Here is a 72,089-nt window from a genome sequence, read left to right as displayed (position 1 = left end):
ACTCACTGATGCTGATCCTCTCTACAGTGATGCTGACCCTCTTCTCACTGATGTTAACTCTCCTCCTACTGGTGCTGACCCTCTTCTCACTGGTGGTGACCCTCTCCTTAATGATGCTGACCCTCTCCCCATTGGTGCTGACCCTCTCCTCACTGGTGCTGACCCTCTCCTCACTGGTGCTGACCTTCTCCTTACTGGTTATGTCCCTCTTCCCATTGGCGCTAATCCGTGAGCCTCAGCAGTGATAATCTTGTTCGCCTCCTGATGTGAGTGTGCCTGATTCTCTAGAGTTTCAACCTGAAGCCATGGCCGACGTATAAGAGGGAGTTGGTAGTATATCCTTTCATAAGCCAGCTATTGTTTTAAACTGTGTCAAGCCACACTGATGGCACATTTAATATAGACCAGGGGTTCTCAAGTTATTCCCTGTCATTCCCCATATTTGCCGGAAAAGCTTTGATGAATCCTTGCCCCAAACTCCAAAAACTAGGAGTCCCTCCCCCTTTGGAATTATTTAGAATAACTCGAAATTCAAGATTTATTCTCCTCCATTTAGCAGTACTTTTGTACGTATAGCAACAAAAAATCTAGTGGTATTACAGGGATTTTATAACAGATTTGGGAAAATTGTAGAAAGTTGTACTTTTATTAACTATAGTAATGATCTGGGGATCAGAATTCTAACCTCACTGTTAAAAAAAACAAATTAAAAGCCAAATGCTTTTGCCCGTAAAATATATCAATCCTTAAGGGACAAGGCATCAAAAACGCAACTTTGGCCATTTTTCCTTATCCGTCTATCCTCCCCTAAACTGTCCAAATTTCCTCCCAGGGGGAATCCCCCATCCCCTCCGGTTGGGAACCCCTGCGTCCTATAGCCAATACAACAGTTCCAGTTTTACATGCACCAGTCTTACTACAATCACTCCTTCCCAGTCCGTACTTAGCCAGCATGAACAAAGACAATTTTGGCCATGAATGCCTCTTCAAGGAGAAGGTTTGATATTCCAAGGGACCTTATGTTTAGCAATACAGGTCCAGAAGATAGGAGAGTTTGTGATAAAGTTTCCAGGTGTGTATTTTGTCAGTTACTGCTTAATAGTATCTTGTATGTTTGTGATCAGCTAGTCAGGTCAGGTCAGGTGCGGGTAAGGGGATGGGTCTGTTATGATGTGGCAGGGGTAAACCAGTTCTGCTGTCAGGCCCTGCTGTGGATGTCACTGCTTGCATTGCGCAGTTGACCCTTGTGCGGTGTGATGCGGTGAGGATCTGTCCGTTCTCCCCTTTGGGGCTAAGATGCGAATGAATGTGTTTGAATGGATGAGTAAATGGAGAGTGAGTCGTCCTGTCTCGGCTACCTCCCTTTCCTTGGGGGAAGCAGCCTAGGTATATAGATAGATAGATAGATGTTTGTGGTGAAAATGTTGTCAATGTCACCTAATATAATGAGCATACAAGTGATTATCAAAATGTATTTGTAACATGCAAAAGAAATCTGTGAGGAAGAGGGACTACGGAGTCTTGTGCGCCAACGAAAATATGGTTAGGTTAGATTTGTCAAAATTGGAATATGTTAATTTAGTTTAGATAAAGTGATCTTAGATTAGTCTGAGAATGTTCGAGTAAGTTAGGCTAAATACAGGTTAGAAGAAGGTGCTCTTTTAGTCATGATTTCACCATAATATTCTTTCGGAGTTGGGTATGGCTATGTCAATCTGATATGGATAATTTATTTACATTATGTTTGACTAGGTCAGGGTTAGGCTAAATTACCCTATTATGGTCCATCAAGCTTGGATTAGGACAGGTTAGTCTATGGTGATTATGTTGGTATATGTTTCAACAGGTTAAAGTTACCAATAAACAGCGTAGAAGCAGTAGTCTTATGAAATACTAACCAGTGCTGAAATAGCATAGAATCAAGCAACTATGCACACTGGCAGTTGTCTTGCTTGGGTATGGTTGCTAAAACACCAACTCAGAACACCACTCTGAATTAAACCCTGCAAGCAAACAGGCTCTCAGTAGTTGCCTTGGTAAAGCTAACCTGACAAGAAGTGATGCAAGGCACGGCAAACCCGCCCCCGGCAGTCATTTTAGTGCTGACATAAACAAAACAGGATCTCTAGTCAAAGATATCGCATATCGAATTTGGAGTAAATCTGGGGAAAATTTACGATTTCATGCCCATTTGAAATTTTAGGTCCGACCCACCTGACATTGATCCCCCCTACCACTGACTGAGGAGTGCCCCCTCCTGATGTAATAGGCACGTTATAAGATGCAGATATGAAAGATGCACCTTTAAGTTTTGGTATCATGTCGATCTGACGAATTTGAAAGGAGTTATGGGGAAAAAATGGTTTTTACCTGTCCCCGTTATTTTACATTTTGGGGGACTACAGTTTGGGCCTTGGCCCAATTTGGCCCAAAATTTATTCAGGTGATCAGAAGGTCGCAGCCCATCATCCCTGTAATTTTAGTCAGAATCGCACGAGTAGTTTTTGCGTAAGTTGTTAACAGACAAACAAACAAACCAAGTGAAAACAATACTCGATCATAATGCAACTAGGCTGCAGTCAATAGTAAAAACCTAAGTCTACTAATACCAAGTCAGATCACTTCCATTTAAAACGGGTCCAAGCTGGCGCAGGGGGCGGAGCATCGGAGTGACGTCAGCTTGCACGAAACCCAAGTTCAGTTGACGCCTGACCGTGGTGGTGAGTGTATGTATGCTGCACTCTCCAGATCATGACACATTTTTCAGTCGAGGTGAGGGAGGGGACTGAAATGTGTGAAGGAAGGTGTAGGGGTGTGAGGGAACCTACTGCAATGTTATACGGTTAAAATAGTCCACACTTCTTCCCCTTCTTCGTTATCCCTTATTATAAATGTTTAATTTGAGTCTGCCCTTTTATACATTTTCTGTTACTTAATCCGACTGACGTCACACACAAGCCACGCCTCCCTGCGCCCTGAGGGAAAGTGAACCGACTTGGTATTACTAGACTTAGGTAAAAACCTTCATTATTCTTCGTACAACCTACTATCATTTTTATGGCTGTGGACTACTTTCTCTTAGGCCTCCTACATATTTGAAAACACGGGAAGCTCCACAGCTAACAGCAAATTCTCTCTCTCTCTCTCTCTCTCATGCTGTCCCCCCAACTCATACATGCAACTCAAGTGTTCTTCACATCACCCTGAAGTCCAGTCGCCGTCTTCAGTATTTCATAGTTTTCCTTACAACTTCTTTTTCTGTAACTACTTGGTTTATATTTATGATCAACTTGTCTTCTCCGCATTCATCAACAGATTCTGTGTGTGTGTGTGTGTGTGTGTGTGTGTGTGTGTGTGTGTGTGTGATGGAAATTATATTGTTACATCCTCGTCCCACAATGCCACAGGCTCCAACAGCAGTAATTCAGTAAAGGAAGATGTCGCCCAGTGAATCGTTCTTCATAGGGTCAGCCTTTCAGTGTACACAAAATCAACTCGGGCGTCGTAATAACACAGGCTCTCAAGTTCGTTGTACAGTATTTATTTTCCAAGTAATTACACTGTCTGCTTCACAACTCCAGAGCCACATTAACTTCACAAGGCCACAAGTACAACTAAACTGAAACTCCCTCATTCTCTCCCTCATCCTTTTAAAACCTAACTCGATATTCGAATGTTCCAGTATGTGCTCCTAGCAACAACAGCTTTCTACTGTATGTAGGACATTCAAAATATTCCAGAGCTTTCATACATTATGTAGCACTCTAAATGCTTTTAGCATACAAACTGAAATAAAATCTGAATATTTCATAATCATCCAAATAAAACATTATGGAGAGAAAACGAATACAATTAATGCATAACTTTACAAAATAGGCCTACCTCTGCTCACAACTGGAGACTATCTGGCAACTCTGACTCGTAGCAGAAAATGCGAGAATTTGGGGGAACCATCCAGTTCTATGCAGCTAACACTCCTGCTTCTCAACAATATTATCCCATTCTTCCCAAGAGGTACCTTCAAAATGAAGAAAGACTCTACAGAAACAAGAGATTCGGTGCAGCATTTTTTTTTTTTTTTTAAATTAGGGTACTGAGTATTCCGACTGAGTGGTGGGATTACAAAAACGCTGATCGAACCTCAAGTTGGCACATGCACTACGGCACTGGTATATTGTCATGTGCCATACTGATGAAATAGAGCAGCAGTACTGGTATCGAAATAATGCTTAGTTCAACTAGACACAAGGAAAAATTTTATATTTTATTACTACATTATGTGGTCTTCAGAATTAAGATTTTTATTTATTTTATTTTTTTAATGTGTCCGACTCTGGGCATAAGGCTTCACAGCCTGCTATCAAGGCCCAGCAGTCCTCCTACATACCATACACCTCTACATGTATGTTAACTTATTTTAGGGTTGATTAAAACCAACATCAGCTAACTCTTAACCATAGCCAGGTTGCAGACCTCGTATGAGGCACAATGAAGGTCTGCGTGGGCTACGCCGCAAGCAGCATATGGGGTACATTTTACAGTGGTTATAATACATTGATTCAGTGGAGGTAAACTATCTTACAAAGAATCAGTCTGGAAAGGATTAAAGCATGTCAAAATTTGGAGGGATCTCTTCTGGTGACCTCGAATTATTTGAGAGCTATAGCCTGTCTTACTGAAGGGTAAAGCTGTACATAATACACCTGAGCGGCTGCTGAAACAATGATTTCAGTCTGCCTAATGTTAGGCGATATTACTTGGGAGATAACACTAACATAGGGAAAACAACCATTCTTCAGAAATGAGCAGTGGTCATCATCGACTTCCTTCCATCCATTATCGTAATCATGTTATCTCTTCATATCCTCAAAGATCGAGTTATACTACCTTCCCAATAGACAAAGTTTTTCTGCATTAACGGTGTAACATAGGTTTATATATATATATATATATATATATATATATATATATATATATATATATATATATATATATATATATATATATATATATATATAATGTATTGTCAGACGCCTCAATCCCGTTTGGGGTGGCCACAAACAAATCGCCTCCACGTCGCCCTGTCCCCCGCCATGTCACTGCCCCGCTCCCACCTCACACCCGCCGCTCTCATATACAGTACCTCTCCACCTCATCCCTCCATCTCATCCTCGGCCTCCCCCTCCCTCTTCCCCCCTCCACCTCACTCACATACACTCTCTTCGTCAGTCTCTCACCCTCCATCCTCTCCACATGGCCAAACCACCTCAGTGTGTTCCTCATAACGCTTCCTATCACATCCACACCACAACGCTCCTTTATATCCTCATTCATCACCCTGTCTATCCAGTGACTCCACAGGCTCCTCTTAAATAACTCATTTCCACTGCTCTCACTCTTGACTTGTGTCCTTCCAACAACGTCCAAGCTTTAATTCCATACGTTAGAGTTGGTATCACAATACTGTCATGTAGTAACTTTTTCACTTCCATGCTCACTTCCCTGTTTCTTATCATTGCTTTCAAAGAGCCAGCAACCTTTCTTCCCTGCTGTACCCTTTCAAGCACTTCACCCTCCAAACCTCCATCCTTACTCATCACACTACCCAAGTACTTAAACTTACTCACATTTTCCAATTCTTCACCATCCAACCTCGCTGTACATTGTACATTCACTGACTTCACCTCTCTCAAAGGCCATCACTTTACTCTTCCCTACATTCACCTTTAGATTCCGTTTCTTACACACTCTCCCAAACTCATCCACCAAGCCTTGCAGCTCCCCTTCGTCTCCACTCAACAACACAGTATCATCTGCAAACAACAGTACAGGGAGTTTCCCAACACTATCCTCTCTCACCAGGGCCACTCCAACATCCACTACCCTACCTTGTACCTCTTTTATTACTCCATCCATGTACAGATTGAACAACCATGGAGACATGACACAACCCTGTTTCAACCCAACCTCAAAGAGAAAAATCACTTAGTTCACCATCCACATGCACTGCAACCTTAGCACCATCATACATACTCTTCACAGCATTCAACAACTTCCCATCTACTCCATATATTCTTAATACTTTCCACAATCCTTGTCTATCCACCCTGTCATATGCTTTCTCCAAATCCATGAAAGCCGCATACAACTTCTTTCCCTTCTCTAGAAACTTTTCCACTAAAGATCTAAGAATGAATATCTGATCTACACAACCTCTTCCCTTCCTAAAGCCTCCCTGTTCTTCTCCAACTAATTCCTCTGTTCTTTCTCTAACTCTGTCAATAAGTATCCTACCATACACCTTTCCTATTATACTAAGAAGACAAATGCCCCTATGATTTACACACACTTCTTTTTCCCCTTTTCCTTTGTACAAGGGAATAATTATACCTGACTTTCAATCCTCCGGGACTGTAGCTTCCTCCCAGGCCAATCTGCACATCTTCCACATGCATTCTACTACTATCTCTCCCTCATTCTTCATCATTTCACCACACAGTCCATCAATTCCTGGGGCTTTCCCCAATTTAACTTTCTTCATTGCTTCCACAACTATATATATATATATATATATATATATATATATATATATATATATATATATATATATATATATATATATATATATATATATACATAATCAGACTGTCCACTGCAGGACCTGCCTATCCCAACCGAAGTGGGGACGATACAGCCAATGTATCTCTACCAAGTGGCTTTGGTTGTCTGGTAATGATTGTATGTAGGGCGAGAAGTGCTTGTAAGTGTAATTGTAGTGTTGGAGTGGCTTTGGATGTGTGTGTAGTCTGTGAACCAAATGTAATCGGCCCACGCAAGCAGACTGGGTGCAAGCATACTTTATAGTATGCAACACTGGTTCAACTACAGCATCCCTTATGTCTGCCAAAGCAGTACGTGGCCTGAAGAATGCTCTCAAAATTTATTATCCTGGCGGGGCACGAACCCTTGTTCTTCAGTGTAGGAAAAGCACACTTTACCACTGTATGACAGAGGCTCCATATATATATATATATATATATATATATATATATATATATATATATATATATATATATACTGTAGACACACACACACACACACACACACACACACACACACACACACACACACACACATTCTAACCAAAAACACATAACTGCAGTTAACAAAAAATTCCAGAATGTTTGTCAGGTTTAAAGAGAGAGAGAGAGAGAGAGAGAGAGAGAGAGAGAGAGAGAGAGAGAGAGAGAGAGAGAGAATTAGACAGAAAAAAAAGGTGTGAGGCGAACGACAAGGAAAAGAAGGGATGGATGAGATGGATCGAGAAAGATTAGAGTCGAGGAGGAATTAAAGAGAGAAAAAAAGAAAGAAAAAAAGCAGGCCGGGGAATTAAGAAGGACTGAGGGGATAAGGAGGACGACAGGGAAGAAATGGAAAGGCAGATAATATAACATGGAGAAAAGTGAGGAGATTTATCGAAAGTGAATGTGTGGGTGTGAGAAGGAAGGGAATGTGGACAGATGTAGTAGGTTATATGTCACTGGCTACGAGAGACCTTTACCAAGTTCAATAAAACCGTCAAAGCGGCAGAGAGCTATTTTAATGACAGTCATTGCACTGAAAAGGATATAGAGAGATATTCATGACAGTGGATGCGACTCCATTTACCATGGTAGTCAACAGACTTTCTCTGTTTTGCAAGTAGTGTATTGCGAGAATGACTTTCTTAGCTGGCATTGGTCCGTGTTGGTGATTTGCCTGTGTGGGAAACTCCAGGTCTTTCGAAGGCATGGAATATGCGTGAATGGAGGTGTGCTACTGTACATTTCTGCTGAACACGATAACACACTTTTTATTATTATTATTATTATTATTATCATTCCTATTCAGAATAATACCCACCGCTTTTGCGAATAGGATTATGATGATGATATGGCTGTGAGGAAAAACAGGGGAGCTGTTTAACCCGTCACGTCCTGACCGATTTCGCACCTCCGATATCCCCCAATCCCAAGCTATTTTGGAAAATTTTTTTTTGGCTAAAACCTCCGCTTTTGTTGAGAAACAGCGAAAATTCTTAGAGAAATCGCTCACCTGATGTTTAAAATACTCAGTACAGGTAGCAGTACCTCCTTACCTTACTGGGTTTTCTATCAGGCTGGCTCCAAAGAAAACGAGTTCTATGGGAGGGTAACTATTCCACACCACTCATAAACGGTATTTATTTACTTATTTGGTACGAATTTATATGTAGTACGAGAGTATATTGGTTTTCAAACAGTAATATAGGCATTATAAGCATTTTTTCACTCACTAACTCATCAACATACCTGACCTTTTTTGGCAACATTACCTGATCATCATTTCTGACTGTTTCTTCCTCTAATGCTATGTAAACTTTGTCCTCCACATTGTCATCGACTGGGGAATCACTCTGGCCCTGAATGTCTTTATTGGCCAGGTCACTGGTAACAGGTGAATTGCCGAGACAATGGCTTGCAGGGGGGGAGGGTATGCGGCGTAAGGCATTGTCCCTGCCTGGCATCTTGTAGAGGAATAGAGGAAGGTGTCCCGTGAATATGTACCAAAAATCACGCACGAAAATTGAAAATTGTGCAAATTATGAACCTTGCAATTGCGCAACGTACCAGTACATTGACGGGACTAGCTGTGACAAAATGTTGCAACGTACCCATATGTCGATGGGATGCCTCGGGTTAACTTTAGCATCATTAATCTCAGTGACACCATGCCGATATTATTAAAAATATCCTAAAATTAGGAAGGGAAGAGGGTCATTTTTCTACAGTGAAGGATACCCCAGCAAACCTTATTAATCTCTGTCCCATAGTACAAGTAATTCTAAGGGGAAATTTTGTTGTGTAAAAAATAAAATCTGGCAACTAATTACTTGTCATTAATAACCATTATAACTATAACACACTGCACTTCGTTGCACTTGTGCTTTTATTGTAAATAAAGATTTTCTAATGGACGAGTTTGCTGTTCCGACCACTATATAATGACGATGGTAAGCGACCGGTCCAGAGGGTTAGTTAATCGGTAAATCGATAGATGTTTTTAATTTCTTGTGTGAAACGTAGGAATGCTTATTTTATTGCTTTGAAATTTAATATGAAGACTGTATTAAATTATTTTTCGAGATATGGTTCATTAAATAATAAAATTAAATTAGGCTGTATAAATTTACGGTAATGATTCACAAACAGACCAACAAAATTCATAAGCAGTCTATGGATCAACTTTGTTACAGTAAGATACTAACCTTCAATATAAGATGTTAACGACTGATGAATAATATTACTTATAATTGCTAAGATACGACTGTGTTCCAAGGATATTGCTTTGTGGTAGTTCTCTCTCTCTCTCTCTCTCTCTCTCTCTCTCTCTCTCTCTCTCTCTCTCTCTCTCTCACGGCTTAGGGCAGCTCAGTTGGATTAGATGCAAATAAATAAAAATGCTGGTCGAGTAAAACTGGCTTCACAGACCTCAGTGGCAGGAAATATAAGAAGGGTCGCATTTACAGACACACATCCGACCGATTCCCTGTGTAATCTGTGATGTGGTTTCCCAGGATAGACAAAGTGAGTTTAAAGTCTCCCCGTGTATCTTTTTTTTTTTCAGCAGAAACAAATCCATGTTACCAGAGAAGAACGTTTTAGCAGGAAGGCCAAAGTAGGAAGAGTGCAGAATTTCCCATGCCTTTAGATCTTCCTGCAAAACTAAGAGTCATATTTAATTTTCATACGTTTAGTAGTTCATTTTTCTCACCAGTTTATTTTCGATATTATACCTTTCCTTTCTGTTACATGCGACTTATATTGTTTTAATGTCGACATAAAATGCAGCAGTAATATGAAAGAGAATACTGAGGCGTAATGAGTGGAATAATTCGTTAATGAATTGTTGCAACGAAATCCCCAATGGCACTGACAATACGAACTCTAGTTACAACAGGAAAACGAGCAATTTCTGCCTGGTGTACCAAGTAACTGATCAATATCAACATACACGCACATGCTCATGCATCCACGAAACTATATGCAAATACACATATCCATTATTATTTCACATAATACAAACAAACAAATGTAACAACACATGTTAATAGTGTCCTTACATTTACATTGCAGGTGTCATTTAAATGTATAAACGATATTCATTACAGAAGAGGTGTAGGCCATCACAGGAGGTAGTCAAAAATTACCATGGCGGCAAAGGACAGATGTATACATGCCTTGCGGTGGAGACATAAAAAACTGAAATGAAATGAAAAACAATATCAAATGCAGCTTACGGAATGGAAATGCCGTTGTGAAACAGTTATATGTACACGAAAATTTTTGGAGAGAGAGAGAGAGAGAGAGAGAGAGAGAGAGAGAGAGAACCTCCTTCTCAACACTGAAAGCGTAATGATATTTCTGTTTTATGAATGCGTTTGTGTGGATGAGTAAATTGGGAGTATGTTGTCCTGTCTCGGCTACCTCCTTTTCTTTGGGGGAAACAACCTAGGTATATAGACATAGATTTTAGTTACAGGACATAACCACGCAGGAAGGTAAACAATTCCTTGTTATTGTTTACACCCTTGCTGCTTTTCTTACTTCCATATAATTTGACCCAAGTCGCGAAAGGTCTGGTAAACGAGACCAATTCGAGCGTGTCTTGTTTTTGAAGGAGAAAATTATTAAATAGTTACTGCAGTCCACCTATTAAAGCATCAGCACCCACATTCACATGGTATACTCCCTGGGACAGCCCCACCATCTACCGAGTATTCAGCGCTTCCCATCTGTGTCTGACTCCTCATGCTCATTACTTCTTCTTTGGCAGTTTCATTGCATGACGCAGGTCCCACGATCGACGAAAGAGCTTGTTGATTCATTCATTACAGTTTTATATTCCCCGCTAATTATTATACAGTATTACTATCTATCTGTTTACCTACCTACATCTATGTCTATCGATCTATATACATTTAAACTGTATATGTTTAATTAATAAAAATATCCTCCACTTTGGATTACGACAAATAACTCAAAATGTTTAATAGTAATGTTGTGTGAGTTTTGTACATTCAACAAGAAGCAAAAAGAGACGTATGGAAGGAGAGTTCTTTTGAATTAGATATAATTCTATTCTTATCCCTGTATTTACACTACGTGGTGTTTCATTCTTTCGAGATTTACCTTGGAAAGATCATATTACCTCTCTTGCTGAATCTGCTTCAAAGAGATTAGGTGTCTTAGGCAGTCTCCGTGCCTTCTTTACCCTTGCATAGTTTATGACTTTGCACTCGGGTTTTATTCGACCCTGTGTACAATAGAGTGCAACTCTCGTCTCAACGAGGTGGAGTCAAAGGCTTTTCGTCTTATTAACTCCTCTCCTCCTACTGACTCCCTCCAACCTCTGCTTCTTCGCCACACTGTCGCATCTCAATCTCTTCTCTTTCGCTACTTCGGTGGTCACTGCTCCACCGAACTATCTGCTTGCATCCATACACCACTACGACGGACGTGTTGCATCATTCTTCAACAAACTTTCATCCTTTTTCTGTCCAACTCCCTAATGCAAGAGTTAACCGTTACTCCCAGTATTTCTTGAATGCATGTATGCAACAGGTCAACTCTGGAACTGTTTCCCTTTGTATTTCCTACTGCTGATGACCTCCAGTCTTTCAAACGAAGTGTGTCCAGGCATCTCGAAATGAATTATTGAGTTTGGCTCTCTGTTATCTTGTTTTTGTTTTTTCTTGGGGGGAGCAATCTTCCGGGCTTCAGGCCTTTGGTTTCTTCTTCCTTGCAGAAAAAAAAAAAAAAAACTTGCGGTTGGACTAGTTACAACTCGTTACCCCACTGCAGTGTAATGCAAATATAGGAGACAAGATGAATATATAAATCCATCTATTCTTCCATCTATTGAACGATTTATCTGTCGTCAGTTTACCTAACCATCTATTAAAATACATGATATTAGCATGGCTTTGGAGTTGCTATTAAACCAAGTCAGGTTGGGGTTGAGGGCCGGGGACGTGGGATATTGTTTGCGAGTCGGAGTGGAGTCAACAGAATAGTGCTTTCAGTGAGAGTTATGGCTCGTACGAGGGAAATTTGCTGTTTGAGAAAGAAAAATCGCTGTTGACCAGGGAAATCGACCGTGATATTAGGATCGGGAAATTGAGATTGTTGGAGGACAATTTGTTCTGTATGTGTTCTGTTTAGTAATATATATATATATATATATATATATATATATATATATATATATATATATATACTACCCCTGGGGGTAGGGGGGTTTTTCAAGAATACTCCCCCATATCCCTGCTTGTCGTAAAAGGCGACTAAAAGGGTTGGGGAGGGTTAGTGCCCCTCCCCGGAAAACAACTAACTAAAAAGACAAACAATAAGCCTCGGACAAGGACTGACCAAAAGATGACGACCAAGGGCAGGACAAAGGACATGGTAATTGGAACTTGGAATGTAAGGGGAGCGAATGACGAGGTGAAAGAGAGAGAGATTGTCCAGGTGCTTGAGGGTGCGAAAGTTGATGTATGCGGAATAACTGAAACGAAATGGAGAGGTGAGAGTGTGAGAGAATGGGAGTATGGATGGGGTATATGTGCAGGAGTAGGTGAGAATGAGAGGGCAAAAGAAGGAGTATATATAGTTGTGAGTAAAAGATGGAAGAAGAGCATAAGAGAGTATGGATCAGTTGGGTCAAGGATTGTGTGGGTAAGATTGAAAGTTGGAATACAAATGTGGGCGATTGTGTGTGTGTACGCACCAATGCAAGATCGTGCAAGCAGAGTGAGAGAAGAGTTCTGGACAAATGTGGAAGTATGCATGGAAAAGTTTGGAAGGAATGAGAGAGTGTTTTTGATCGGTGATATGAATGGTAAAGTAGGGAATGTGAAGGTGGATGGAATAGTTGGTGAGTGGGGTGTGCCTGCTGAGATAGATGAGAATGGGAGTGCGTTAGTGGACATTTGTGCTGGGAGGGGGTTGGTGATAGCCAATACCCTCTTCAGGCACAAAATGATCCACAGGTATACATGGCGAGTGATGAGAAGGGTGGGTGGTGAACTGAATGAAAGGAAGGCAATGATTGATTATGTGTGTGTGGATGAAAGGATGCGAAAATGTGTAATGGATGCAAAAGCTTATAGAGGCTGGGGGAGTGGACTTTCTGACCACTACTTGGTGGTGGCCAGAATCAAGATCCATTTAAGATGGAGAAATAGAAGAAGGGAAGGACGGGAAGAAGGAGTATTTGTAAGGAGAGTGGAAAGGTTACAAGAGGATGAGAAAAAGGCAGAGTATAAGAGAGAAGTGGAGGAACGATTGGGCAAATATGAATTGGTGCAGATGGGGGACGTGGAAGGTGTGTGCAGGATATTCACAGAAGAAATATGTGCAGCATGTGATGTGGTGTGTGGGATGAAGAGAAGACGGAGGGGTGTGCAAGGAACAGCGTAGTGGAATGAAGAGGTGAGACAGGCTGTGGCACAAAAAAAGATAGCATACAATGAATGGATGAGAAATAGGGGCATGGAAGAAGTTGAGAGGCGGAAGAAAGAGTTATATGTAGAAAGAAAGAGAGAAGTGAAGAGATTAGTAAGAGAGAGTAAGAAGAGAGTGGATGAGGAATTTGGAAGGAATTTGAGTGTAAAGTGGAGGGACTGTAAGAAAATGTTCTGGAAAGAGATGACAAGAGTAAGACAGGGTGGAAGTGAAGTTAGCAGGGGAGTGAGAGATAAAAATGGTACATTACTAGTGGAGAAGTGAGAAAAAGTGAGCAGATGGAGAGAATTGTTGAACATAGAGGATGGAAGTAATGCGAGTATAAGTGGCTGGGGAATGGCTGGGAGAAGGAGGGAGGTGAGAATACAGGAAGAAATCAGTAGGATAGAAGTTGTGGAAGCAATGAAAAAAGTTAAATTGGGAAAAGCCCCAGGAATTGATGGAGTGTGTGGTGAAATGCTGAAGCATGGGGGAGAGATAGTAATAGAATGGATGTGGAAAATGTGCAGATTGGCCTGGGAGGAAGGTAGAGTCCTGGAGGATTGGAAGTCTGGTATAATTATTCCCTTGTACAAAGGAAAAAGGGAAAAAGAAGTGTGGGGTAATCATAGGTGCATTTGTCTTCTTGGTGTAATAGGAAAAGTGTATGGTAGGATACTTATTGACAGAGTTAGATAAAGAACAGAGGAATTAGTTGGAGAAGAACAGGGAGGCTTTAGGAAGGGAAGAGGTTGTGTAGATCAGATATTCATTCTTAGATCTTTAGTGGAAAAGGTTCTAGAGAAGGGAAAGAAGTTGTATGCGGCTTTCATGGATTTGGAGAAAGCATATGACAGGGTGGATAGACAAGGATTGTGGAAAGTGTTAAGAATATATGGAGTAGATGGGAAGTTGTTGAATGCTGTGAAGAGTATGTATGAGGGTGCTAAGGCTGCAGTGCGTGTGGATGGTGAACTTAGTGAATTTTTCTCTTTGAGGTTGGGTTGAAACAGGGATGTGTCATGTCTCCATGGTTGTTGAATCTGTACATGGATGGGGTAATAAAAGAGGTACAAGGTAGGGCAGTGGATGTTGGAGTGGCCCTGGTGAGAGAGGGTAGTGTTTGGAAACTCCCTGTACTGTTGTTTGCAGATGATACTGTGTTGTTGAATGAAGACGAAGGAGAGCTGCAAGGCTTGGTGGATGAGTTTGGGAGAGTGAGTAAGAAACGGAATCTAAAGGTGAATGTAGGGAAGAGTAAAGTGATGGTCTTTGAGAGAGGTGAAGTCAGTGAATGTACAGTGAGGTTGGATGGTGAGGAATTGGAAAATGTGAGTACGTTTAAGTACTTGAGTAGTGTGATGAGTAAGGATGGAGGTTTGGGGGGTGAAGTGCTTGAAAGGGTACAGCAGGGAAGAAAGGTTCCCGGTTCCTTGAAAGCAGTGATAGGAAACAGGGAAGTGAGCATGGAAGTGAAAAAGTTACTACATGACAGTATTGTGATGCCAACTCTAACGTATGGATGTGAAGCTTGGACGTTGCTGGAAGGACACAAGTCAAGAGCGAGAGCAGTGGAAATGAGTTATTTAAGAGGAGCCTTTAGAGTCACATGGATAGACAGGCTGACAAATGAGGATATAAAGGAGCGTTGTGGTGTGGATGTGGATGTGATAGGAAGCGTTAGGAGGAACACACTGAGGTGGTTTGGCCATGTGGTGAGAATGGAGGGTGAAAGACTGACGAAGTGAGTGCATGTGAGTGAGGTGGAGGGGGGAAGAGGAAGTGGGAGGCCGAGGATGAGGTCGAGGGATGGGGTGGAGAGGTATATGAGAGAGGGGGGTGTGAGTTGGGAGCGGGGCAGTGAAATGGTGGGGGACAGGGCGACGTGGAGGCGATTTGCTTGTGGCCACCCCGAACGGGATTGAGGCGTCTGGCAATAGATAGATAGATAGACTATTATCACTACTAGCAGGGAGCCCGGTGTTTACCGATTTTGCAATTGGCTGTAAAAAATTTGATGCTACCATTGAAGGTGTCATTTGATATTTAAAAAATTCCGTACGTAAACATCCTGACAATCCTGCACATGAAGCTGTTTTATGGATCTGTTTATTTTAAGGCTGGATGAAGGTAAGACGGGTTACTCGGCTCAGTGTGTGTTTGTATGATATTAGAAGAAATAATGTGGCGACACGTTCATTTTTTGACTCATATTGTAAGGGTTACTTATACACTATTCAGGATCAGGATCAGGTCTTCAGCGGGTACGGTTGAAGTGAACCTCCCGCTACAGTGTATATTGTCAAGCTGGCTCGTCGGTGACTACCTGATTTCACATACGTAGTTAACTGCAGAAGCACTGTCACCGACTGTTTGTTACTCTAATCATGCATCATGCAATAACTGCTTCATCATGAAAAGTAGCCAGTTCGCATCTGCCTACCAGAATTTGAATTTCTGCGGTTTTGGTACTAAGAATATCTTATTGCAAGATGATAGCACCGATAAAGACATGCTGTAACAAATTTTACTGCTGCTCCACACATAATATCATTTACCCTTGTAATTCAAGTGGTTGACTTCACACACGTCGTCAGTCATAAAAGCTCCTTTTGATCTATTCCTCGCACCTGTATCGCCATCGGTGAGTGTTTTCTTGCCACCTGTGTATTATGTAGTCGGAACTCTTGAAGCAAGTCCTTCTTGTACCAAGAAAACGTTGTATAGTGAAGATTGCTAATATTCCAAATGAAATGCTGGACAGTCTCCGCACAGTCACACAGACATACTTTTGTGGAAACTGCATTGATGACTAACGATCATAAATGAACACACCATTCCAGAATTTGTACGTTACTTTGGTTTGACTCGACCATATCAAACACTTTAAATAGCTTTAATAAAAATATAAGAAAGAAAGAAGGAGAAAAGAAGAAAGAAATGACTCTGGGTATTAGCTCAAGGATCAGCTGTGAAGAATTAACGGAATGACGCTAAACTGAAATGTGTTAAGAAAGAAAGAAAGAACGAAAGAAATAAGAAGAAGAAGAAGTAAGCTGAGGGAATACAGTAGGCTACGTCTCCATACTTCGATGTGAAGACTTAATTATCTTTTCAGCTTATGAATCAATATATACAATGCAAATAACAGAGGATGCAGATTCGCAAAGTAACTCTATGGTACATATTTGATAAAAGATAAGTAATGGCTGTAATTTGGAAGTGCGACACTTACTTGACGCAATTAATGGTGATATATCTTGAACCTGGATGTTTCTATCGAATGAAAACCATCACTTAACTCAGGGCTTCGTGTACGAGTATAATGTAATACCACTTCAGACTGTGAATGCTCGGAATAATATTAATGAAAGTTGTTCAAGAAACGAGTATTCTATATATATATATATATATATATATATATATATATATATATATATATATTTATTTATATATATATATATATATATATATAATGCGAGGAAGAAGGAGCCAAAGGCTGGGCCCGCAAAACGTTCCTTCCAAGAAAAAAAAAAAAAAAAAAAATACAAAAGAAAGCCAAATTCAAAATCCATTCATTTCGAGATGCCTGGACACACTGCGTTTGAAGGACTGGAGATCATGGGAAGTAGGAAATACAGACAGAGGGAGACAGTTCCAGAGCTGACCTGTTGCATAAATGAAGGGGTAGGACTAACGGTTACCTTTTGCATTAGAGAGTTGGACAGAAAAGGGATGAGAGTTTGTTGCTAGACGGGTGCTATGCACCCGTCGAAGAGATGGAGGGATGCAAACAGACAGTTCAGGGGGGCAGTGACCATTGAACTAGCGATAGAAAAGAGATAAAGAGGCAATAGTGCAGAGAAGAGACAGAGATTGAAGGGAGCCAGTAAGAGGTGGAGAGTTGATGAGATGTATAGCCTTTGGGTCCACCCTATTGAGAAGAGCTGTATGTGGGGATCCTCCCCACACATGAGAGTTGTACTCCACACAGGGGCGAATAAACTCGTGTATGAAGTCAACAACTGTGAAGGGGTAAAGAAGGCACGGTGTCTATATATCTATCTATCTACACACACACACACACACACACACACAACTATATATATATATATATATATATATATATATATATATATATATATATATATATATATATATATATATATATATATATAACTATATATATAACTATAAATATATATATATATATATATATATATATATATATATATATAACTATAACTATATATATATAACTATAACTATAACTATAACTATATATATATAACTATAACTATAACTATAACTATATATATATATATATATATATATATATATATATATATATATATATATATATATATATATATATATATATATATATATATATATACACACCCTGGGGGTAGGGGGGTTTCAAGAATACTCCCCCAGTATCCCTGCTTATCGTACGAGGCGACTAAAAGGGTTGGTGGTGGGTTAGTTCCCCACCCTGTAAAAAGAACTAACTAAACAAGCGAATAAAGCGCCTCGGAACAGGACGGACCATACGTAGACGACTAAGGAATGGACAAGGACATTCTGAGGGTTGGGACTTGGAATGTGAGAGGAGTGAATGATGAAGTGAAAGAGAGAGAGTTTGTTCAGGTGCTTGAGGATGAAGAGTGGATATATGTGGATTGACTGAAACTAAATGGAGTGGTGAAAGGGTGAGAGAATGGGATTATGGCTTAGGTATATGTGCGGGAGTTAATGAGAATGAGAGGGCAAGAGAGGGAGTGTGTCTGATGATAAGCAAGAAGTGGAAGGAGAATATAAAAGAGTATAGAACAGTAGGTGCAAGGATTGTATGGGTGAGGATGAAAGTGGTATACAAGCGTGGGCGATTGTATGTGTGTATGCACCGACAGAGGACCGAGTGGCAAGAGTGAAAGATGAGTGTTGGGCGAGAGTAGAAGCATGTATGGACAAATCTGAGAGGAGTGAGAGATTGCTTTTGACTGGAGACATGAGTGGCAAAGTTGGGAATGTACGAGTGGATGGAGTGGTTGGTCAGTGGGGTGTGCCAGCTGTAGTAGATGGGAATGGTAGTGCTTTGGTGGACATCTGTGCTTGTAGGGGGTTGGCAATAGCCAACACCTACTTTCGGCATAAGACGATCCACCGGTATACATGGAGAGTAATGAGTAGGATGGATGGTGAAGTTCTTGAACGAAAGGCAATGACAGACTACGTGTGTGAGGATGGTCGAATGAGAAGACAAGTGTTGGATGCAAGAGTGTGGAGAGGGTGGGGGAATGGAGTCTCGGACCATCACTTAGTGATGGCCAAGGTAAAGGTGCAAAAGAAAATAGTTGAGACAAAGGGGAAGAAAGGAAGAAACAGCTCCTGTGAGAAGAGTGGGGATTTTGCAAGATAGTGAGAAAGTGGCAGAGTATAAGAGCATCGTGGAAGAAAGATTGGGAAGGTATGAGCTAGAGTAGATGGAGGGGGTGGAAGACATATGTAAGATATTTACGGAAGAGATAGGCGCTGCGTGTGATGTAGTTTGTGGAGTGAGGAGATGCAGGGGTGTGCAAGGGACAGCATGGTGGGATGTTGAGGTGAAACGAGCTGTGGAACAAAAGAAGAAGGCATATAGTGAATGGTTAGCGAGTAGAGGTAGGGGAGAAGATGAAAGAGAGAAGAGAGAGGTATATGTGAGCAGGAGAAGAGAGGTGAAGAAACTGGTGAAGGAGAGTAAGAAGAAAGTGGATGAAGAGTTTGGGAGAAAACTGAGTGTGAAATGGAGGGAGAGTCAGAAATTGTTTTGGAAAGAGGTAAAGAAAGTAAGGCAGTGTGAAAGAGGAAATAGTAGGGGAGTGAAAGGTATGAATAATAGATTGTTGGTGGAGAAGAGAGAGAAATTGAGGAGATGGAAGGAGCACTTTGAGGATTTGTTGAATGTAGAGAGTGAGAGGAATGTGAGTATAAGTGGTTGGGGAATGGCTGGGAGAAGAAGAGATGAGAGGAGGGAGGAAGAGATCAGTAGGGTGGAAGTAGTGGAAGCAATGGAAAAGGTCAAGTTGGGAAAGGCCCCAGGAATTGATGGAGTGTGTGGTGAAATGCTGAGGTATGGGGATGAGATTGTAGTGGAGTGGATATGGAAGTTGTGTTGATTGGCTTGGGAAGAGGGAAGGGTTCCAGAGGACTGGAAATCAGGTATAATTGTTCCTTTATACAAAGGAAAATGGGAGAGAGAAGTATGTTGTAACCATAGGGGTATTTGCCTTCTTAGTGTGACTGGTAAAATATATGGAAGAATACTCATTGATAGAGTTAGGCATATGACAGAGGAGCTAGTTGGAGAAGAACAAAGGGGATTTAGGAAGGGAAAAGGGTGTGTAGATCAGATATTTGTTCTAAGGTGTTTAGTGGAGAAATATCTAGAGAAAGGAAAGAAAGTGTATGCTGCCTTCATGGACTTGGAGAAAGCTTATGACAGAATAGATAGGCAAAGTATGTGGAAGGTATTAAGGATATATGGAGTGGAGGGGAAATTGTTGAGTGCTGTGAAGAGTATGTATGAAGGAGCTAAGGCTACGGTGCGAGTGGATGGTGAGCTGAGTGAGATCTTTGATCTCAATGTGGGACTGAAACAGGGTTGTGTGATGTCTCCATGGCTGTTTAATATATACATGGATGGGGTTGTAAAGGAGGTGCAAGGTAGGGCAGTGGAAGTGGGAGTGGCTCTAATGAATGAGGGTGAGATTTGGAAGATTCCGGTTTTGCTGTTTGCTGATGATACAGTATTGTTGAGTGAAGATGAATGGGAGTTGCAAGGTTTGGTGAATGAATTTGGGACAGTGTATAGGAGGAGGAATCTGAAAGTTAATGTAAACAAAAGTGAAGTTATGGTGTTTGAGAGGAATGAAGTCACAAAATGTATAGTGAGGTTGGATGGTGAGGATATGGAGAATGTGAGTGCATTCAAGTACTTGGGTAGTGTGATGAGTAAGGATGGAACTTTGGGGGATGAAGTGCATAAAAGTGTACAACAGGGAAGGAAGGTTGTTGGTTCACTGAAAGCAGTGATGAGAAATAGGGAGGTCAGTATGGAAGTTAAGAAGTCACTGCATGATAGTATTGTGATCCCTACCCTGATGTATGGAAGTGAGGCGTGGACCTTGCAAGAGGGGAACAAGTCAAGAGTGAGAGCAGTTGAAATGAGTTACTTGAGAGGAGCATGTGGAGTGACATGGAGGGACAGATTGACAAATGAAGAAGTGAAGGAACGTTGTGGGATGGATGTGGATGTGGCTGAGAAGATTAGGAGAAATACATTGAGGTGGTTTGGACATGTGGTGAGAATGGAGAATGAAAGAATGACTAAGAGGGTGTATGTAGGTGAAGTGGAGGGAGGGAGAGGGAGGGGTAGACCGAGGATGAGGTGGAGGGGTGGAGTTGAGAGGTATATAAGGGAGAGGGGGGTGGGTTGGGGGGAGGGTAGTCAAATGGTGGGTGACAGAGTGACTTGGAGGCGTTTTGTCTGCGGCCACCCCTTGCGGGATGAGGGCGTCGTGATATATATATATATATATATATATATATATATATATATATATATATATATATATATATATATATATATGAGCCTCTGTGGTACAGTGGTAGAGTGTGCGTTTTGCACGCTTGTGGACGAGGGTTCGCCTCCCGCCAGAGTTGTAATAACTTTGGGAATCGTTCACTGAGCCACTTGCTACTTTGACGGACATAAGGGGTGCTGTGGTTGAACCAGTGTCACATACTAGTATGCTTGCACCCAATCGGCTTAAGGCGGGCCGATTACACTTGGTTCACAGACTACACACACATCCAAAGCCATTACAACACTACAATTACACTTACAGGCACTTCTCACCCTACATACAGTCTCTACCAGACAGCCTAAGCCACTGGGTAGAGATACATTGGCTGTATCATCTCTGCTTCGGTAGGGATAGGCCGGTCCTGCAGTGGACCTCAATGGCTGATAATGATGATGATATATATATATATATTGTTACGGAACAGAGAAAGATAATGTACACTTTAAGTGAGAATGCTAAAAATCACTACTGTCCCGTAAAGTTCCAGGTTCAAAACAAAAGAGTTAGGTAAAATTACAAGTTAAAGTTGCTCAAACTAACAACAAAACATTCAGGACTCATAAGGATAATGTAATGGCAAATAAACAGGTTAAATATATGGTTAACTGCAATAGCCTCTATTAACACGAAATTAGCAAGAGTAAATTTATCTAAGTCAGCCCTGATGAAATGAGATACCAGATAATACTCAGTGAATGCCAGATAAATAATTACAGATACAAACTATTATCAAAAATGACTGACATAAAGAACCCCACACGAATTACAAAAACTGCACTAGGCCTACAAATTAAACTTATGCTATACAGTACAAGAAAAAATGCAACAACAGTTATACTCAAATTACACACAGCTGCTAGATGGTTGGAGATTTCTTGAGCACTCACAATAATAATATCTGTACAGGGGAGGACAGAGATGTGAACAAAATGAGGAGCAGATCTAAGTGGCAATGATGCAGAGACTGAGCTCATTATATAGGGGCCGGCAGAGCCTGATACAACTTGTAAGAGGACACGCAAATGAAAGCCATGGGGACAAAGAGCTGATAATCCCGCTCTAAGCAACAGAGAGAACGACTTACTCTACTATAACGGTAGAAGGGGGGAACTGAGGCAGAACACGCTCGTGATCAAACATGCAGCATACTGTGCGTTAAAATTACACAGAGGATGATGAAATCATAGGCTATGTAACACCTCCCCACAAAGAAAAAGAAATTTACAAAGGAAATTTCTTATTACTCTAAAACAATCTGTATATGGCATTACAGAACATGCAAAAATCTTTCCTAATGTTACAAAACATGAGATCTCCCTAGCACGTTCAGTCATAGGTACTTGCCAGTATCCCTTTAACAAATCAAACTTACTTATGTACCTAGCCTTTCCGATCTTGTCTATGCAATCTTCCACACGAGGGAGAGGGTAAGTGTCTGTTTTGGTTATCTGATTAACACGTCTGTAGTCGATGCAAAGCCGCTGTGACCCACCTGGCTTAGGGACTAGAGTGACAGGAGAACTCCACTCGCTCTGACAGGGCTCAATCATCTTGTGGTCCAACAGGTAGCCAAGCTCCTTCTGGATGAGAGGAACTTTCACTGGGTTCACACGGTAAGGAGGCAATTTAATTGGCTTTGCGTCTCCAACATCGACATCATGCATCAACACAGTGGTTCTTCCTGAAGTAGCACGGAACACTTGCGGGTACTCCTGCAGTAATGCCGAAAACTCCTGCCTTTCCTTAGGAGGTAGATGAGAAAGCTTAGTCTGGAGATCATTCATGATATCAGGATTCTTCCCCAAACTATCACTCAGGCTCATACTGCATGGGAGAGCTTCACTTGCAGACTCGGGTGGAACAGCTACAGTGCAGACTGGATTATTTTCGTCCCGCCTGTGATATAACTTTAGCATGTTGATGTGACATAGTTGCTTGCTCTTTCTACGATCTGGTGTGGCGATGACATAGCTGACATCACTGAGTTTCTTCTCCACGAAATAAGGACCACTAAACTTGGCTTGAAGAGGTTGCCCATGAACTGGTAGCAGAATCAAAACCTGATCTCCTGGCTGAAAGTGGCGTAACCTGGACTTCTTATCATACCAAGTCTTCATCAGTTCAAGAGTGGACACTAGACCAATTGACTGAATATTTAAAGACTCCTTTTTGTTCACATCACGCTGTCTCCTGAAACATCTCTCCGTAGTATGACCAAGCTTACTACAATAAGTACATTTACTTTTCTGAAATCTAGAGGTGAAGCTGGTATTTACTTCCTGAGAAACATCATCCTTATTCTCTTTCCTGTTACCTGTACTCTGAGTAGAGGCAACGTACTTACTCTCAGCTTTCCTTTTTCCTCTAAAATATCTCTTGTGAGTGAGAACATACTCATCAGCTAAAACTGCAGCATCAGACAAATTATCTATTCTTTTCTCATCAAGATATAGGCTTACATCTTTACTAATACACCTTTTGAAATCCTCCAGCAAAATCATCTGCTTAAATTTACCAAAATCAGAATCCACATTCTTAGAATTTAACCACTGCTCCAACAAATCTTCTTTGATTTTTGCATACTCAACATGGGATTGCTTATCTTGCTTGTAAGTTGTCCTAAATTTTACTCTATAGGCTTCAGGAACAAGCTCATAGGCCTTAAGAATCAAGCTCTTAACTACATCATAATTATCAGATTGATCCTGAGGCAAAGATGCATAAGTTACTTGAGCTTTACCGGTGAGAACAGTTTGAAGGAGTACTGGCCAATACTCCTTAGGCCAATTAAAACCTGTAGCTACCCTCTCAAACAACTGAAAATACTTTGTTAAATCAGATTCATTAAAAGGAGGGACAAGTTTAACATTTTTAGCCACATCAAAATCATCAGAGCTAGATGATCCAGTTCCACCTTGTTTCATGCGATACTCATGGTCTGCCTGAATCCTGGCAAGCTCAATTTGTGCCTGAGCCCGTACCTCTGCCTCTTGAATACGAGCATTTGCCTCCTTAACATCAGCCTCCCTTAGCACGTGCTTGAAATTCAGCTTCCTTCACGAGCCTCCTGCAGGGCTAGCTGTAACTTAGCTAATTCAATCTGCGTTTGCTCATTTGGAGGAGTTACATTAAACAAGCTTTTATTAATCATGCCAACAATTTGATCTTTAGAATGATGAGAGTGAACTGCAATTCCCAATTGTTGAGCAACAAGCTTAAGTTCATTCTTTGTTCTGTTTTCTATATCACACACTGTTTGCACATTTGACAAAAAATCCCTGGCTTCATCAAGTGTAGAAATAGTAGCCATCATGAATATATCACAGTCACAAAATATCAAACAATATCCTTATGATAATATCCTGAATATCCTGATATGAGGTCGCCAAATTTATGTTACGGAACAGAGAAAGATAATGTACACTTTAAGTGAGAATGCTAAAAATCACTACTGTCCCGTAAAGTTCCAGGTTCAAAACAAAAGAGTTAGGTAAAATTACAAGTTAAAGTTTAATGCTCAAACTAACAACAAAACATTCAGGACTCATAAGGATAATGTAATGGCAAATAAACAGGTTAAATATATGGTTAACTGCAATAGCCTCTATTAACACGAAATTAGCAAGAGTGAATTTATCTAAGTCAGCCCTGATGAAATGAGATACCAGATAATACCCAGTGAATGCCAGATAAATCATTACAGATACAAACTATTATCAAAAATGACTGACATAAAGAACCCCACACGAATTACAAAAACTGCACTAGGCCTACAAATTAAACTTATGCTATACAGTACAAGAAAAAATGCAACAATAGTTATACTCAAATTACACACAGCTGCTAGATGGTTGGAGATTTCTTGAGCACTCACAATAATAATATCTGTACAGGGGAGGACAGAGATGTGAACAAAATGAGGAGCAGATCTAAGTGGCAATGATGCAGAGACTGAGCTCATTATATAGGGGCCGGCAGAGCCTGATACAACTTGTAAGAGGACGCGCAAATGAAAGCCATGGGGACAAAGAGCTGATAATCCCGCTCTAAGCAACAGAGAGAACGACTTACTCTACTATAACGGTAGAAGGGGGGAACTGAGGCAGAACACGCTCGTGATCAAACATGCAGCATACTGTGCGTTAAAATTACACAGAGGATGATGAAATCATAGGCTATGTAACAATATATACATATATATATATATATATATATATATATATATATATATATATATATATATATATATATATATATATATATATATATAGCCAGACGCCTCAATCCCGTTCAGGATGGCCACAAACAAATCGCCTCCACGTCGCCCTGTCCCTCGCCATTTCACTGCCTCGCTCCAAACTCACCCCCTCTCTCACATACCTCTCAACCCTATCCCTCCATCTCATCCTTGGCCTCCCTCTCCCTCTTCCCCCCTCCACCTCACTCACATACACTCTCTTCGTCAGTCTCTCACCCTTCTTCCTCTCCACATGGCCAAACCACCTCAGTGTATTCCTCCTAACGCTTCCTATCACATCCACATCTACACCACAACACTCCTTTATATCCTCATTTGTCAGCCTGTCTCTCCATGTGACTTCACAGGCTCCTCTTAAATAACTCATTTCCACTGCTCTCACTCTTGACTTTTGTCCTTCCAACAACGTCCAAGCTTCACTTCCATACGTTAGAGATGGTATCACAATACTGTGATGTAGTAACTTTTTCACTTCCATGCTCACTTCCCTGTTTCTTATCAATGCTTTCAAAGAACCAGCAACCTTTCTTCCCTGCTGTACCCTTTCAAGCCCTTCATCCTCCAAACCTCAATCCTTAATCATCACACTACCCAAGTAATTAAACTTAATCACATTTTCCATTTCCTCACCATCTAACCTCGCTGTACATTCACTGGCTTCACCTCAATCAAAGACCATCACTTTACTCTTCCCTAGCTTCACCTTTAGATTCCACTTCTTACACACTCTCCCAAACTCATCCACCAAGCCTTGCAGCTCCCCTTCGTCTTCACTCAACAACACAGTATCATCTGCAAACAACAGTACAGGGTGTTTCCACACACTACCCTCTCTCACCAGGGCTACTCCAGCATCCACTACCCTACCTTGTACCTCTTTTATTACCCCATCCATGTACAGATTGAACAACCATGAAGACATGACATCCCTGTTTCAACCCAACCTTCAAAGAGAATAATTCACTCAGTTCACCATCCACACGCACTGCAGCCTTAGCACCATCATACATACTCTTCACAGCATTCAACAACTTCCCATCTACTCCATATATTGTTAATACTTTCCACATTTCTTGTCTATCCACCCTGCCATATGCTTTCTCCAAATCCATGAAAGCCGCATACAACTTCTTTCCCTTCTCTAGTAACTTTCCACTAAAGATCTAAGAATGAATATCTGATCTACATAACCTCTTCCCTTCGCCTCCCTATTCTTCTCCAACTAATTCGTCTGTTCTTTCCCTAACTCTGTCAATAAGTATCCTACCATACACTTTTCCTATTACACTAAGAAGACATTTGCCTATCATAATGGACCTACCATAATGACAATAAGTATAAGGGTCACTTCCAGGAAATTTCTCTTTCATCCTACATTAATTTGCCTGTGTATGTTTTTGCAGCAACACACCATACTGACCTCATCTTTACATTGGGGTTCGTTTTACAATATTCGTACTGACAGTAAATGATTGCATTCGGTTTATGAGTGATGTCTCGATGGCATATGGATTCGAAATATTCCCCATTATCTTCACCATTATCAGGTCTTTTTCTTATTAATGCTACCACTTTATTATTTTATACTCCTTTATGCGGATCTCTCGTGGTGAAGAGATTGATCGGATAAACTGCAGGGGGCTTCTAAAACCACAATTACAAATTCTCATATCCAGTACACAGTTGCCAAGTAAGCACTGCTGGCGGACCAAGGAACAACACCGTTGAATGAGGTGAGTGCAGGACAGCTGACATACCACCACATCTAGGAAATGGAATGCCAGCGTTGTGGTAGTGGTGGGTCAACAAGGTTGTGAGTGGTGGAAGGGGGAGAAATAAGAGTCTGCAATACGATTGTCCAAGCTCACCCATCCCTCCTGTCAGGTAAGCCTATTTTAAGTACTGGTAGGAACAGATGGGGTCACCTGATGATTTTGGATGCTGCTTGGGCGGAGGTGGGCGTATGGGTGTTTTTAGTGCTCTGGCGATTTATTGTATAACGCCATCGATGAACGGCGTTATGGCGACCTAATGAATGATACTCATCAGAGGGTGGCCCTAAGCCAAGGTGCTGAGGTGAGGAAGGGTTAGGTCGTTGTGGTGAGGTGGTGCTGAGCATCAATGGACGGTGGGGGGGTCAAATGATGTTATTCCAAAGTGATATAGTGATAGGCATGGGAGCCTGAGTGTTGTGAGTCCGTGGATGGGTAGCTTAAAATTTCGGCTATCGTCAGTAACTAAGAGGTGAGCCTGGAAAATTACTGATCTACTAGCTGGGTAGGAATATTTGAAATAACTGGCCATACCCTGCTAGAGGGCAGAGATAGTAAGGACCGTATTTGACCTTGAGCTGTTTAAAACATCACAGAGGTTTCTTTGAGTCATTTGACTCCATTTTTCATCTCCCGAAACTCATGATTGGCGAACACCCTTAATATCTATTGCCTATTCATTATTTATTATAAGAAAATAAAACTTCTAAACCGAACGTGGATGTATTCGTTACTCAGTCAAGTTATCCGCTATAGGATTTTCTTCTATGCAAGAGCTAGAATCACATGGCGTTGCAGAGGATGTCAGAAGTCTTAGCTGTCGGGCCATTCTTTTTATATGATTGTCGAGATTGAGTATAAGCTTGTTGATGGTGCCCAGGGCCGTTTGGAAATTCTCAGTGGGCATGTAAGAGGTATTAATGGACTAAAGCTCAGATATACTGTAGAGTATTTGAAATATCTTGTAGTCTTTTGTTCTCACTGGTCAGCTTCACATCCATAGCCTCGTTATTTGCTGTTGTTAAACTGATTGAGCGTGTCGATTTTTCGCAGACATTGCCCTCGAACCCTGTGCAGCTCAGTGGCCTTAAGCCGGTCTCCACAACTATCTGGCTCCATCACTCTAGATCTCTAGATCCCCCTTAAACATGTCACCAATCGATTAATCTTCCGCGATAAACGTATTAATAGAAAGTTCATTCATTTGTGTTGGGTCTTCACGCAGTTGGTTTAAACCACACATAATCTCAGTCTGCAGACTGTGGGTCTTTGTTTCTTGATGGTCCGTAGTTGCAGAGACCTCATCATCGACATCAGCTTTAGTAACAGGGTCATTTATTTCTGGAGGATGACGAACGTTATCCAGCCTCTTAGGGGTAATATTAAAGTTATGCTCATCGTTGTGAATCGTTAATCACACTCCAGGAGGACCTCTTTGCCCTCGCTACTGCTGTCGATACACTCGACCTCCAGGTCCGATACCAAAGATGTTAACGTCCATTTAGTTGCTGTGAAGAAACAGCCCCCGGAGAATGGTGGGATAATCTAATTTCTTCACAGTCAGACCGCAGGCAACGACTAAGATAACCACAGATGACATTGTTTAATACCTGATTAAGTAGGGCTGGGTCGACTTCATATAGTCTTCAAATTCTGGGGAAGTAACCCTAAAACAGGTCGAAGTATCTTTAATAGTTTATATCAGCAGATTCAGCGAGTTCTTGTAACCTGAACTGAATCGAGGCTTAGTATACCGCATTCATGTTCCTTTCCAGATTCTGGTAGGGTGTCTGTCATGTATATCCCCCGAAAATTATGAATCAGCTTTTTCGCAAATGGTATCAGATCATACTGTCTTGGTGCTTTATACGTAATGCTTAACCATTGTATGAAAAAAAAAAAAAAACTGCCAGTTTTTTTAGGCGAAGGTTTTCCATGATGATTTCTGCCACATTTTTGGTGGTAAGGTTTTTAAAAGAGACTCTTTCCTTTCTCCCCCATCAGTCGATTGTGCCTTTGCAACTCTTTTTCCCTTTTATCAGATGCCTGTTTTCGTTACGGGCCTTACCAATGGAGATACAACCACCAACGAGAGATACGAAGGCGCCAGGTGCTGCTAGTAACACTGGTACAGAAGAGCCACCGTGTTTAGAGAACTGCATAACCCGAGTCTTACTCAGCATGAGGGTAAAGGGAACTTATTGCCTGAGTTTATTAATTTTTTTCCATGCTAGTAGCACAGATATGTTGTCCAGTATTTTTAGGATCGATCCCAAAGGATACAGGTGGCTAATGATTAAAGGTGTGATTCTTCTTCTTTTTTTTTTTTTTTTTTTTTTTTAGTGTGACAGGTGTTTTTTGTGCTTCATCTGTTATGAAGGAAAAACACTTCTTATTGTATTATCATAGAATGTTCCCGACCGCAGAAGTTCGTCGTTAATAGCCTGAAATTATTTGAAGAAATTCGCGTTGTCAGCCTGCGTCTCAGGAAATAATAGACGATGTCGGTCGAGAAGGGCATATGGATCAGATGGTAAAATGGTGGAAGCTGTATAACCTTCACCAGTCTTAATGTATTGCGTGATTTCAGGCAAGCAACTTCGTCGCGTTTGGTGATTATGGTGAGTATCATAAATCGATTTTATTGTTTTGCCCACATCCTTACTCTGTTTCGTTTGATGCTGTCATGTTCTTTAATAAAAGGCTTTGTTTTCAGCGTAATTTTCTTATAAGTATTAGAGACCTTCTCTGATGCCAATCCATGCTCTTTTTTAGGTCAGGAGTTTCCTCAATCCATTCAAGTCTTAATACGCCGTATCATCAAGAACACACTGAGGTGGTTTGACCATGTGGAGAGGATGGAGGGCGAAAGACTGACGAAGAGAGTGTATGTGAGTGAGGTGGAGGGGGGAAGAGGGAGGGGGAGGCCGAGGATGAGATGGAGGGATGGGGTGGAGAGGTATATGAGAGAGGAGGGTGTGAGTTGGGAGCAGGGCAGTGAAATGGCGGGGGACAGGGCGACTTGGAGGCGATTTGTTTGTGGCCACCCCAAACGGGATTGAGGCGTCTGGCAATAGATAGATAGATAGATCATCAAGAATGACATCGTTTTCTTCAGTGTCTATGTCACTTCTACTCAGTGTAAGACCTAAACTGTCCTCACTAGATTATACACCATATGCATGGTCATAATCCCTCGGACGTGCCCCCACCATCTCTAGTACCTTTATGCAATCCTTCCCAACGTTAGAACATTATTCAGCTGAGTTGATGGTAAGAGATGAGGTACTGTTGGGAGTTGAGGCTGACTGGCAGGAAGTTGAGGTTGTGCTGCTTGGATGACTGGGTATATATATATATATATATATATATATATATATATATATATATATATATATATATATATATATATATATATATATATATATATATATATATATATATATATATATATATATATATATATATATATATATATATATATATATATATATATATATATATATATCAATCAATCAATCATTTCCTGTGGCATCCTCGGGGATGCATAGGGCCTCGATGAACTCACACCACCACATCCTATCTTGTGCCAACTCCTCAAGATCTCCCCAACACTCATCTCCAGCTTCCCGTCTCATTGTCCTCACCCACGTCTCTTTTGGCCTTCCTCTACCTCTCCTACCAAGTGCCACCCACCCTGGTGTACCTCGTACGATTCCCTGTCTCCTGTACACATGTCCTAGCCACTTCCATCGTGAGAATCTAACATATTCATCGATCGGCTGCACTCCCGTTATTTCTCTAATTCTACTATTTGGTATCCTTTCCCACCACTTAACTCCTAATATTCTTCTAAGTGCTTTATTTTCAAACACCAAGAATTTATTTTCCATAGTCACTGTGCTGTACCAAGACTCGTGTCCATAAATTAAGATACTCCTAACCATTACCTTATAAAGTTTGATTTTTGTATGCACAGAGAAATTGTTATTATTCCAAATATTTTTAAGCATTCCCATTGCCTGATTAGCCTTCTTTAACCTTTCCTCGAATTCAAAGTTCAAAGAACCATCCTTGGCTAAATAAGTACCTAAATATTTAAACCTATCAACTTGCTTTACAACCATACCTCCAATTACACATTCCTGTGCATTTTCCATATTCATATTGATTATTTCAGTTTTTCCACAATTAATAACCAAACCCACCTTGCGACCTTCACTCACCAAACAGTCCAACACTCTCTGCATCTCTTCTGGCCCATCACAAATCAAAACTATATCATCTGCATAATCTAAATCCAAAAGTTTCCTGTTCTCTCCCCAAAGTATACCTGCACCGGTTTCTGTTCCAACGCGTTTCATAATGTAATCAATGACCAAGATAAATAGTAAAGGCGATAGAACACCACCTTGAATTACTCCGGACTTGACTTCAAACGAATCACTCAGACAACCATCAACCATCACTTTACAAAATGTGTCCTCATGCATGTTCATAATGACCCTCACAAACTCCTCTGGTATTCCATAATGTCTCATGATCTTCCCCATAGTCTCTCTCGAAACACTATCAAAAGCCTTTTCAAAATCAACAAAACAAAGACTTAACGGTACTCTCATTTCATTAACTTGCTGCATCAAATGCCTAACTATAAAGATCTGATCATTGCAACCACGTCCCTTTCTAAAACCAGCCTGTTCATCCCTCAGAATACCCTCAACCACCGGCTCCAACCTATTTAACAACTCTCTACTGAAAACTTTCAAAGCTATCGGTGACAAAGAGATTCCCTCCAATTACCACATTCACTCAGGTCTCCCTTCTTCGGAACTTTAACAATTACACCATTCTTCCAAACTGATGGTAGTAACCCCTGTCACCCATATCTTATTGAATAGCTTGGTCAAGATCATTATTAATCTATCCCCTCCACTTTAAACATTTCCGGAAATAAACCATCCTCCCTGGTGCCTTATTATTCTTTAACTGTTTTACTGCTTTCTCCACTTCTGCAAGCCTCAACTCTCCTGTTTCTATATTTAAATCTTCCTGAGCAGACGGTATATCCTCTTCTGGTGGTATTGGTCTATTAAGAACTGTCTCAAAATGCTCTTTCCATCTATTTTTAATATCTCCATCTTTGGTCAATAAATTTCCTTCCCTGTCTCTAACTGGTATTTCCTTGCGTTTACCTGCATTACCACTCAGTTCTCTAATCGATTCATATGCTATTCTTTGACTCTGTCCATCATTTTTGTTTATTAAGATTTCAGTCTCTGCAACCTTTTCATCCACACATCTTCTTTTATCTCTCCTAGCTAACCTTCTTACTTCTGAATTCAAACTCCAGTACGCAGCTCTTGCTAATTCAATCTCTCGTTCATCAACGCATTGCATCTCACTCCTCAATTTAGCCTCACCTCTCTTTTTTATCATATCCCACGTTTCCTCTGATATCCATTTCTTTCTCCTGAATCTATGTCTCCTTCCAATCGTACATTCAGCAGTCTCATGCAAAACTTTGTTCACATCCTCCCACATCTCATCTACACTTCTCTCCCCATCTTCCAACGTTTCCAACACCAAAAACCTATTTCTGCATTCTAATCTGAATTCCTCCTTTTCTTCTCCTTCCCTTCTAAGCTTAATAATATCGTATCTACCAACACCAGATTTTTCCTTCTTCTGATTTTTAAGTTTAAACCTTATTTTTGCAATGCTGAGTTGATGGTCACTACCAATATCCGCTCCCCGTTTAACATGAACATCTAGCAGAGAACTTCTATGCCTCCTACTGATAGCAATGTGATCAATCTGATTTTTATATTTTCCACACGGCGACACCCAAGTTGTCTTGTGTATATTGCAATGCTGAAACAGTGTGTCCCCGATGACTAAGTCATTTGCTAGACAGAAGCTTCCAAACCTCACTCCGTTTTCACTCATCCTACTACCAACTCCCATCTTACCCATACATGCCTCAAATCCCTCATTTGAACAGCCCATTACTGCATTAAAGTCTCCAATGCAGATCAAAACATCATGTCTAGGTACCCTTCCTACTCCTTCTTGCAACTTTTCATAAAATGTGTCTTTCCTTTCGTCGAGTGCATCATTAGTAGGTGCATAACACACAAACAGACTGATGTTGCCATGATTTGATTTAAACCGTGCGTATAACAATCGCTCATCTATAGGATCCCACTCACATAAAGCCTTATTTGCCTTACAACCCAGCAACAATCCTACTCCCTGATAATGCATTCCGTCCTGTCGACCAGATATCAATAAACGTATACCATCCTCCAAATCCAACTTATCGACTCCAGTTAATCTAGTTTCTGTCAGAGCACAAATATCAAGTCCATAATTTTGAAAAACCTTCACTAACTCATCGATTTTACCGTCATGATTTAGCGTTCTCACATTCCAGTTACCAATTTTAATTGTATTTTTTGCATTGACAAAAGAATTAGATTGTAATTGAGGCAACCGTGAGATTCTTAGCACCCCCTGCCCATTTAAGGGCTGCACGGGACTGGGGGCCATTATTGTTCTTTCAGAGTCCATCAAGGTTTCTTTGGCTAACTTCCTGAACACCTCGCCATTGTGTTGCAGTCGCAGTAGGCAGCTAACTTGCCTGATTGCCCACACCTGAAAGACCCAGCTATGCTGTAGCCAGTCACGTGCCGGCATGCTTCCCAGCCATTTCACTCTCAAGGAGTTCCTCTGCCTGAGAAAGCAACCACCCTCCTGCTCCCGAGGGCTTTTGATCTGTGTAGGTAGACGGCGATCACTCCCTCACTAGCCATATACAGTGTATATACAGTGTATATATATATATATATATATATATATATATATATATATTGTTACATAGCCTATGATTTCATCATCCTTTGTGTAATTTTAACGCACAGTTGCTGCATGTTTGATCAAGAGCGTGTTCTGCCTCAGTCCCCCCCTGTCTACCGTTATAGTAGAGTAAGTCGTTCTCTCTGTTATACTTTGCGGGATTTTCAGCTCTCTGTCCCCATGGCTTCATTTGCGCGTCCTTCTTACAAGTTGTATCAAGCTCTCCTGGCCCCTATATAATGAGCTCAGTCTCTGCATCATTGCCACTTAGATCTACTCCTCGTTTTGTTCACATCTCTGTCCTCCCCCTGTACAGATATTATTATTGTGAGTGCTCAAGAAATCTCCAAACATCTAGCAGCTGTGTGTAATTTGAGTATAAGTGTTATTGCATTTTTTCTTGTACTGTGTAGCATAAGGTTAATTTTTAGGCCTAGTGAGGTTTTTTGATTAATGTTGGGTTTTATGTCAGTCATCATTAATAAAATTTTGTATCTGTAATAATATATCTGGCATTCACTGAGTATTATCTGGTATCTCATTTTATCTGGGCTGACTTAGATAAATTTGTTTTTGCTAATTTCGTGTTAGTGGAGGCTATTGCAGTTAACCATATATTTAACCTGTTTATTTGCCATTACATTATCCTTATGAGTCCTGAATGTTTTGTTGTTAGTTTGAGCATTAAACTTTAACTTGTAATTTTACCTAACTCTTTTGTTTTGAACCTGGAACTTTACGGGACAGTAGTGACTCTTAGTATTCTCACTTAAAGTGTACATTATCTTTCTCTGTTCCGTAACATAAATTTGGCGACCTCATATCAGGATATTCAGGATATTATCATAAGGATATTGCTTGATATTTTGTGACTGTTACTTATTAATTATGTCTACTATTACTACACTTGATGAAGCCAAGGACTTTTTGTCAAATGTGCAAACAGTGTGTGATATAGAAAACAGAACAAAGAATGAACTTAAGCTTGTTGCTCAACAATTGGGAATTGCAGTTCACTCTCATCATTCTAAAGATCAAATTGTTGGCATGATTAATAAAAGCTTGTTTAATGTAACTCCTCCAAATGAGCAAACGCAGATTGAATTAGCTAAGTTACAGCTAGCTCTGCAGGAGGCTCGTGCTAAAGAAGCTGAATTTCAGGCAAATGCTAAGGAGGCGGAGTCTCAGGCTCGTATTCAAGAGGCACAGATACAGGCACAAATTGAACTTGCCAGGATTCAGGCAGACCATGAGTATCGCATGAAACAAGGTGGAACTGGATCATCTAGCTCTGATGATTCTGATGTGGCTAAAAATGTTAAACTTGTCCCTCCTTTTAATGAATCTGATTTAACAAAGTATTTTCAGTTGTTTGAGAGGGTAGCTACAGGTTTTAATTGGCCTAAGGAGTATTGGCCAGTACTCCTTCAAACTGTTCTCACCGGTAAAGCTCAAGTAACTTATGCATCTTTGCCTCAGGATCAATGTGATAATTATGATGTAGTTAAGAGCTTGATTCTTAAGGCCTATGAGCTTGTTCCTGAAGCTTATAGAGTAAAATTTAGGACAACTTACAAGCAAGATAAGCAATCCCATGTTGAGTATGCAAAAATCAAAGAAGATTTGTTGGAGCAGTGGTTAAATTCTAAGAATGTGGATTCTGATTTTGGTAAATTTAAGCAGATGATTTTGCTGGAGGACTTCAAGAGGTGTGTTAATAAGGATGTAAGCCTATATGTTGATGAGAGAAGAATAGATGATTTGTCTGATGCTGCAGTTTTAGCTGATGAATATGTTCTCACTCACAAGAGATATTCTAAAGAAAAAGGGAAAGCTGAGAGTAAGTACGTTGCTTCTACTCAGAGTACAGGTAACAGGAAAGAGAATAAGGATGATGTTTCTCAGGAAGTAAATACCAGCTTCACCTCTAGATTTCAGAAAAGTAAATGTACTTATTGTAGTAAGCTTGGTCATACTACGGAGAGATGTTTCAGGAGACAGCGTGATGTGAACAAAAAGGAGTCTTTAAATATTCAGTCAATTGGTCTAGTGTCCACTCTTGAGAGTTCCCAGAATTCTTTAACTGAGTTAACTGAACCTGCTTTGAGGGGTAACTTAAATTCTCATGATGGAGCTCCTCTTTTGAGCAGTAACGTGGGTGACACTCTCAAGAGTTCATGTGCTAATTTCCTGTCTGATGGTTTTGTCAGTCCTCTGGACAGTAATGACAGGAAATCAATTCAAATATATCGTGATACAGGTGCTTGCCAGTCCCTTATGCTGACCAGTGTTCTAGGCTCTAATGTTAATTCCTCTGATGAAATTGTAATCTTACAAGGTGTAGGGAATAATTACTTCTCTCCCTCTGTGCAGAGTGAATTTAGAGTCTGGTTTTGTTAATGGTTCCGTTATGGTTGGGTTGGTTGAGACACTCCCAATGTCAGGTGTAACTTTCTTACTTGGAAATGATATTGGTGGAAGTCAAGTGTGTCCAGCTCCTCAGCTGTCTAGTGAGCCAGTGGCTGCGTCCCAGGATTGTGATGTCCCTGATGTGTTCCCTGCATGTGCTGTCACTAGGGCTAAGTCTAAAGTTACTGGTGATTTAGAGGATAATGATGATGATGATGTTATCCTAGCTGACACTTTTCTTGCTAATTTGGACCACTCACCAGATGAGGCAGTACCCCGTAGTGTTGATAATTTGTCTCGTCAAGAGTTGGTTGAGTTTCAGGTTGCTGACCCTGAGTTGAAAGGTCTAGCTAACTCTGCTTACAGTGAAGAAGAGTCAGCCGGTGCTTCTACTTGTTATTATGTAAAGTCAGGAGTACTTATGAGGAAGTGGAGACCCCAACAGCATCAGCCGACTGTGAATGGGAGGTTGTACATCAAGTTGTCATCCCTCGTGTTTGTAGGCAGGATATCATTCGAGTGGCTCATGATTCCAGTTTGGCAGGACACCTTGGAGTGAGGAAGACTGTGGCACGCATTTTGAAACACTTCTACTGGCCAGGTATCTTCAGGGATGTTTCCTGGTATTGTAAGTCTTGTCACACCTGTCAAGTTGTGGGGAAGTGTAATCAGACCGAAAAGGTTGCACCTCTAGTTCCCATTCCTCCTTTTGAGGCGCCTTTCACCTGTGTGTTGGTGGATATTGTGGGCCCTCTTCCTAAGACTTCTTCAGGATTTTCTTATGTGTTGACCATGATTGATATGGCTACTCGTTATCCTGAAGCCATTCCACTTAGAAACATTTCAGCAAAGAACGTGGTTAAGGAAATGCTAGGGTTCTTCACAAAGTTTGGTCTGCCCAAGGAGGTACAGTCAGACCGGGGAAGTAATTTCATGTCGAATGTTTTCAAGCAGTCTCTGAAAGAGTTGGGCATCACCCAGATCACGTCTTCAGCTTACCATCCCCAGACCCAAGGAGCGTTGGAGAGATATCATCAAACACTCAAATCGATGCTCAAGAAATACTGTTTGGAACATCAGAAAGACTGGGATAAAGGTCTTCCATTTGTTGTGTTTGCCGCAAGAGAATCTCCAAATGAGTCACTGGGCTTCTCACCTTTTGAACTACTGTTTGGCCATGAAGTAAGAGGACCCCTTAAGTTACTCAAGGAATGCTGGCTGTCGGAGGAAGATGACTTCAACCTGCTGGAGTATGTGATGAAGTTCAAAGAACGGCTGTCCACTGCTTTACAGCTGGCGAGAGAATTTAGGAGCTGCTCAGGAGAAGATGAAGACTTGGTATGATAAGAAGTCCAGGTTACGCCACTTTCAGCCAGGAGATCAGGTTTTGATTCTGCTACCAGTTCATGGGCAACCTCTTCAAGCCAAGTTTAGTGGTCCTTATTTCGTGGAGAAGAAACTCAGTGATGTCAACTATGTCATCGCCACACCAGATCGTAGAAAAAGCAAGCAACTATGTCACATCAACATGCTAAAGTTATATCACAGGTGGGACGAAAATAATCCAGTCTGCACTGTAGCTGTTTCACCCGAGTCTGCAAGTGAAGCTCTCCCATGCAGTATGAGCCTGGGTGATAGTTTGGGGAAGAATCCTGATATCATGAATGATCTCCAGACTAAGCTTTCTCATCTACCTCCCAAGGAAAGGCAGGAGTTTTCGGCATTACTGCAGGAGTACCCGCAAGTGTTCCGTGCTACTCCAGGAAGAACCACTGTGTTGATGCATGATGTCGATGTTGGAGACGCAAAGCCAATTAAATTGCCTCCTTACCGTGTGAACCCAGTGAAAGTTCCTCTCATCCAGAAGGAGCTTGGCTACCTGTTGGACCACAAGATGATTGAGCCCTGTCAGAGCGAGTGGAGTTCTCCTGTCACTCTAGTCCCTAAGCCAGGTGGGTCACAGCGGCTTTGCATTGACTACAGACGTGTTAATCAGATAACTAAAACAGACACTTACCCTCTCCCTCGTGTGGAAGATTGCATAGACAAGATCGGAAAGGCTAGGTACATAAGTAAGTTTGATTTGTTAAAGGGATACTGGCAAGTACCTATGACTGAACGTGCTAGGGAGATCTCATGTTTTGTAACATTAGGAAAGACATTTGCATGTTCTGTAATGCCATGTACAGATTGTTTTAGAGTAATAAGAAATTTCCTTTGTAAATTTCTTTTTTCTTTGTGGGGAGGTGTTACATAGCCTATGATTTCATCATCCTTTGTGTAATTTTAACGCACAGTTGCTGCATGTTTGATCACGAGCGTGTTCTGCCTCAGTCCCCCCCTTTCTACCGTTATAGTAGAGTAAGTCGTTCTCTCTGTTATACTTTGCGGGATTTTCAGCTCTCTGTCCCCATGGCTTCATTTGCGCGTCCTTCTTACAAGTTGTATCAAGCTCTCCTGGCCCCTATATAATGAGCTCAGTCTCTGCATCATTGCCACTTAGATCTACTCCTCGTTTTGTTCACATCTCTGTCCTCCCCCTGTACAGATATTATTATTGTGAGTGCTCAAGAAATCTCCAAACATCTAGCAGCTGTGTGTAATTTGAGTATAAGTGTTATTGCATTTTTTCTTGTACTGTGTAGCATAAGGTTAATTCTTAGGCCTAGTGAGGTTTTTTGATTAATGTTGGGTTTTATGTCAGTCATCATTAATAATATTTTGTATCTGTAATAATATATCTGGCATTCACTGAGTATTATCTGGTATCTCATTTTATCAGGGCTGACTTAGATAAATTTGCTCTTGCTAATTTCGTGTTAGTGGAGGCTATTGCAGTTAACCATATATTTAACCTGTTTATTTGCCATTACATTATCCTTATGAGTCCTGAATGTTTTGTTGTTAGTGTGAGCATTAAACTTTAACTTGTAATTTTACCTAACTCTGGAACTTTACGGGACAGTAGTGACTCTTAGTATTCTCACTTAAAGTGTACATTATCTTTCTCTGTTCCGTAACAATATATATATATATATATATATATATATATATATATATATATATATATATATATATTTCAATAGAAACAGTCAGTGGTTTTACAAGTATAGCATTTTCTTTGTACACGTTTAACTCACCTAATTTCATATCTGGAAGCTGGCTTTTATGTTTTTTTTTTCTTTCAGACTATCGAGATTTTTTTTGCATAACATTAACATGCTATGCCATTTATTTATAGAAAAAAAAAATCAAGACCACCAATCCTGAATGCTGCATTCTACAATCCTTATATTGCAGTCTACAGTCCTGACTGTGAAATCTACATTCAGTTTCTTCAATCACCAACTTATTACGTGACTTTCAGTCTGATTGTTTCACCCACCAGCTTTGATTGTGCGACCTGAAATCCTGATTGCTGCATAATACAATCTTGTTTGTGCAACCTACAGTCCTGTTTGTTGCAGTCCACAATTTTCGTTGTGCAACCTATAATCCTGGTTGTTGCAACGACCATCATTGATTATGTGACCAGTCCTGATTGCTAGAATCTACAATCCTGTTTGTGCAACCTCCACACCTGATTGTGCAACCTGCAATCATGTTTGTGCTCTTAATAATCTTGCTTGTGTAACCTACGATCCTGTTTGTGTAGCCTACAGTCCTTTAGCTATGTTTCGGATGCTATACCACACCATTTCCTCTCCATAAAAACTCCCGATAATTTCTTCAATGTCCATGTCTCTCAGTCTGTGTGTATGTGGGTTCATTTGTAAGTCCTCTAATACGAAAAATATTTCGGTGGTGAAATTGGGAAAATAGCCTTTATCAAAAGCTTTGTTCTTTTTCCTGATTCTAACTTTGCCTCGAATGTGAAACATTGACATAGCTATATTCACTGAGAGAAAAAAATCTTGTAGATGCGCTTGCTGTTGACAGAATTTGAACCTTCAAGTGGTGTCATCCCAATACTCCTGTGACAGAAGGAATTATAGTTTTACTGAAGGTAGGAAGAACATCAATCTGCCTCTTCGTTTTATTGTGGGTGAAATATGAGAGGAAGGTTCATCGTAATAGCAGGGGACAGGGCGACATGAAGGCGATTTGTTTGTGGCCATCCCTTACTGGATTAAGGCGTCTGGCTATAGATAGATAGATCTATTTCCACGTTTTAGTATCAAGTTTCTATTGAAACTTTTCACCACTTAAGATTTCGCTTCATGCTCAGTTGCAAACCAACAAACTTTGTGTTTTTTCAGTAGGTCTTGAGACATTAACTCCAAACCTTTACATGTCTGCAATTTACTTGGAACCCGTTTGCTAAATAATAGCTTTAAAGCAATTGTAATCTGTATACTGTTATCTTAACGGCTATAGCCCAAGCATATACTGTATGCTAAAACTGTCGACGATGGTTAGAGTGTTATTAGTAATGCTACTGTGTGTTCTGTATTTTCGCATCTACAAAATCTGCCTGCCGTTGATCATCAGAGCCTCATATTTAACCCTTCCTCGCTTTGATTTTATGCCTGATGGGCTTACTAAGTGTGGACACAGTTTGCCGACTCAACCAAACCTTCACAGTGCCTGGAGGTAGCTTACTCTCTCGCGTTAGATCATGGATTCCAGGGTATACCATTCGAGAATTATAATATATCTTAGGTGCTTGTCTGTGTGCATTTTTTGACACCTCTGACTTGAATCATTATTTCATGCCCATAATACCTGTGACGAGTCGAACATCATTTTCAATAGACTCAGGATCGTTAGGTTTGAGAACAATTTCGCTAGCCAGTTTTGCTGGCATATCATCGACGTACTTTCTTTAGTTTTGGGTGTTACGGTAAAGTCATCGAAGGTATTTACAGATGCTGGTGCTACCACAAAGTTACATAACAATGGCTTGGGGAAAAACAGCGATGTTAAAGAATAATTATACTTACTATTCACTCAGTGCTAAGGGTATGCTTCAGAAAATGAGAGTTTAACATAAACGGTCAACATCTGAACGCTGTTTGAGGTAAACAGATCGATCGGTCGACAGATAGATAGACAGGTAGGTATTTATTTGTCAATATAGATTGATAAATAGATAGATATTTGTTTATATTGACAGATAGATAGGTAGATAGGCCATTTTACCTTTGACTATGAAATCTGGCTACTTGGCAAACTTCCAGAGAAAGACAGGATCTTACAGAGACTACCCGCGGCGTGAGACATTGATATGTATGGTGATAAGACTGAGAATGACTCTGTTAGCATTATCCTGAAGAGGCGAACTGCGATTTAGATTTAGAGGTTTTGTTGGATTTGATCTCATAGAAATTTACTACTTAAATGTATGCCATATAGTAGAACTGCTGTTAATATATGGTATAGATGACAGAGTTTCTGTCGGAAAAAAAGGGACTGGGAAACAAAATTGTATTATAATTATCAGTCAGTTCCCGCTGCCTCCTCCCTCTGCAAGAGTCATAATCACAACCATCAATTTCCTTCCTGGGATCCGCAGCTGCAGTCAGGGGGAAGTTATGGAGAACATAAAACGTTTAGTGTTAGTAATCACTCAAACGTTCGTTTATGCATAAAAGAATTTTGTGCCTGAACGCAAATACGGAATATCGGCTGGAGGATATTTTAATTTTACCCTAGTAGTTCTTACCGTCCCGTGAACGGGTCCAACATGCTCTAATGTCACATAGTCTGTTTACAGTTACTGACTGTAGAATAAAATTCAAAAGTCAAATGCATTAACTTGTTTAATTTAGGAGGGCAAAGTTGGATGTCGAAACCCACTCATCCCCACCACCGAGAGCTCTCTTAAACACGCGTTCACACTTGTTCTTATGATTTTTCAGTGTTCATACACAATTATTTTCTTCGTTTACAGCCTATTAATCTCCTTCATATCGGCACATTGTACAGTTGCCCAAATACCGAAAAAAGTGCAAAAAATTATTTTGCTTTGTGGCGTTATCTGGCAGCTCCTCCTAAGTAAACAATGGTAAGTTTATGAATGATCCATCACAACGTACAGCCTCCGTAAGGAGGGCCTAGATTGGCTGAAACATTGTGCATGGGAAAAATACATATTCTGCTCAATACATGTTATTGCAGTGTTAATACGAAGTAAAAATAAATAGCATGTCATTAATATAGTGAGATATTAACGTAGGAATTCTGTGTGATGAACAAGCTATGTAACTGGATATAAGTTATCAGTCCACATTTATACTAACTGGCATCCCTGGTTTTGTGAGTAAAGTGGTGGTCTCGAGCAGCTTCCTATCAACCAAACCATGACAGCAGAACTCTAAATAAATGTTATTAAATTAGTTCGCAATCAGGATATATGTTTTACCTTTTTTATTACTGACTGGCAGTTATAGAACATTTAAATTAACGTAAGTAACGACAGAATCATGGATATGTGTTAGTTATAATGAGTTCGAATAATGAGCTCGGATAATACGAATGCCCTGACTTAGCCTTTATAAAATAAGGGTGGAAAGAGAACCAGAGGAGTAAATCTGTGGTGAAAAGATTAAATCAATTTGTCTGAGCTTCCTAGGTATATATTTTTTCTTTGTGGGTCGTGGAATACGAGAATATTAGGGTAAGTGTGTGTGTGTGTGTGTGTGTGCGTGGATTAAGGAGCACAAGCAGTGTTGGAGGTATTGAAGAACGAACATAACAGTCTTCCTTCCTTATCGTTTTTTAGTTTCTCTCACATTCCTTGTCCTACGCTTACCCTCAAACTCCATCCAGACGCCTACAAAGGGTTTACTTTTCTCAGTAATCACTAATATCAGTGTTCACACATATAATAAATGTTATGACAAAAAACAGTTAATTGTGATACTGAGAACTATGTTTTTAGGGATTTGCAGTATGACGAGTATTGGATTAAAAGGGGTAATAAGTGTTTCAGGAAGATGCATTGATATCCCTGGTGGCCTGGTGACAGTACTGGAGTGGGGGTGCCCCACAGACTGAATCAATTCCCCCAGTAATCCCCCAATGATGCCTTTTTTTTTTTTTTTTAGCACCTAAAATGAGACGTAGGTTACTCTCCTACCTAAAATGCATTGGATTTCGGTAACCGAGATGTGTTATGTAAGGAATAATTTGAGGAACAATGAACAGTAGATGATGTGCGTGTAAAACAAAAAAATGAGGAATGCTTTTTCATTTGTATTATATTCAACAGGACAGATGAAATGCCAAATCTCTTGTCTGATTTAACGTTAAAAAGTAGAGACTGAGGGTGACAGACCATCGAATACAAAATTTATTTTATTGAAACTCTGCCATCGATTGATAATATGGCGTAAATTTTAGTGTTTTGGGTTTCCTCCTATCCCTCCCTACCCCCATATATCTAATTTCTGACATATTTCAAGGCAAACAGTCTCACCATAATAACACTCGGAAGTAGAGGCCCACCCATTCTCAAGTCAGAATTGCAGGAAACTCAGAGAATGAAACACCCCCTGCGTGAGCCGAGAGACGTAAGTAGTGTTAACATGGTTTGATCTTATTGTTTTTTTACCTGTCCTCTTCATAGATTCATAGATGCAATTTGTTTATCATTCATGTCTGCTCACCAGTCAGTGCACGGTGGTCTCCATGCTTGTCTCTGTTTGTATTAGATGGCCCCAAACATCAATTCACTACGGAGAAAATTAATGTTTCCCTACGTTTACACGTGTTTGTTCCCTGTCTTCCATCTCTCGCTAGTATTGTAATTTAATGCAAACTTAACACATCAAAAGCTGGTAATAAAACTTAGTAGATGTAATTCAGAGAATTCAAGCCTGTCCATCCTTTCTGTATCATCATCATCGTCATCATCACCATCATCATCTTTCGTTACAACCATCTTCATCAACACTATCATCTTATCATCTTCACTGATGCCGTCATTCCTCTCTAGGATATGAGGTGATAATTTGTCTTATAAAGTAATAACTGATGACACTGTAAAGGAGTTGTCACACTGGGGATTCTTGGCTAACAAGTTAGCTCTTTTTGCAAGCTGAAACTGGTACCAAATCATCATGATCATCACAACTGTTTTATGCTTGTGAACTGCCTAACCAAAACAAATGGAAGAGAAAAGAATATCTTAATAGATCCTGAAAGAAAAAAAAAGCTCTGGCAGACTTTCTTGTGGTTCTGCATTCGGTTTTGTGTCTATATCGTCTAGATAATGAATTTGTATCGGGCAGAATAGGATAACCCTCCGATGGTGAAGTGTTCACAAGTGCTGTCCGCAGGTCCTCAGCTGGGAGTCCCAACAATGATTTTATAGCACTAGAAAAAGTTCGAAGTAATTAACAAGCTCAAGTCTTTCACTTACTGGAAACATTTCCTGAATATATAAGTACTTGATGCTCTAATCGTACGGGTACTACATGTACTCGTATAGGAATTATATTCAGCTCTTCTAAATACCCATTACACCAACAAAGCTCACCCGTCAAACTACTGTCCATTTCTCCTAGCAGGCGAAATACTGATGCCTTAATGATCATTTTGGTCAATGCCCAGCAAGAACAGCTAACATTCAAGCCAAAAATGCTCAGTGTGACGGCCCCCATAAAGTGATGAGGACGTGTTGGGGTTACTCGGTCTATCCTGTTTATATGAACATGAGGCACAATAAAGTACCATCTCGTAAAGCTGTCTTGATCCCTTTCTAGAGCCCATTATATATCCCACTGACAGTAGACCTAGGTTACCCTATGCTTTATGGTTTCATTTATTAATCCTGAAACATGAAATATGAAAAGAAATTATCAGTATGGAAGGGGAGATGGGGTATGATTACCAATTACCCCATAGCGATAACAATAAAACATTATACATTGGCATAATTCCCAATGCACGGGATGGTGGTAACACAGCCATAGTACACTAATATTCCTCTGTGCAAATTGCCATAATGATTACGGAACATACAAGAACATAAATCCCAAATATTTGTTTCTGTATGGTTTAACTTTTGATTCAATAAAACCTATGAATATACCCAAATAAAAAAATAAAAAACTTTCTGGGAATATTTACGTAAGGAACAAGTGTGCCGATCTGATGGGAGGTGATGAAGAAATGAAGTAATAACACAAAACTGAAAAGTGTAGACTGAATGAGGCTGAAGAACTGCAGTAGGTCTCCACACCGCCTACCGTCTGGCTTGGTTTGGCTTACTTATATATATAGTACTTGAGTTTATCAAAATCTTCCCTTTTTACATCTCCAGCATTAAGATACTCTGTTTTACAGACACTCAACTGGTCAACCTGTCTAGTGCGTTGAATTCGTACATTATTCTAGGAATAATAATGCTTACTCATTCCGCATATATATATATATATATATATATATATATATATATATATATATATATATATATATATATATACAAAGAGAGAGAGAGAGAGAGAGAGAGAGAGAGAGAAAGAGTTTCCTTTTCTGGTCATATTAACCTGCAAACCTGTACTATATATAATACTAAACTATCTGGGGCACGTGGAACGGGTCTAACAGATATAGTAGACAAGAGTAATGCATTATATAAAGGGGAAAGTGGAAAAGCATATGGTAAAAAGTCCCCCTATTCCTCTTCTCATATTTCCCCTCCACTCCCACACATGATATTCATACAATCCAAAAAAATAAAAACATTTTATAATGCTTTACGAACACTGAAAAAATAAATGTAACTTCTGTACACTACTCATTACAGACAGATCCCTAAACCAACCCACATTTAGCGTCGGTCAAACTATTTTTACTTGGTTTCCCGAAGAAGCACCTTGGTACGTTCCTTTATTGTAGCCAAAACTAATGTTGTAGCAGAAGTCGACCAAAATGTCATCGTTAACGAACTTTTTTTGTTTTGTTTATAACCCTTCGTCATGATGTCAGGATTATGTAAATAAAAATAACTTTGATATCATCATTAGGTTCTGGGATATGGGCATTTGTCATATATCTATCTATCTATCTATCTATTTATATACACCCACCCACACACACACACACACACACACACACACACACAAACCACTTTCATAATGGCCTTTGAGGTGCTGTAGGTAGGGGTCAGGACTACGAGAATGGCGAAGATTGGGTGCAGAGGTGCTGTGAAATTTTCATGCTTCCCCGCTTACCATGCCCAAGTCAAGTGTTCACGTACAGAGTTACTGTGTCCGCTTGAATAATAATAATAATAATAATAATAATAATAATAATAATAATAATAATAATTAGAAAAAAAAATACTGGATGCATAGGTCCTGTACTGTCGGAAATCACGTAAGTGTTTTCGTACGTACAAACAGTCCTGCCGGTCGTATACCCCTGTAAACTTTCATTAGTATGAAGTATACCTGTATAGCATTTCCCTCTTCTCTCTCACATTATTTTGTCATACTTTGATTCTCCATGTAAATTCATTAATTTAAACACAGTTTCAATTTTAGCAATCGGTGTGCATAGTCATAGCTCAGTAATTTGCCTTAATGTTTATTGTCAGCACTGTGTTCCAGCCTGTTAACGGTTTGTATTGGTGGCTATTTCCCAGTAACACTGGACATTTTTTGACCATTTTCCCGGCAGTTATTCTGACACCATTACTGATGCTGACGTAGGCTATATAGCTATATATTGCTTGTTGTATGGGATCTGGTGCTTCGCGGACTGATTCAGAGTTACATGTATGCAGGGATGGCTGTCGAGAGAAAGGGTGACTCGCAGTGTAATGAGCAGAAGCATAGAGAAAAACATGAGCTAGTGAATGAATTAAAAGTACAATGGTGCAATAACATCAGAGAGAGAGAGAGAGAGAGAGAGAGAGAGAGAGAGAGAGAGAGAGAGAGAGAGAGAGAGAGAGAGAGAGAGAGAGAGAGAGAAGGAAGTGGAAGGACAGAGTTGGACAGTGGAGGAAGGCGGCTGGTGCTAAGGCCTTATTACTTACCAGTAGGTCTGAGTTAAGGATGTAAATGGATCGGATGGAGGTGAGTTAGTGGCTACATTAACGTATGGGTGTGAGACTCTGATATGATATGAGAGCGAAGAATCAAGAGTATGACCAGTGAATCTGGAATGGTTGAGGGATGTTTGTGGGGTGTACACGGGGGATATAACGGGAACTGTGATTAGTGAGAGATGTGGAGTGGGGAAATCTTGATTATGGGGGGAAAAAACAGGGTACATTTACGGGAGCGAACAGAATACAATGAGAGTATAATGCACTAATAAAAAAGGAATGAGTGTCAGGGTGTAAGAAGGTGTTGGAGTCCATTAAAGAGGTAAATGGGTGGATTGGAATATGTACAGAGCATACGAGTAGGGTCTGGTATCCAGCTTATCTAACGCGACATTTGGCGAACTGACTTCACGCATCCATAAAGAAAAAAAAAATATTATACCTACGAGAAGAAAGCATGATTCCGGAGACGTGAGTGGTAATGTACTTGTCTTCCAATGTGTCTGACTGGCCACAGGCTTTTCATCCTCTTCCCTGATATTCAGCAGTCCTCATACATTCCATACACATCCAACCACCATCACTTCGATGCTAACGTCCACAGTCCATAAATTACTGAATACATGTTTCATACAGGAATGGTCCGTTGATTTTAGTGGGAATGTTTTTTTCAATATGTCGACGGGTCTTATGGCAGATCAATAAAGTTTATTTTAACGAAAATCAGATCCTTAATCTGTTCCCTTCGCCAACCGGGATTAGAATCTGCATCCACTGGAACAGCAGAGCATTTTTCTACAAACTCGGTCACCGTCTTCCCTGTATCCCATTTAGTAGGAATGTTTATAATACTTCTGACATTTTCATACTTTATCTTAGATTCCAGGTCTTACTCAACGTCAGTCTTAGCTAAATGAAAAATTAAGGTGATGATAATAATGGTGAATACACGCCGATCTCTGTACCTGACACAAGGTGCGAAGCTATATTCAAAACCCGATTTGAACTTCCCCGAGAGGCTGACGAAATTTCTGAGACTCCTGGATCCCTTTGTGCCTTTTTGCACAGCATAGTTCAACGCCTTCTTAAATTATATTCCAGTTATCTTTAATAGAATCTTGATCTACGTTCATGGGAACCACCGCAGTTGGGGGTGCCAACACAACTGATATGCAACTGAGCAGGGACCTTTTTTTTTTTTTTTTTTTGCGTGCACTGCAGTTAATAGTGAGATTAGGCGTATGTGAATATTTTGATAAAGTATAATTATGTCTCCATGGTAAGTACTGTTTTGAGTCATTATCAGGAAAGGAATTTTCCAATATGGAAGAGTTAGTCAGTATCCAACCACACCAGATCATCCAGACATTGTTAGGTTAGGTTAAATCACCCGGGCATTGTTAAAGAACTGTACTGGTAGTTGGTAGGAAGTATTCTAGAAACGTGGGAAAGAAAGGTAATAAACGCAGTAACTATAATTAGAGAGACCATGCTCCACATTTCCATTTTGGCATTTCGCTTTCAACATTTTTGTCCACACACACCACTTTTGTCTTAATTCTGATCGGGGCAAATGAACCACTGTCCTTAATGCCTCTGAATATCAATGCCAACATCTACATTCTGGCCAGATCCTACACATGACTATCATTCTACGTTCAGTAATGAACACTTCATTTCACACCCATCTCTCAATATTAGTAGTGCCTCATTTTCTCGTAAACTGTTTCACAAAGGGTAAATGTGCTGAATTTTGTCATACCCTTCCTTAAATCACTCAGGCCAGGTGTGGAATATAGCCTGCATGTGTGGGGGGATATTCTCAGACTATTCAGTTCCATCGAGATGGATCCCAAGTAGCTGAGAAAGATATTAAGGCTTTATAATCTCCTGCCATATAGAAAAGCCTCTTTGAATAAAATCGTATGGATGTAGCCAAATCATATACAATAAGATTTTAACACAGAGAAGGACTTAATGTAAGACATGTTACTCATGTATCCTTCAGTGGGTTATCCGTCTTTCATCCGAGGGTGAGATTCACAAAGTTCCATTGACACTCTTTTTGCAGCACCGTTTACATCTTCAGAAAGGACAAGGACACGATACTGCAGATGATTCCAGTGTTTTTGTTCCTCTTTGAAACACCGATCTAATTACGAATGCTAGTTGATCGAAAGGTTTACTGATTTACATAAACTTTATATTTGCTTAAAACACACACACACACACACACACACACACACACACACACACACACACACACACACACACACACACACACACACACACACACACACACACACACACACACACACACACACACACACACACATATCTATATCTATCTATCTATCTATCTATCTATCTATCTATATATATATATATATATATATATATATATATATATATAGTTAGTTAGTTAGTTAGTTAGTTAGTTAGTTAGTTAGTTATCTATTTTGTAAAAGCGAGAAGGAATGAGATGTCCAGAGTCTTTTTTGCTCTTTTTTGGAGGGGGTGGAAAGGTTTTTCATTCAGTAGTAAACATTAGTTTTTTAAAAGCAATTATTTCACTCTTTATCTATCTACAGCCAGACGCCTTAATCCCCTGTGGTGGCCACAAGCAAATTGCCTCCATACCACCCTGTCTCCTGCCACGTCGCTGCTCTCCCCCCAGCTTACACCCCCATTTCTCCTATGTCTCCCCACACCATCCCTCCACCTGATCCTTCGTCTCTCCCTCCCTCTCTCTCCTATCTCCCCCCCCCCTCCATCTCACTCACATGCACTCACCTAGTTAGTGTCATACTTTCTATCCTCTCCACATGGTCAAACCACCTCAATGTATGTCTCCAAACGCGTTCCATTTAAGGGAGAAGCCTTGCTCACATCTGGGTCGAAGGAGGTAAAACTGCAGTGAGGGTGGCTCATCTTTGCCCGGAGAGGGAGGACAGGGGAGCCAGTAGGAGCAGATGGGGCAACAGGCAGAATCGAAGAGCCGACCCTGTGAACAGTCGGCGTGGGATAGACAGAGGGAGTGACCATCACTGGGCACTCATGCAGGGCACCGGGGGAACCCACAGCAGAGTCTTTTCGACATCTCTGGCAGGACATCCAGGAAAGGGGGAGGAGGAAAGAGGGGGGTCCAAGGGCCTAGTGAAGGTAGACAGGATAAGGTAAGGAAACATTTAAGTACAAATAAATAAAATGAAATACAAAAAGCATCATTCAAAGGCAAGTGAGAAAGTCGCCCCGTACACCCTGCCCAGTGTGTGATCTAACAGGGCAGAGGAGGAAGGAAGGGAGGGAGGGAGGAGGAGAGGCAAGACGACTAAGTCAGCCACCCACACCTTCAAGAACACAACCCCCATCCCTTCCCACCCAATCAGGAGACATGGGAGGGCTGGAGGAGGAAGGGGAGAGAAGGATACGTAGACGGTAAGTAGGAGGAGATGAGCAGGCAGAGAAGCAGAACTAATTGGAGCTGAACAAGCTTTATTCTGCTTATCTTTCGAGAGAGATTTGCATACACTGCTGTCATGTCACGTGCAACTGCCAAACCATTGTTGATAAACATCACAGAGTTAGATGTGTCCTGGAAAATTTCTTTTCTAGATGATTGTCACATGGCTTCTTGAGGATTGCGAAGAGTAATGCAATCAAGCCATAGAAGCCTTCACATTAGCACGACCGTATGAAAATGGTTAATTTTGGTTATCAACCCTCCATCTGAGGAAAACGATCTATCTATCTATCTATATCTATCTATCTATCTATCTATATATCATCATCATCCGGACCTCCTTTCCCACCCAAGGGTAGGGTGAGGAATAGCAATGTCTAGACAGCCCAAATTTGCCCAGTCCAATGGGCCACGCTTCCATTCACTCATCGTTCAAGCCCCCGGAATCCTGGCTCTATCGGATACGCCAAAAACATTCACCACGTTCTGTAGCTTCATATAAAAGTATTGAGTCAATCTGGACGCTGCCACATTAAAAAGGAGTGCCAAAAATCCCTGATCATGCACTTCTCACAACATTCATCCAGCCAGCTCGATCTCTTGTCAGTTCCCTAGCCTCACCGACTTCCAAACCTCTCTTCCTCACACACTCAATCACCATATCTCTCCACCTTCTCCTTGGCCTGCCTCGCCTCCTCTCTCCTTCAGATTCGCTCAGATATACCTTTTTCTCCCCTCCATTGTTATCCATTCTCTCCACATGACCATACCATCTCAGTACACTCTCTTTGATTCTGGTGTCCACCGACTACCTCACTCCACACCTTTCACGAATCACAGTATTTCGTATCCTATCCACCCTCTGTACTCCACATACATTCCTCAGCCGTCCCATCTCCACTGCTCTTACCCTTGACTTTTCATTTTCATGCCACACCATAGCCTCACATCCATATGTTAAAGTTGGCACTAACACTCCCTCATGTAAGCCTCGTGCTGCTGCAGCACTCAAGCCTCTGTTTCTTATCAAGGCCTTCATTGCACCAGATACTTTTCTTCCTTGTGTAAGTCTACTTTCAACTTCTTTTGCACATTTCCCTCTCTTTTCTATCACATTGCCCAGGTATTGGAACTCTCTCACCAATTCCAGTATCTCTCCATTCATTGTAACATCACACTGGGAATCACCTTCTCCCTCTAACGATCACTTTACTCTTTTCTACATTTACTCTCAATGCACGACGCTCACAGACATCAGCCAAACTCTTCACTAGCCTACCAAGCTCTTGTCCTGTACTTGCAAGCAGTACTGCATCATCAACATACAACAAATTATATATATATATATATATATATATATATATATATATATATATATATATAGATATACATATATATATATATATATATATATCTATATATATATCCTCATCATCATTAGCCGTTTGAGTATCCACTGCAGGACCCGCCTATCCTGACCGAAGTCGGGACGATACAGCCAATGTATCTCTACCAAGTGGCTTAGGCTGTCTGATAGAGATTGTATGTAGGGTGAGAAGTGCTTGTAAGTGTAATTGTAGTGTTGTAGTGGCTTTGGATTTGTGTTTAGTCCGTGAACCAAGTGTAATCGGCCCGCGCAAACCGACTGGGTGCAAGCATACTTTATAGTAAGCGACACTGGTTCAACCACAGCACCCCTTGTGTCCGCCAATGCAGTACGTGGCCGGGTGAACACTCCCAAAGTTTATTACCCTGGCGGGGCGCGAACCCTGGTTCACCAGTGTACGAAATGCACACTCTACCACTGTACCACAGAGGCTCCATATATATATATATATATATATATATATATATATATATATATATATATATATATATATACTGTATATATATATATATATATATATATATATATATATATATATATATATATACTGTATATATATATATATATATATATATATATATATATATATATATATATATATATATATATATATATATATATATATATATATATATATATATATATATATATATATATATATACTTTTTCGACCAGTGAAACTTCCATTACCTCTTCTTAAGCACACGGTACGATACATATGCCACTCCATATACTGTGTGCTTTCATATGTCTTTTACGTCAGCCACACTGACGTACTCCCAGCCAATTCTCTCTCTCTCTCTCTCTCTCTCTCTCTCTCTTTCTCATCTTTGGTAGTGAAAGTGGAATGGAAGAACACTATTTCTTACCACAGACTAGTAGTGTTTAACTGCTATGGCAAACCTCAAATGCTTTGGCAGTCTGGATTATAGGGGTAGGCAGCCCCACCGTGGGAAGTACTACTGCCAAGGTAACGGGAGACTCAAAGAATAGCCTGGATTTCGTTTTCTCTCCTAGGCCTTGGTAACTGGTTACACATCTTTCTGCCTCAAACATCAGAGGGCATCAGGCTGCCCTCTTTACACAACACACACATCCACATTATATTACATTACCATAAAACAGCTATCCTCTCTCCATACAACACCAATCTTGTCATTACATATCATACACATTCCACAACACATCCCTGCTCTCCCCCCATAAAAAGAACCATGGCTGCTGCTATACTGGGAATTAGTGCCGAGGTTTCTCGGGTGACCAACACTGGCAGGGCTGGGTCGTTTGCACAGGGCCCTCCTGCTCGTCATCAAGCGACTGTGCCATCTCCAGTGTTGCAGCGCCCTAAATCTGCTTGTCAATGCAGTAAAATTTTCTTTTGCAATATTAAGGGACTTCAGTCCAACATCAACTCTGTTCAAAATTTCCTCCAGTTTGAATCCCCAGATCTGCTATTTTTGACAGAGACACAAGTAAGCTCCACCTCTGATTTAGCTAGATTTAATTTTCCTGGCTATATCTTGATCTAAAATTTCAGACCCAAAGGAGGCGTATGTTGCCTTGCTGATTCAGAAATTGCCCTGGAGGGGATTACCAAGTTTAATTGTCCTTATTTCGACTATTCCATATACAAATTAAATTCTTTTGGTAAAGTTAAGTATTTCTGTTGTGTTAATCATTCCCCAATGCCCCTCCAGAGCTGAGTTTATTTGACTCTCTGTCTTCACAACTAAGTGTCCTCAACATTATTACTGCATCAGAAATTACTATTCTGGGTGATATTAATGTCCATAATGTTGAATGGCTCACTTATTTAGCCAGAACTGATGGTTCTGGTCTTGAATGTGAGCTATTTGCAGACTCATTTAATCTCACCCAGTTACTCAGCCAACCAACCCGTGTACCAGACAACCCCGATCAAAATCGCCACCTATTGGACTTGTTTCTATCGACTAATTCAGATAATTATAATGTCGGGGTGAAGTCTCTCCTCGGATCATTGTCTGATTCAAGCTACCGGTTTAACACCTACCACACCCTCCTGCTCTGAACCTGTGGTGGTGACTAAATGGCACTATGACAGGGCAGACTGGGAAGGACTCCAAAATTTTTTCATGGATGTTCCTTGAACCTCCTTTTTCTCCCAAGATGCAAAGTCCACATTGGGCCACATACAGGATTTCATTAAAGTCGGCATGGAAACATTCATTCCCCATCATAGTTACAGAAAAAGATGTAATTCTCCTAAATGGTTTGACCACAACTGTGCTAGAGTAACAGAACACACAGCAATAGCCTAACACTTATACAAGGACCAAAACCAAAGAAGCCTTTAACTATTATAGAAATATCAGAAACCATGCCAAAATTATTATCAATCTTTCTAAATCAAACTTTCTACATAGACAAGCTAACAGACTACTAAACAACCCAAATGATAACAAAATTTTCTGGTCAGCCCTTAATTCATTCAATACTAACTTCACTACCACCTCTTTCATTCCACCGTTACAGTCCCCCAATGGAAATCTAGTAAGTGACTCATGTGGAAAAGCCAACCTTCTTGTTGACATTTTTTCAACAAACTCAACCCTAAATACAGAAAATCACAATATACCTGTACTTGATTTTCATTCCCCTCAAATACCTCCTTTCATGATTCACACCAGATACGTACAAGCTATATTACAGAATCTTTCAGCAGACAAAGCTACTGGTCCAGATGAAATTCCTTCAATAGTACTTAAAAATTACTCCTCAGTGTTGGCTCCTGTATTGGCAAATTTTTTCCGTTTATGCATCCCTACCTCAAGTTTTCCTGCCTCTTGGAAAGAAGCAAATATCCATCCTGTTCCTAAAAGGGGGCAACTTCTGATCCATCAAACTATAGACCAATTGCAATAACTTCCGTTCTCGGTAAAGTTTTTGAGACTAATTAACTAACACATAGTCAAGCATCTAGAAATCAATAAACTAATCAATGACTGGCAGTATGGATTTAGACAAGAACGTTCAACAGAAGACATTCTTTGCCTTCTTACCCATCAGATTAACAAAACAATAGACCAACATGGTGAAACACACACAATAGCACTTGATATTTCAAAAGCATTTGACAGAGTATGGCACCGGGCCTTATTGTCTAAGATGTCACACTATGGCCTTGTATCACTGATTCCTCTAATATCTTCTTACCTTCATAATAGAAAAATTCGGGTCATGGTAGATGGAATTTATTCTAAGTTTCATTCCATAAATGCTGGTGTACCTCAGGGATCAGTTTTGGCACCAACCCTCTTTCTCACTCTTATAAATGACCTCCTATCTGTCATTCATAACCCAATACACTCTTATGCTGATGACTCGACCCTTCATAGTTCTTTCACATTTAGTACCTCCTTTACACAATTTGATATTATAAATTCCCAAATAAACTCAGCAATTTTTCTGAACCAGGGTCTTTCTAAAATTAGTCAATGGGGCAAAGAAATCTGGTCTCATTTAATGCTCAGAAAACTAGATACATTAATTTCTCCAACAGAAAGAATCCCTCAGACTCTCACATAATTTTAAATGATGTCATTATTCCCATATCCACTACAATTGATATCCTAGGTGTTACTCTAAACCCCAACCTAAGCTGGACAGCTTATGTTAAATCCCTTGCTAAAAATGCTTCTTAAAAATTGGGACTTATGTACAAAGTTCGTGAGATCTTCACTGACGAGCAGATGGTCACAATATACAAGAGTCATGTGCGTTCTCAGATAGAATATTGTTCACCACTGTTTAGTGGATGTGGAGCTGTTGCACTGAGGCAGTTGGACAAAATTCAAAATAAAGCTATTAGATTAATCAATAATCCTGCCATTACGCAGGACCTTTCTTCTTTTTATCAGTACATAGAGATGTTGCTTCTTTAGCATTATTTTATCGATATTTTTACCGTAAATGCTCTGACGAACTGGCTTCAATTGTCTCTCCCCTTCATATTTTCTCCCGAAATACTCGAGCAACTGGGAACGCCCATAAACTCACACTCTCTCCCCCGCAATGCAGAACCCCTGCTTATCAAAATTCATTTATCCCCAGAACTACTACTCTCTGGAATTCACATCCTGGGAGTTGCTTCCCACAAACATTTAATCCACTTCAATTTAAATCCAGTTGTTATGAATATTTTTTTAATGGAGGATGCCTTTAGGCACATGGACTTATTTTTTTCCTTTGTTTTTCCTTCCTCTGTTCATTATCTAAAGGAAAATAAAACACCAAAAACATCACGTATATGCCAGCCAAGTTATCCACGAGTTTATCAATTTAGACAGCCTCCAAGGCGACTTCGTGACTCCAGGTATCTATCAGCACTTCTCCAAGCAACTCCTCATACTTCTTTTTGGATATGCGGGTGAATCTCACCGCTGCCATTGATATGTCATGTTTAGACGATTGTACTCAGGAGACTTCTCATAATGTAATGGTTCTAGAGAATGTCCAATCCACTTGAGTAAAAAGAAGACTTTATCAGTTATTGTACTTGATGTTGCCAACAGACAACTGTAGTCAATTGAGAGGAAATATCACTCGTAAGTAGGTGAACATTATTATGCTTCTGTCTCATCCTGAATTTTCTTGACAAATTCTTCTATTTCCTTCACATCACATAATACAAACATCCTGTTCATTAAAAACTTAATCTTAATTTCCTTTGCCCATAATTTCTTTTCACGCTTACTTTCGCAGCTTGCTTTCCTTATCATTTTATTCTTATCTTATCTTTTATGCCATCCCATGAAATCTACTTGTTTGTCCTCAGTTGTATTTGGTTACATATTAATTTCCTCCTCAACTTTTCTTGACATTTCATTAGATGGTTGTTCCACATTTCACCCCTTCAATCCTTTCCCTCCTCACAAAGTCACCTTGATAAATTTGAAGACATTTACTGCTTTGGGGTCCAATAAAGAGAATAATTCCATAAATATGAACATATTTAATTCATACTTCATAGTTATAAATTCAGACTATGGCAGTAATATTCTCTGTTTTAGAATATCCATTGCATTTGAACTGAAGAAGACATCAATGGAATATTAAATAACTTGACCTGTTCTCACAATCGATATTCTCTCTCCTTTCTCTCCCAGGCTTTCTCATTTTTCACACCTCCTACCTCCTCCACACCAAAGAGAAAGTGTGGGCAAAGAGATCAAACTACATACTTTCCCACTTTCCACATCTACCCCTCCTCACCAACTCGTACTTTCCCTCAACAGCTCCATTTCCTCTAGCCATCCTCTCCTTCCACACCCCTCTCCCTCAACATTTCTGCTTCCTCCTCACCTTCTCTACCTTCACACCTCCCCCAAGCTTATTCCATTTTCACTCAGTTCTTTACATATCTCTTTCTTTCATTTCCTACTCTCGCTGTTCATCTTTAATCGAGTTCTTTCTATCCGTCCCTTTCAACATGCTTTTCTCTCTCCATAACCCATTTCAGTTTTTTCCCATTTCTTTTTTTAGTTTCCATCTATACTCCAATTGTTACGGTCGCTTTTCTGGTTTAATCACTCCTCTATTCTCACACCGTATATTCATTTTGCTGCCCATTTGCAAGATGTTCTTTGATTCCTTTTGTCAGTCTTATGCCTGCCTCTGAATCTTTCTTGTGTTTATTTGTTTCTTTACTTCGCTCGTATTCCAATTATATTTTAATGACAAACTTAATTCAGTTTTAAAAGACATTTTGTTACGAAGAAAGATTGATATTGTAAGTAAATGTGTGAGGAAATCCTGCCAGGACGTCGGGGAAGTGGGGAAACCTATAATACGTTGAGCTGAATAGACGAAGCATGTCTGGCGATGCATATGACAAGGGCTGCTTCCATTTCTTAATATGACAGACTGTATTCCTCAGGTTTTGCAACAGAGACTGATTCAGGTCATTCTCGTTAGTGTGGATGGTTTCATTTCTGGGTGGAATCGAGAATTTTGATTCCTTTGAAGAGTATGTGAGAGGTATATCCCCTCTTTTCTGTCCAATCCGATAAACATTTTCCTGGCTTTTATTTTTCTTTCATAGATCCTATGCACCCTATTTATAATAGTGATATAGTGCAATAATGAAGCTGATAGTGATGATGATATTAATGATGATGATGATGGATAATAAGCCACTTCATCATTTTCTAATAATTACCTGTGCTATATTCCTCACCCAGATCTACCTCTGCTGAATTAAGACAGAGTTCCCTTTCAGCCTAGGGACATGCACAACACGCGTCACACTAATCTTGCTTTATGAGACCACCTGCTGTTAGGTAAGCCACTTGGGATCAGTGTCCTTGGCCCAATGCAGACAGACACAACACCAAATTTACTTTAATCGAGACCTTGTGAGGTTTCCCAGAAGCGACTTTAGACGGCCTGGGTTAAGTAGATCTTAAACGATAAATCGTTAGTCGATATATTTTAGGAGTTAACCCTCTCAGTGCGATAAACATAATTTGCTTACTTCTTCCATTTAATGTTTTTGCTTGGGAAGGCCTCCTGCACTGGGAGGGCTACTTCAGTCACTATGTTCCTTACTGTACTGGAATACACATTTTTTTTTTTTTTTTTTTTCTATGCAGAAGCGATTGTATGGAAGTTTGGATCTAGCTCTCGTAGCAAATTGAATGACGCTGGTTGCCCGAGTTTTGTGGTTTCGAGACACTGGTATGTTTTTTGCTCCTGGCTGAGGTATGCAACAATTTGGCGATATGGAGATTCACTGGGATTGATTGATCCAATTGATCAGAGTGAAAACAGATGGGAGAGGCATTTGTACTAGAGGTGTATCGGATATCTGCATCCGCATCCGCAATTTATCCTCATTTTTAAAAAAATCCGCATCCGCATTCACATCCACATTTGCAATGCAAGTAACATCCGCATCCGCATCCGCAGTAATGGTAAATTTAACATCTGCATCCGCGTCTGCACCTGCACTTTGAGAATGAAGATAGGAGGATGTTACAAAACAAGAAAGCCTTGGTTTAATCATGCTTGTTCTAATGCTGTCCGCAACAAGGAGAGGGCCTATAAAAGGTACAGGAGCCAACCACCCCTGAATCATATCTTTTTTATGTTTCTGCCTGGAATCGTGCTAAGTCTGTTCTTAGCTCTGAAAAAAATTATTTCATCCGTTCTAAATGCTCTCAACTCTCCAACTCGAATTCTTCCCACTCCTTCTGGCACCTTGCCAAAAACCTTTCTAACAACTTTACCTCATCATCCTCCCCTCCTCTTTTCTACTCTGATGGCTCTGTAGCTATTTCTTCTACTGATAAAGCAGATCTGTTTGCTCAGACTTTCTCCTCCAATTCTAACTTAGACGATCTCGGTGCTGTTCCTCCCTCATTTCCCCGCTCTGACCTCCTCATGGCTGATATTAAAATTTCTTCAGCTGATGTATTTTCTGCCATCATTGGCCTCAATACTAACAAGGCATATGAGCCTGACGGAGTCCCTCCTGTTTTCCTCAAAAAATGTGCTTCTGTGCTTATACCCAGCCTAGGTAAACTCTTTCGCCTTTGTCTTTCTACTTGTACCTTTCCTTCTTGCTGGAAGTTTGCTCTCATTCAGCCGGTCCCAAAGAAGGGTGACTATTCCCAACGCTCTAACTATCGTCCAATTGCTTTAACATCCTGTGTTTCAAAAGTTTTCGAGTGTATTCTTAACAGAAAAACTTTAAAGCATCTTTCCTATTACAACCTTCTTTCTGATCGTCAGTATGGGTTCCATCAGGAACGCTTCAGTGGCGATCTTCTTACCTACCTTTCAGATTCCTGGTCATCCTCCTTTCGGGACTTTGGCGAAAACTTTGCCATTGCACTTGACATCTCAAAGGCTTTCGATCGAGTATGTCATAAATCTTTAATTTCCAAACTGCATTCTTACGATTTCTATCCTTCTATTTGTGTCTTCATCTATAGCTTCCTTTCCGCTCGTTCTATAGCTGCTGTTGTAGACGGCCATCGTTCTTCTCCTAGATCTATCAACAGTGGTGTTCCTCAGGGCACTGTCCTATCACCAACTCTCTTCCTTTTATTCATCAATGATCTTCTAAGCTGTACAACTAACCCTGTCCACTCATACGCTGATGATTCCATCCTTCACCTTTCCATTCGGTTCCCGCAACGTCCATCTCAGCAGTTACCTCAACAAACAAGGGATGAGGCTATGGCACACCTAATGTCTGACTTGGCTCGTATCTTTGGCTGGGGTAAAAAATAATCTTGTTGTTTTAAATGCATCAAAGACTCAGTTTTTACACCTATCAACCCGTCAAATCTTCCACAGGAGTGCCCACCTAATGTTTAATAATATCCAGCTCACTCCTGCATCATCCTTGAACATGCTTAGTGGTTTAATTCACACGGAACTTATCTTGGAAAGATCATATTGCATCTCTTGTAAAATCTGCTTCAAAGAGATTGGGTGTGCTAAGCCGACTCCGTGCCTTCTTTACTCCTGCACAGTTGTTGACTTTATACTTGGGTTCTATTCGCCCCTGCTTAGAGTACAACTCTCATGTGTGGGGAGCCTTCCCACATACAGCTCTTCGCAATAGGGTGGAGTCAAAGGCTATTCATCTCATCAACTCTCCTCCTCTTAATGGCTTCCTTCAACCTTTGTCTCTTCGCCACACTGTTACCTCTTTATCTTTTTTCTATCGCTACTTCAATAGTCACTGCTCCTCTGAACTGTCTGCTTGCATTCCTCCTCCTCCACGAGGGACGCGTAGCACCCGCCTAGCAACAAACTCTCATCCCTTTGCTGTCCAACTTTGCAAGAGTTAACTGTTACTCTCAGTCCTTCATTTATGCAACAGGTCAACTCTGGAACTGCCTCCCTCTGTCTGTATTTCCCACTTCCTATGATCTCCAGTTTTTCAAACGCAGTGTGTTCAGGCATCTCGAAATGAATGGATCTTGAGTTTGGCTGTCTTTTATATTTTTTTGTTTCTTTCTTGGAAGGAACGTTAATGCGGGCTCAGCCTTTGGTTCCCTCTTCCTCGCATAAAAAAAAATAATCAGTACATAAAATGTTAAAAAATAATTATATATATATATTTATAATTGGCATTCTAAATAATATTATGAAAAAGAATATAGCTGTATAGCATTTACGTTAGTGTTGGAAGTTATAGAATACAGAGTATCACTACAGCACTGTAGTCACAGTGTAGTGGAGTTGGTGTGGCCGTGGCTTGATCCTAAATATAAGAGTAAATTTTCCTCTTCTTACATCACTGAGCAAGTTCAATCAACAATTGCGGGGCTATGTGATCAGCTAAAGGATGATGGAAATGAGCCAGCAAAAAAACGACTGAAAGGTGACAAGCCTACCAGCCATACACCAAGACCAAGTACAAGTGGAAGGCTATCAGATGAAATGAATATAATACTCGCATCAAGCAGTGATGTTGAAAATGTTGAACCACCAGTTACAAGTTCAATGGAAGAAATAAAGAAGTATCACAAACAAAAGAGAATTAAAGGAACAAATGAAGATACTCTGAAATGGTGTAATGAACACAGAAGAGACTACCCTGATTTAATGACTCCCAAGCAGCGTCCCCAGTAAACAACTATTCAGTGGTGCTGGATTAATTTATGATGATAAACGCAAGAGCCTTCATGCAGATAAAGCAGAGAAACTTGTTTTTGAAGAGTAATTTGCCTTTGTTGAAATTCAAATACTGAACTAATGTGCAATGTGAGGTTCAAGTGATTCTATTAAACTGTACAAAATACATATATGAACTTCAATTTAAGTTTGCATTTATCTAAATTTAATGTAACTTTACCACTTTCCAAAGAGTGGAGGTTGGGGAGAGTGGTTGGTGGGATGCATGACGACTTGGGTCCACGTCCCGCATCCTGGTAACACATAAGTTTGACTTATGTGGCTGAAAGTCGTCGTTAACAATTTAAAATGCATAATCATAAAATTTTTTAAAAATAATCAGCATCCGCATCCGCGAGGATAGTCATCAGACATCCGCATCCTCATCCGCAAAAATTATTTTTGAATATCCGCATCTGCATCCACATCAGCAATTTTAAAATGCTTATATCCGCATCCGCATCCACACATCCGTATTTTTAGACATCCGATAAACCTCTGTCCTGCACTGAGCTGACTCAGGCAGGTGCTGCTGGTGCTGTTGGTGATTTCGACAATAATGTGTTCAGTGCTGTAAAAAAAAAAAAAAAAAAAAAAAAAAAAAATCCACCCACATGTTTTTATATCCAGTACTGTTACAATAGTGTACATGAATTAGTATTAGATGTTTCAGTTCAGACGGTTTGGTATTAGTGTCCAAGAGCTAATATTTGAAAATGTGTGCTCCAGTTTATTTATAAACACACATACACACACACACACACACACACACAGTAGTCAATCACGAGAGTGTTATGGAGGAGTTAAAAAATGACACAGAGACAATTAGACAAGCAAGCAGTCTTATGGACCAGAGCAGTGATATTGAGGAGAAGATAACACAGGTGAATGAAGCTGTGCAAAGTTACAAAAATGATGTAGAAACCACGTATGCTGAAATGGTGAAAGTAAAGAAAGACTTAGAATCAAGGGTGGAGGAAAAAAGTATTAAAAAGGAAGTGAAAAAAATAATCCAAAACAATCCAAAGTTAGTCAGAGATTCAGTAGAAATAAATAAATCAATAGTAATCACTGGTATAGAAGAGGAAGAAATTAAAAACAAGATCACTAGAGACAAAAAGGAGATGGCAAATGTAATGAGCTTACTGAAAGAAGTATCAGAGGAAATCTGTAGTAAAGACATAGAGGAACACAAAAGGTTAGGGAAATACGAGAAAAGCAAGACAAGACCTCTAAAGGTGACTTTCCAGAGTGTAAACACTGTGGAAGAGATACTAAAATATGCAAAGAATCTTACGGAAAAAGAGGAGTTCAAAAATGTATGGATAAAAAGATGCCTAACACAAGAGGAACTGGAATTACTGAAAGAGAAAAGGGAGGAAGCAAAAACAAAAAATGAGGGAAGATCAGAAGAGGACAAGAAGAAATTTTTTTTACAAAGTAATAGGATTGCAGGTACGAAAGTGGTACACAAACAGGATGGAAGAAAAAGGAGGAAGTTAGTAGAACCATGTCATGACAAGTATATAAACAAGATGATAAAGTTGATGTACTCAAATGTGGATGGAATGGTATCTAAATTACTGGAGATGAATGATTATGTCAGAGAAAATGAACCACAAATAATATGCCTAACTGAGACAAAATTAACACCAAGGATATCCAATGACATACTAAACTTAGAGGAATACAATATATGGAGAAGAGACAGAAATTTAAAAAAGGAGGAGGAATTATAATATTAACTAAGAAAAATCTAAAAGTCAAGGAAATAAACCTAGATATACCATCACAAGTAGAACTGATTGCAGTAGAGATCGACACATCTGAAGGTAAAGTAATTGTAGCCAATTTGTATATGCCACCCAGATCAAACACATGGGAAAGAGACGAATATGAGGACCTGGCAGAGGGTACAATTCAAAGTATAAGATCCTTGCTACATAAAATGGAAGAGAAATCGGAAAGAATTATACTAACTGGGGACTTCAATACAAATATAAATTGGAATACTCTAGATATAAATAGCCAAGAAAGCTTTTGGGACCAAAAGCTCCTGGATCTCGTACAAGAGTTTTTCTTAACGCAACATGTGAGGGAAACCACTAGAAAAAGAGGACTTGATGTACCTTCAGTGCTAGATCTAATATTTACTAGGCAAGAAAATGACATTGACAGTTTAATATATCACCCTCCACTCGGCAAAAGCGATCATGCAGTACTAAATTATAACTTCAGGATAGCATATGACATAGTAAACAGCAATGACAGTTACAAAAAGAGACTAAACTATAAAAAGGGAAATTATCAAGACCTAAAGAAGTATTTCTTAGAAGTTGATTGGGAAAATGAGCTTAGAGGACAAGATTTAAATGCTGTATATAAAAATTTTTGTGAATTTTATGAAATAGGAGTCCAGAAGTACATCCCACAGCACAAAGAAGCAGATAAGAAAATACAGAAATGGTTCAATACAGAATGTAAAAAATCAAAAGAAAGAAGAGATTTGTTGTGGAATAGATACAGAAGACACAATAGCGAAAGGGCGTATAATAATTACAAACAGGCAAGAAACGACTATACAAGAATAAGGAGGGAAGCCCAAAAACAGTTTGAGGAGGATATAATAAATAAAGTAGTGATCAACCAAAGCTGTTTTACAGCTATATCAGAAGCAAAACCAAAGTAAAAGATATAATACAATCCATTACGGACGAGGGAATCACTTATACACAAGAGAAAGATATTTGTGAAGCACTAAATAAGAATTTCCAATTAGTTTTTACAGAAGAAAAAAATTTTGAGAGGGACTATGTGGAACACGCATGTCCACACATACTACCAGATATACAAATAGCAGAAAAAGTAATACAGGAGGAGTTAAGTAGATTAGACAGAGGAAAAGCAAGTGGTCCTGATGAAATTTCATGTTGGGTGTTACGAGAATGTGCAAAGGAGTTAAGTAAACCATTATTTTTAATTTTCAAGAAATCCTTGAGTCAAGGGAAACTACCTGATATTTGGAAAAAAAGCAAATATAGTCCCCTTATTCAAGAAAGGAAATAGACAAAATCCTCTCAACTACCGACCAGTATCACTGACCAGTGTTGTAAGCAAGGTCTTAGAAAAACTTATAAGAAAAGCTTGGGTAAATCATCTAGAAGAACACAGTATGATAACAGAAAGACAGTTTGGTTTCAGAAAATGAAAATCATGTGTTACTAATCTGTTGAGCTACTATGACAGAGTAACAAACACAATACAGGAAAGGGAAGGATGGGTGGACAGTATCTATTTAGATTTCAAGAAAGCTTTTGACACAGTACCACACCAAAGACTTTTATGGAAGCTGTACCATCAAGGAGGAATTCGAGGCAAACTGTTTTGTTGGATGCAAGACTTTCTCATAAAAAGAGAAATGAGGACAGTACTAAGAGGAAACTACTCATCATGGAAAGAAGTGACTAGTGGAGTACCACAGGGTTCGGTGCTGGCACCAATCATGTTTTTAGTGTACATAAATGATATAAACAGTAACACTGGAAATGAGAGCTATCTGAATATGTTTGCAGATGATGCAAAAATACAAAGGAGAATTACTAGCACAGACTCTTGTAGGGAGCTACAAGAAGAATTAAATAAACTTCATGAATGGAGTAGTACATGGCAAATGGAATTCAATGTGGACAAGTGTCATGTAATCAAGTTTGGTAAAAGTGGAAAAAAGACCTGATTGGGATTATAAGTTAGGAAATAAAACCCTATACACATCAGAAAGAGAGAAAGACCTAGGTGTGATTATCAATAACAGACTATCTCCGGCTGACCACATCAGTGAGAAGGTACGGAACATGTAGACACTGCTTGCAAATATGAGAATAGCATTCACATACATAAATGAAGACATGCTAAGAAGGATAATAACATCATTCATTAGACCAACCCTGGAATATGCATCAATAGTCTGGAGTCCTCATCTCAAAAAGCATATAGACAAGATTGAAAAAGTTCAAAGGGCCGCTACAAGATGGATACCAAGCTTAAGGGACCTAAGCTACGAAGAAAGACTAAATAAACTGAATCTACCAACACTACAGGAGAGAAGGAAAAGAGGTGACATGATAATGCTATATAAGTGCATATCAGGAAAGGAGAAAATAGACATAAATGATTACTTAACATATGGAGAAGCATCAGCAAGAGGACACTGCAAAAAACTGCATAAGAAGAGAGGTGATAAAGATGTAAGGAAATTCAGTTTCCCAAACAGAGCAATTGATCAATGGAATGCACTACCAAATGAAATAGTGTGTGCCAAAACAATTCACAAATTTAAGGATATGTACGATAAATATGGTTTAAGACACGGGACAGTACGAGCTTGACTCATTCCTGTAAAGATACAATTAGGTAAGAACAATTAGGTAAGAACGCACGCACGCGCGCGCGCTACGTGAGCGATTGGTGGTATTAAGGTGCTCTGAATCTTCCTAATAACAAAATGAATGTCGGTTTCAGAGACCTTGGAAGCTACTCTAGACTATTAAGCGTAATATTATCTTTTTGTAATCACAGAATAATTGTGCTGCATGTTTAAAGCAAAATATAATAGTATGACTGAATGGTACTGAAGGCCTCCAGTGTTTCATAATGCCATCCTGAAGGAAATTTGGTCCTCATCTCTGGCCTGACCGATGTGGACTAAACATTATGGTATCTGACTGTGTATCGCACCATGCTATATCTTGTTTGTTGGGGTGTTCTAAGAATGTTTCTTTTTAATGCCCTTATGCACCGGTTACCTTATCATCTTCCCAACATTCCCGGAACACTGTTACCTGTTATGCTGATGTCATCTGCATTCACTCCAGCTCTCCCGAAGAGCTTCAACGTTTCCTTAAGTCATTCTATCAATCGTCTTCCATTTATGACATCATCCTCTCCCAGGAAAAAAAGTAGAATCGTCTCTCCCCTGAATCCAGAAACGCTTTCAGAATTAACTGTAAGAAATAGTGTCATCCCTCTGTGGAAGCAGTATTTTTACCTAGGTGCACCTGTACAGATTACCCCAACCATACCTGTAAGCCAACGTGTTCATCACATTGTCCGAGACCTCCTAGATCGGCTGCAATAGCACTTAATACCCTTCCAGTGGCTCATCATCACTGCTGCTGGAATCTCTATCCCTGTGGCCAGAACCATCTACACTGCATTCATACGGTCGTGTGTCGCTTACCTCTCCCCTGCCCTCACTCAACCCCCAAAGACATCCTTAGAGCCCACTGAAAATTTTCAGAACAAAGTAATGAGATACATTCTGAGCTGTCCTATTTCTACCAGAATGGTCAACATGCAAACTGAACTCAGTTTCCTCCCCCTCCCCCCCTTCGTGATGAGAATATATGGCAACGTCTCGTCCTTCAGCATCACATGCCTTCATTCAGCCCATCTTGCCCCTCATTATTCTCGTGTCATCAGAACTTCATTTGACCCAGTTGCACCTGCACCTCCACTTCGGCTCACCCTCCTTAATACAGGCTCTTCCATCGTTCAAAGACTTGATATTAATGTTCCCAAGGCAGAAGTGGATCATGTTTCACCTCCCTGGAAGATTTCTCATCTTGAAGTCTGCATTACTTCTACCTCAAAGGTGGACCTACCATTCCAGCAGAAACAACTAGCTTTGGGGACCGTCGCAGGAGTGTTTTCCTCAGTTCCTGCCGCTCACCATCTCTAAATCGACGGTTCCCTGCAAGCAGATGGGAGTGCTAGATGCGACTTCTACTTCATCGATTTGGACCCACCAGAGGAAGGCTGGGTTGGTCACAGACTACCGAACTCGTCAACCTCTACCTATTGTGAGCTACAGGGACCCCTGCAGACAGTTAGTTTACTCTCTTAGCAAAGACTGAGTGGTGTAGTTATCTGTGACTCTCAGTCTGCCCTTCAAGCCATCTCATCTCCAAAACCAACACACCACCTCTTAGTTCAACAAATCTTACGTCAGTTAGTTTCATCTCATGAAAATCATCTTACCATACACTTCTTTGTGATTCCTTTGTATGTTGGAATTGCAGCCAGTGACACTGTTGACCTTCTTGCTAATAATGCCAGTGGACTGTTTCTACCTGATGATGGTACCTCCTTTCTCCTCTTCTGCAAAAAGCAGATACATTAAGCCGCTCTTCTCCCTACACTCCATCGTAGTAACGCTGAGCAGACTCAGAATGTGTCCATCCAGTACTACAGCCACTTCCATCTATCTCCTTCCAAGTATCGTCGATGTGGCCTTATGGTTCACAGGCACAATGTTGTGTCTGTTCATCTTCGGCTAGGATGTCGCCCTGTCTGGCAAGTCTCTGAAGCAGGGGACGTGCCCCACTTCTCTTCCTGCATACTACGTGACTTTTCCTAACGCCAACAGTCTTCAGTATTACTGCCTTGAGTGACCCTCAGTCAGAGACCTACTGCCTCAGGAACAGTCCCTGACTAACATGTGTAGTTATCTATTCACAGACAATCCTTGTGAGACATCCACACTTTGGTGGATGGTAACTCCTGTATTGTAAGCTCCAATATATCTGTGTAACAAAACAGTGTGCCCTGCGAGACACGAGTTCCTCTGTACACAATACTTGGCCTCATGGTCCTGTTACTAGGTAAGTCGCCGTTTGGGCGTGATGAATTGATGATTAAAAAAGATGCATTGAAAGAGTGATAAACTATTCTTATAAATTTGGTTATATTAGGATAGTTTAGTTTGCACAATGAATTATCAAAATATATGGAAGTGAAGTTCATGACAGTGTCAACTGTAAATTCTGATTTAATATAACAACAAATGCCACGCTTGTTACGAAAGTTAGTGAGATGATGGTCACCAGGAAAACAGTATGGAGATAATATGTTGAGGGGGCCATTTGGGTTCATTTGAGGGATAAGGCTAGAGGGGATATGCATTCAAGAGAGAAGTGAACATAATTCAGACTGGTACTAAGGCCAGGGATGTTGGTAAAATATAAGACAGCACATGCACTTTGCTGACAAGCATAATTTTGAGCTGTAATAACTACTGCCAGCACAGCCGCTTAATGACAGCCAGGCAAGCCCTGTGCCACCAGTCCAACCTGTCAGTGGTGGCAAACTATGTTATTAGGCTATGGCATGACCTAATTTCTGTTTTATTCTCGTCACTTCACATGATTTATTTGGCTTCACTGTGACCTACCATAATGTACGGATTCATAAGGATTGAACTATTCATTAGGTTTAATGTTTTTGTTGTTATTATGACCCCAGGTTTATCTGAATGTAAAGCTGCGGACAGCAGGCCGACGATGACCTCCTACCAGGGAAGGATTTACGTGTTGTGGGGTGCTAGGTCTTGAAGTTCGAGGGGCCCTGTCAGGGTTGCAGCACACTAGGCTGTTTTTACAGCCAAATATACTGATACAATTATCCACTTTTAAGTGCACCTAACTAGGCTTGCCAAAAGCAAAATAACGGTTTATGCGTGATAAAATATTCATTTCTGAAAACACTCCTCTGATACATAGTAATACTTTTTTTTTTTTTTAAGTGAACAAGAAAAGTAATCCATACACCAGATTACTGGTGTCCTTCATTCGTAAAGTATCTGTAACAGTTGGACTTGAACAGCTGTAGATTAAAGTTAGGAGGAAAACACCTCTGGGGAAGTGAGTTCCAGAGAGATGCAGTTAGGGGAATGAAAGAATTCTGATAGGCAGAAGTTCTGCAGTATGGCTGAGTGACGTTCCAGTCATGAGCGCTGCAAGATGCCCGCGTAGCATGAGGGAAGGCATGGAAAGGTGGCACAATGGATGCAACTTCGTCTGAGCATTTGCCATAAAAATAACTGTAAAATAATGCAAGGGAGGCAACATTCCTTCTTACTTGTAGGGGAGGTAGTTTTTTTATAATAGCAGGATTGTTAATAATTCCAGCAGCTCTGTTCTGAATATTGTCTAGTTGTTTTAATGCAACCTCTCCACATCCACTCCACAAGGGTGAGCAATATGCAAGCTGAGAGCGCACATGAGTCATATAAATTACAGCTAACAGCTCGTCAGTGAAGAAGTTACGAACTCTGTACAATAATCCAAGTTTCTTTGAGGCGGTTTTAGCGAGTGATCTGACATGAGAGGTCCAGCTGAGGGCACTGTTAAGTGAGACACCGAGAATATCAATACTTTTGGGGATGGGAATATTAGTAGCATTGAAGGTAATATACGTATCTGGCAATATCTGTCTATTAGTAAACTGTATATATTTGGTTTTACTAGCATTAAATGAGAGAAGGTTGTTTTGTCCCCACTCATTGACTATAGACAAGTCTTGATTTATGATGATGGCTGTATTGAGTTGAGAGTTAGAGATACCAGACATTGTAAACGGGTGTCTGAGTATGAATGCACTATGAAGTGTTGAGTCATCTGCATATGAATGGATGGGATTATGGGTGAGAGATAGATCATTAATATGAACCAGGAACAGGGTTGGCGCCGGAACTGATCCCTGTGGCACGCTGGCATTAATTGAGTAAAAATTGGAATATACATCATCTACTTTTACTCTTATTTTTCTGTCTCTGAGATATGAGAAAAACAGAGGAACATAAGACGTTAGTCCATAGCATGGGAGTTTGGACAGCAGGGAATGATGCCATTCTCTGTTGAAAGCTTTAGAAATATCAAGGGCTACTGCATGAGTTTCTCCATGTAGGTCGATTGATTGATGAATGGTATGAGTCAGGAGATTGAGTATGTCAATGGTGGATCTTTCGTGGAGAAAACCATATTGTCTATCACTTAATAAGTTATTGGAGTCAAGATGTTTAACTATGTGCTTATTAATTAAAATTGTTAATTGCTTTACTACGAGAAGATGTGACAGCTATTGATCTGCAATCAGAAGGGTCAGAGGAACTTCCTTTCTTTGGAATTGGGTGGATATTGGCTTCTTTCCACGAATTAGGGAATGAAGAAGTATGTATGCATAGTCTGAATAATTTTGCAAGAACAGAGAGAAGTTCTGGGGAACACTTTTGCAGAACAATTGGAGGAATTCCGTCTGGTCCTGGAGCTTTGTCGGTAGGTAAATTGTCTAGGATAGATTTTACGTGGCTTGTCTAAATTTTCAGTGGAACAGTTTCGGGAGAGTCAAGTTCTAGTACTGGGACGTTCTGGCTGACTTCCTCTATGGTAGAATTTCTGGCAAATGTACTGGCAAAGATATCTGCTTTCCCACGTGGGTCATTTGTAATGTTGCCATCTGAAGATTTTAGTGGAGGAAGAGATGATGTCTTGTTAAAGTTATTATTGAAAGAACTGAAAGTTGACCAGAATATTCTATTGTCATTAGGGTTGTTAAGTAGTTTTGATGCATAACTTTGAAGAAAGTTTGATTTAGCTAGAATTATAACAGCTTTTGCATGGTTTCTAGCAAATTTGAATTGAAAGAGTGATTCAGATGTTTTTGATTTTAAGTAAGAGTTATATGCTAATGACTTTTAGGCTGTTGCTCTGGCACAGTTGCTATATATCCATTTTGGAGAGTTCAATCTTTTAGTGAACTGTTGATTTGGTATGACTAAATCCATACCAGCTAGTATTAAGTCGCAAATGTGGGACTGGGTAGAATTGGCATCGCTAGAGAAAAAAGACTACCATGGAATGGCAGCAAGATAATTATCAAATTCATCCCAGTTTGCCCTATCAAAGTGCCATCGGGTCACCCTGACAGGTTCAGAACCGGGAGGTTTGGGTGGACTAACTAATGAGGCTTTGATGAGCTTGTGGTCAGAGGATCCAAGTGGTTACAGTACCTCTATCCTGTATTGATCTGGATTATTTGTCAGGAATAGATCCAAGAGATGGACATTATGGTCAGGGTTATCTGACATTCTGGTTTGTTGCTTTACCAGCTGCATGAGATTAAATGATTCTGCAAACAGCTCACACTCTAGACCAGCATCGTCAGTTCTGGCAGAATGCAATAACCATTCAACATTATGTACGTTTAAATCACCCAAAATGGTAATTTTGGTGCTGAGGGCAAGGTTAAGGCTACATCATCATGAGATGAATTAAAGGCATAG

This window comes from Coenobita brevimanus, chromosome 45 (assembly GCF_032717465.1).
Source record: "Coenobita brevimanus isolate Jiangsu-jjx chromosome 45, ASM3271746v2, whole genome shotgun sequence".
In the NCBI taxonomy this organism is placed as follows: Eukaryota; Metazoa; Arthropoda; class Malacostraca; order Decapoda; family Coenobitidae; genus Coenobita; species Coenobita brevimanus.
The sequence above is the reverse complement of the archived record's forward strand: the minus strand, read 5'-3'. Positions refer to the sequence as shown.